We start from the raw sequence: 72,089 nt of genomic DNA on the forward strand, positions 1-72,089 counted from the left end.
TGACTTTTTTTTTATTAAATTTTATATTATTACCGTAATTTTCTTCATAGAAAGTTTTTCGATCAAACGAATAGTTTTGAAATATGTAGGTGAGAATGAGGATACTTGATACCTGGGGATACTTGATTCCTCCGCTATATCTCGAACCAATAATGTCTCACAAATATCAAATGTTCTAGAAAAATGTGCCAAATAGAATAAAACAACAATGCAATCTCAAAAAAATTTAAAAAAATATTTTTCGAGTTTTTGAATTTTTTTTAAAAAAATTTAGGAAAATGAGATATTAAGATCACTTTAAAATGTTTCTCACATGAAACAATTATAGTAGGGAAGAGTTGGGTATCATGGCCCACTTTTTTCTTTGTTTCATAACTTCTTTATTTTAAAAGATAAAAAGAAAAAAATAAATGGAAAGATTTTCTACCTTTTTAGGGTATCATTAGGCATTTTTATTATATTTTAAATACCTTAATTTTCCGAGTTCTGGCTGTTTTAAAAAAAGTATTTTTTTTTGGTTTTTTTTAAAACTGTGGGGAAACGTGGGCCACCAAATCCAAATTGACTAGATAATGTGCAAAGTTTATGAGTTGACCCAAAACTGAAATTTCATAATTCATTTAGTTATTTTAAAGCAATTTTAGATGAGGAAATAAAACAGAGAGTTGTGTATGATCGAATAGTTCCTAAAACCTGGCTCGCGAACGTTTCGTTTAAATTCCATATTTATGTTTGTCTCTATCGCATTAGAAAAGATGGACAAAACATTCTTCATAACTATTCATTTGGCATAAGAAAACTTTACAGATATTAAAAATATATTTTAAGTACTGAATGTGTATAAAAACACCGAAATATAGGTGGCCCAAGATACCCCACAAAACGTGGCCCATGATTTGCATATTGGTTGCGTTTGTGTGACTTATTGATGTTTCATCAAAAATTCCTTTTCCAAGTGAAAGAACATGACAAAATTAAGATCATAAGCGTATGTGCATATTTTTGTTATGTACTTTAGATCTCCCGCAAATGCAATTTTGCAGTGCTTGTTTAATTATGTAAGTTCATTGTTCTAGGCTAGTTAAATAAAAGAAGCATATGATACTTACATAAGTCAACAACATATAGAAAAACATGCTTACGCAAAGCGTTGACGATGACAGTAGGATTTTGATTTTTATCTCAACACACAGCTGAGATATTTAGAGTGGCCCACGTTACCCCACTCTCCCCTAATAATATTTACTCCAATATGTCAATCGTCAGAGTATAAAATGAACTTCTTTAAAGCCATATTTTCATAGCAAAAGTAAACTCTCAACTTTATTAAGAAGAACTTTTCCATATTGTATGTTATGGTAGGCTTACCAGATACTTTCAAAATAAAAAGCGCTACATTTCAGGACAAAACAGCGGAATTCAGACGAAAAAAAGCGAGACATTCAAGAAACTCTCTTATAAAGCTTACCTATATTGCCTAACTTATACGTTTACTAGGGATACCATACGTACTCTTTTAAGAGTACATGTACTATTTTTAGATTGAAAAATGAGCATACTCTTCTTTTTGTAAAATTTTACGGAATGTACTCTTTTTTTTTGATTAAAGGAATTAAATGAAATTTTCTCATAGAAATTAGTTTATTTCTTCCGATACATGGAGATTGTATTGCTATAAATACAAAAATCCAACTTTGTATGCATTCGTTGCACAACACTTCAGTTTTGCTTCTTTTGTGAAATGTTTTAAAGGATGGCTTCCCATGGAAGGAATAACGAGTAAATTCACGATTTCAATCTAGATTTCTCGTTCAAAATAAGCGCCTTTGAGTATGCAATGAAATCCTGGACAGTAAGCAATATGCATAACAACAATTTGCATCTTGCACAAATCCAAAGGTCCAAAGCGCACAAATCAGAAATAATGTTTTGATGAATGAAAAAATAAGCCTCTATAAAAACTCTTTATTTAATTCAGTTTTTTTTATCAACTGTGGTGTGCTTTCTCAACATAATATCGAAAACTGTGAATAAACTAACTTAAAATACTGAGCATTTGTCATGTAGGTCTAGGAATGTAGGAATGACCTAAATCATCATTGTTTTGAATAAACGGCGTTTGTCTTTACTATTTTGAAAATTTTTCTCAATGTACTCTTTTTGGTGTTGCAGGATATGGTAACCCTAACGTATACCATCAGCTAAAGTTATTCATAGAAGGAACAATAAGGTTTTGTTTAAAGCGGATTGACTTTATTAAGTTTTTCTTACATGCCTTCTATTTACTTGATTATTTTCCTGGGTTCTCGCAAATAAACACGTCATTTGAGAGAAATATTTCAAGTCCTACGAGCAGAGGCCGTCATTTAAACGCTGTTTGCTAGTTAGTCCGATTTCGAAAGATTTTTTGTTATGAAACAATGAATTGAAATTGAGGATGAAGTTTGATTTTTTCTACTGTAAAACAGTGAATTTTATAAAAGTTTCACATGTTAAAAAGCGGGACATTTTGTGGAAAAGGCGGGACGGCGGGACATACAACAAAAAAGCGGGTAATGTCCCTCTTTTGCGGCAACCCTATAGTTCCCTAGAGTCCAAAAAGGCATATTTTCCTTCTGAATGGATCGTGATCATTTGTTATCGTGAAATTACTTATATTCGTCTATAATCTAATTTTCATCCAGTTATTATTTGTTGAAAAAAACTAAAAATACTGTATTTATCGAAAAACTTGAATATTGCGCCTTAAAGTATGCAATAATTCTAGGGTAGTAGACAAACTTTGAGATTTCTCTATGTCTGATACTTACAAACGGTGAATTGTTCATTTACGAGTTCATGTATCGTTCTAACTTTTGGAGCATATAAACATTAAGGTTTATTTCAATTAACAAAAAGTATTCATCCTTAATATTGTCTGTTCTAGTGACCGATTTTGCTTCCCAAACATAGTTAAATCTTTTGAGTTTTTTATCTGATTTGTAAACTATGTAAAGCAGGGGTAAGCAACCTTTTCAACCAACATTTGTATTATTTTTTTTTGCGAGCCACTGATATGGTAAAAATAATTCGTAATTTGCTAATTTTCAACGACCTTTAAAAGAATGGGTGCGGCTGGCGGGCCGCAAGTTGCTCATTCATGATAAAGTGTCATATTTTGATGCTGTAGTAGTTTAACATTAAACTTTTCTTTATCCTCGAAAACTCAGCCCCATTTTAAGATAGGGTTTACTAAAATTGGCTTCAAACCAAAGCCAAAAATTATTTCAACCTACTTTTACTAAGAATGTTCTAAAATATGTTAATCGAATAACCCTTACTATAATATTTAACTGGTTGATAAGCAGTTGTCAAAAGCTACAGCTGATTGAAACATAACAGAAACATGATCAAACTGGAAATAGACCTATTTCTATTATTTTTGAAACAACTTTTACCATAATTTCGTAAAAATAATGCTTAATATGCTGTACAAATTGAGGAAAAATCGTTGAAGTGTGTAAAAATTGAATCCGAAAAATATGTACAATTTTTAGCGCCTGTGGTTATGCAACTTAATAAAAAAAATTGTTTAAAAAATTTCCTCAACACACAAAATTTTCGTAGATAAAAAAATAATTGTTATCATAAAACCTAACTTCCGTAAAATTTTTAGCGAAAATAAAAATTGCTTTTAGGACTGGTTTTAAATTTGAAGAATGCGATTAAAAATGGAACACATTGTGTGATATTTTCAAAAATAAATAATTATTTGAAGACAGGAAGCTTTTCTTGCATTTGTCTGAATAAAAACTTTGTAGTTAGGTCACGTTTTGTTGCGCCTTCATTCATGCTATATTTTTTAAGTAAATAAGACAAATATCAAACACTCTTGTCACTCTTGTGGCTTACGTGAATCCTTTCGGGGCATCATGCAACGCTGGGTTAGATGCAACATTTATATAACACCACACTGAATCAATTTATAATTTAATGTTTTGTAATTAAGTCATCTTTTAATGATAACAATATGATGATGACATAATTTCTCGCAACTTAAGTTAGTTTTTTGAAGTTTTTTATTGTTATATAAAATTTTAAAAAACGAGCAATAAATGTACAAATTTTAACATTTTTCGATGTAGTAAAAAACTTGACCCAGTATGACGGATTGACTTGAAAATATTTCCTACAAACTTTATACTGGTTTCCTCAAGCTATACCAACGCTGTTGGTGTATAAATATTTTTCGAACAATCACTCAATTTTTTTAAATAAATATTTTTATAATTCAATTAGATGTCTGGGGTAAAATGCAACAAAATGCAAATCAAAGAAAGTCCTTGTGAATCTCGTTTCCATGTGCTGGAATATGAGTGTTTTGCATCACGCGTTTGAAAACATTGAAATTTCTTCCATCCAAACATTTATTTTTATCATTTCAGCTTGTAGAATATTTCGTAGTATTATTTAACCCCTAAATGTATGCAGCATCCTTATTTTCAGAAAAATGTAAAAATTCGTGTTCACAGAACAAAAAATTACTGAAATTGGTGTTTTCATGCGTAACGGTCTTTAAGGATCGCAAATATACTAAAAACTATAAATTTTCATACGTGTTCATAAGATTTTTCATTAAAAACAAAGTTTGTTGCAAGTTACCCCATTTTCTAAGGACAGTGAAAATCGCGTATTTTTAGACAATTAAAAATAACTAAAGAAACCAATAATTTTCCTAACTATAATAAGGGTTAGGACTAACTGTGAACATAAGTTTTTTAGAAGCCATTGAAGTTGAAAATTGTTGCATGTTGCCCCAGTTGACGGTAATTTTTTAAAGTCAGGAAGCTTTTCTTACATTAGTCTGAATAATAGCTTTGAAGTTACGTCACGTAATATTACGCCTTCATTTATGCTATTTAATTAAAGTAAATTAAACAAATATCAAACACTCTTGTAGCTTACGTGGATCCTTTTCAATATACCTACTTATTTGAGAACCACTTAATTTCGATCCGCCGATTCCGCTCGTAAGTGGCTAAGCTAGCATCGTGGTGGCTCCAGAGATAGAACAAGGCTGCCCAAGGCGCAAAAATGCTGCTGCCAAACCAAGACGCGACGGGATATGGCAGCAGCTGTTTCACAACACAACCGACCGCCAACGATTGTTCGCCATATCGTCCGTTGGTTGTTGTAGTTTTTCCGCCGCCTCCGCGCGCCTTCAGACGCAAAAAATAACATGGATTATCGCACGTGTTAACATTGAAAAATGAAAATTTTAATTTTTAATTTTCACTCACTTTTTTGCCTCCGGTGTTTGCCAGCCTTATATTATAAGAGATCGAAAGAGGAAAGCAGTGGAAGCAGGAAAACGGAGTTGTGGCCGGCCCCGGGAATAAGTTGATTATGGTGTGCTGGCTGGCCTCTGGTTAACGCCATCAGCTTCCGGCTGACTTGCTGGCAGGTTGGCTGGCTGGTCGGCAGACTGTGGCATCTCATAGCGGCTTGCGATTGAATTAATGACGATTTTCATAATTTGAGCTCCAATCAGGCGAATTGGATGAGGCCAGGATTCTGATGATGCTGTTTGAACTGTAGGCAGAGTAGAATTTTTCAAAAGTTGAAAAAGTGACAATTCTCGTTTGATTTTTTGTTGTTGTATTCCATTCAACCATAAACGCAGAGTAGTGATGTTTGCGGTGTTGAAAAAGTATAATCGTATTCGCGTTAACAGTTCAGAGGAATTATTAGTGTGTTAATTATTCAATGATATTTGTTTCGAAACAGCTAGATAATCCCCTTGCATTGTTCGTTCTAATCGAATAATATATTAGGTCGATGATGGCAGCCGTATAAATATGCCTAAATCTAACCGATTCGAATGATAGAGTTGAAATATCTTGCAGATGAAAATCATTGTCCCTGCAACGCCGAGTCATTTCCACAGCATAGTCATTATCATACAAATTATCTTATAGAGGCTCGGAGTATTTCTTACTGCGGAGGTTTGTCTGCTGGCTGCATTCCAGCAAAGCCTAAGCTATTGAACCGAGATTTCTACACCCACCTTCGAAGAGCTTTAGTCGGTTCGAAAATTATCGGTTGCATTAGGAAAATTCCAATTTGTCCACATTTCGATGACCGAGGAGAAGGTTTAGATCTGAAGATTGAATACAAGTATCCATTTCAGATTGTAGGAACGTAGAAAGTCCCAAATCTCGAAAATATCATTAAATTTAGGAATAGGAAACTTAGGAAAAACTTTGTTTAACTTTTTCATGCTCTTTGAAATATTATTTATCATGATTGTTGACATTTCTATTTTGTTTGGTTTGTCCAACCCCGATTTTGAACTTTTTTAACAATTCGGCCCCGTCAACTGGGGCAACATGCAACACTTTTTTTTAATGGCTTCTAAAAATATATGTCCATTGAAATCAAAAGTTTTAAGGTTATCCACCATGGGTGCACGGATTCACCGCACTGAAACCACTTGATTTTGTTTCGGCATCCTTGGATGCAATTCAACTGACGAAATACCATTTTAGAAGGACACATAATCAAAAATGATGCAAAAAAGAAAAATAAATAACTTTATAACTAAATTTTGAAATAGTTGTCAATGAAATCATTAATTTTATTTCAATCCATTTGTGTTTCAGTTCCGTTTCCGATTTATTAAAATTTATATTTATACAGGGGCGGTCCTAGAGTTGGCTCTTGGGGGGGGGGGGGGGTGATTTTTCAAATTTTCAAAAATCAGTCTATAAGAAGGATCGTGAATATCTGGCGAAAACACGTTTATTTTGAGAAACAGAGTGAAGGAGAGGGGGAGGACCAGAGGGGGTGGGGGGTTACAGTTGCAAATAGGACTTGTATTTTGTAGGTTTGTATAGTTATAGGTGGGTAATTTAAATAGTTTGAAATCAGAGAAAAATAGTAAAAAGTTTTAACATATTTTATCAATACACTTTTTATAAAACAATCTGCGAATCTTAGATGCTCACTGCGAAAAAGTATTGATAGAAAGATTATTTTCGTAATTTTTAACAATTGGTGAAAAAATTATAACTTTAAGTATTCTTTAAAGAATATTCCGATATAAACATCATTTCACAAATGAAAATTAAACACACATTTTCGTAGAAGAAAACGTAAAAAAATCTTCAAGTTATCCACAATATTTTTACTGGGCTTCAATCAGCGTAAGACCCTCACCAAAATTTTAATGATTCTCATTTTGCAACAATTCCAAAACCATTATTAAAAAAAAAAGTGTTCGTTAATAATTGCTTTGAATTAAAAACTGAATATTTAATTATTTTTCTGAAGCATTTAGCTGAATCGTTGTTCGAAAATTTCGAATTATTATTAAATCCTGTTCCAATTCTTCAATTTTTAAAAATAAATTTAATTCTAAATAATAACATCAAAATAATATTTTTCTTCACGCTCTCAATATTTCCAAACTTTTTGTATAATGTGTGAATAAAATAAAATAATATTGAATAAAGAGTTATAATTTCTGAAAGTTAATACGCTTTCAATATTTCAGTGAAAAGTCATAATCAATTGCAATTGAAATAACCAAACTTTCAGATTCAGAATGGATTTTTAACCTAAATCATCAAGCTGGATTTCTACTCAAAAGTTTAAATATTATTGTGTAGATGAGCTTAAAACAATATCGGCGATATAATTGGTGTGAATCCTGAAATCTAGCTGTGTTGGTCAAAAATTAGAAAAAAAATCTTCCGAATGTTCAACTTGAACGATTGCCTTGTTTCCGAGAAAATAGTCGGGGATGAAGGAATAATTTTATTTCACCTGGGAAAAATAAAAAAAATTGGCAAGTTTTTGTAACCTATGCTGTATAAACTGATTTTGCAAATAAAATTCGGAACTCGTTTTTTTATCAGATTTTATCCATCACCTTTAGTTTTAAAAGTAGTATTTTCAGTATTTTTAGAAAATTGAATATATTAATATATATAAATAATAATAATAATAATAATAATAATATATATATCTTTAGATATCATTAGAGATGTACCGAATAGTGCTAAATAGTGAAAAACACTATTTTCTGAGCTTTGTATAGGACTCGGAGCGTAAGTTTCAACCAATAATCTAAGTTTCGTATTTTTAATGTAATATTTTATTACCTTAAAATCCCCATGATTGAAATTTATTTTTATAATTTTAATCATAATTTTGTCTCAGGACAACTTTAGCGTAACAATTTCTTACTTAATTAACTTTATTTTGAAAGTTTTAAATTAAAGAATGGATTTTTTTTTTATTAAAACTATGGATCATTATAAAAATAGTTTAATTGTGATAACGGCTCAAAATGCACGACGTCCTCCGAGCCAAAGGGGTACAAGTGCATAAAAGCTAATGGAAGACGTAAAATATTACAGTGAACGAGTCTTCGAAAGAAAAATAAATGATTAATTAAAAAAAAATATTTCAAGAAAACACATGTTGAATTTTATGTGTTTGACCATTTTCCATATATTTATCTAAAATTTGTATTTCTTTTTCAATCGTAAAAGTATGTAAATTAAAAAATTCCAAATTATGAAGAATCGTGTTATATCAATAAATTAAAATCGATCATTTTTGCTACTTCGAGGCCAATACAATCAAAGCAAATTTTTTTCAAAAACGTTCCAAAATAAGAAATAACAACAACAAAAATCGAATCTTTCTAGGTCAGTGGTCGGCAACCTTTTGAGTCGGAAGAGCCAAAAATTCCAAATTTTCAAAATTTCAAAGTTCGAAAGAGCCACATTAAAGATTTATGGTTTTTGTTTTAATTAAAAAAAATCAAAATAGGTATATGAATGATCAATGAACATAACTTTTACGAAAATAATTTTAAATCCTTAAGAGTTGTTTTTCTAACTCTTGTATTTTTCTTTGGAATCTGTTTATGATTACCATTGAGTACATGGGTTCTCTTCTGAATTGTCAACTATTCTAACATTGTTTGATGTTATATTAATTGTAACACGTTGACAAATATTGAGTCAACAAAATTTCATATCCATATAAAGCTTATATGAATACTTTGCATGACATTAGTGAAAGATTTGAACATAATTACACAAGCAGAATATTTATAATTTCTTCGGCAAGAAAGCTTAAAAATACCAAAATAAAAACAAACAAAATCCAGAAGTATGAAATAATATTCAATTAAAATTTATGTAACCTAAACCTTCAAAAATTTTGCTCCTGACAACTGGCAGAATTTTCAAAATTCAGGACATCAAGTGAACGTGTCTTCAGTATTTTATGCATCTGGAAATTAAAAAATCTCATTTTATGCCACATGTGATTTCCAGTATTGTGCGTCAAATTGAATGAAAAATGAAATTCAATACATTTTATATTATCATCAATGCTTGCTAAAGCATAAATTATAGAAGAAAAAACTTGTGGTTTAGAGCAGTATAAATCTGTAATAATGTGATTTTAACTGGCAAAATCAGTTCAAGGATTCTTTCAAAGTTTCACAATTCAAAAAAAAACAAATCAACGAAGATTAACTCTTAATCGAGAATTTAAATAAAATTGTGTCCGTCACGGAAACTTCGTTTAAAATTTGTGTGCATTTTTTAAATATTGGCTGCAGGCATCACACTTGAAATTTTAAATGTGTTCAAAGACTCAAAGGTCCGTTTTTTAAAGAAACATACTATTCAATTATAAAAAATGCTTCGAGGTGTAAAGGTCAATTTTGCTAATGATTACAAGTGTTTAGCCTGTGATTAAGTTTTCAAGCAGTTTTTTATAATTGAAATTTTTATTCATTCTCATTCAAACTCGTCAATTTTAAATTTGACGAGTTTGGAAAGATGTCAAATTTAAATTTTAAATTTTAAATTCTCAATTCTTAGTTTTGGAATTTTGAATTTGAATTTCGTGTATCTATTAACTTTTGCAGCGGTTATTTATTGGGAAGGCATTCCAGATTTTGGCATAGGGTTTTTGAATTTTAAACTCAAAACCGGATAATATTCGGGCAAATAGAACCAAAATCTACGTATTTTCCATAAAAAGGCAAGAAAAAAGATGGAAAATGAACAACTGAAAATCTTACTTCACAATTTCAAAAATCACCTGAAAATTTAATTTCACAATTTAAAAAAATGCATGCGCTGAAACAAGTAAAGATTTGGAATTTCGTAAAAACTGTGAATAATCCTGGAATAAAAACAGAGTCTTTTTCCTCAATATCCGGGCAACTGGACCGAACCTGGCATTTCCATTTTTTTTAATCTGGGAAAGCCCGGTTAAATCCGATTGATCTCTAAACTAATGCTTTAAAAACAGTGAAAAAAAAATCAAAACTACACTCAACGAATTCGACACATTAACGCTATGTGTATGCCTATATAGATTTTTGCAATTTGTTGAACAATTGAAAAATATGTGTCCCACATATAGCCAAAAGCATAGAATGGTTATATGAGGCGACACTTGTAATGCATATGTGTTACAAACAAAAGTTATGGAATTTGGCATACAGAGGTTATTTGTCAGACTTTTCAGATTAATAAAATTTTTTGCTGTTCATCATTTTTGTTTATTTATAAAACAGAGAATAATTTATGCATTTTTACACTATACACTTTCAGAACCTGATATATTTATAGATTTTGCTCATTTTATATGAAGAAAACATTCAAAAATTTTCCGGATTGGCAAGATGCTCGGGCCTGTACGGCCGACCATCGTTGAGTTTGGATTGGATTGCCGTCTTTGCCCATCCACGGAGAGCATCCCAGGCCTTCCGGTAGTATCCTCCTTGCATGTATGGACCCGGATTGCGCGGCAGATTGATGTGTTTAGCGTTATTTTCGTTGGCCTCCGTCACTCAAAGTCAAAACCTGGTGGGAAATAATATTTTCGATCATTTTCAGCTTTCTGTGCTTACTGATCTGGAACTTACCTGCATTAACATCAAAATTGCTTGCTGACAAGGATTTTTTATGCCGTCGAGGACATTTCGAGCAGGATTTCGGTTATCTTTTTACTTTACTCGTTTCGAGTCCTCCATCTAACTCCGAGTTCGCCATTTTGGAAAAAAATAACAGAACCAAATCATCGACAGCGGATTCGATGTTTTTCTACAGATTTCGCACGCTCATTTTATTCTAGCCAGCTTGGTATTTTTTTCACATAAAAATTATGTGTCAAAATGTTGGTTTTTATGAGATTCAATTAAATTCAATATGTTGAACAATTTTGTTATCGTATGTGTGGGGAAACATACAGTATAAATGTCGATTTTTTGCAGTGTAGGTAGAGGACTAATGACTTTAATGGGTTAGATTCCTATAAAAAATAAAAATAAAAAAAGTAAAATTAGGCTTCAAAAATACTATTTTGCCATACGCTTGTTCCTACAGCGGGTGAAATTTTAAAAATCGCATCAGCATGATTTTATAAATATTTTTTCAAAAATGTATATAATATTAGCGCAGTGAACTTAAGAGCCGCAGCTTTACATCAAAAGAGCCGCATGCGGCTCGCGAGTCGCAGGTTGCCGACCTATGGTCTAGGTGGACATCTGGAGAAGGGAGGTAGGGGTTGCCGAATATCCACATTTGTGCACGGAGAGTTAGAAAGGGGTAAAAATCTTATTTTTTTTGTCCATGTGGTATCTGAACGGCCCCAAAGGCAATTTAACACTTAAAGTCTCAAGTTAAAAGTTTTACTTCTAAAAAGGATCGAGATATGTTGATCCATCAAACATTGAGCCAAACCGATCTGCAATAACTTGTAAGATAACAAAGTTATGGTCGAAACAAGTTTGCAGGTATTTATTGAACATACCGACTATTTGGTAAACATTATCAAAAAATGATCAAACTAAGGCTAAAGTTTAAAAGAAGTTAGTTTGAAAAAACATTTTTACTAAATATCCAAAAGTGAAAAAAAACTCATCAGCATTAAAGATAACTTATAAGATTAGCGAAACGTTGTTTGATGACAGAGATACGCACGAAATTAAATTGCATGTTTCGCATGATCCCAAACTTTTTGCCGATACACCATACTGAGGAGTGAGCCCAAACTTTTGATCGATAACTTAAGTAGTTAATTTAGCTATTTAAAGCACTATGCAAATTTTAAGCGCAAAATTTAAAAAAATGTGTTTTGATATTTATGAAAAAAGATTCAAATGAAACTCAAATTTTTAAAATCGGTCCACCCAATCCTGAACTGATAGGGTTTAAATATAAAGTGCAATTTTTAGAAAATTTTCCAACTTTAAGCCAAGTTTAAGTCATATGAGGTTAACATATAAATTTTGCCAATAACATACGAAGAAGGTTTTGCTCATCGACTTTAGAATGAGATCAAAAGAAATGCAATATGGCATAAGATGACTGCGATATGGCCAAACAAATTAGCTTTTTTTAAAGGGGGTGATCCCAAACTTATGGCCGGACACCCCCAAACTTATGGTCAACAAATTCGAATTCAACGCTGTAATTACCTCAACAAAAGTTATTTGGTGAAATTCGGTCCAGGGAATTGCAATTGCAAGTTTCAGCTGTTTTAGTTTTGCGGACCGACTTTTTTTTTAATTTTAAGTTTTTAAGTAATTAATAAATTTAACAAACCCCCCACGGAGTGGGAAAATTTGAGAATTCGAAAGTACACCTACTAAGAAAAGTTCTAAGTTTTTATATAAAATCCAGCGTTTGCGAATACTTCGTAACGGTTTTTTGCCGCTTGGGGGGGGGGTGATCACCCCGATCACCCCCCCCCATAGGACCGCGCCTGATTATTTATAGCAAATATTACAAAATGGCAATCCTTCATCTGATTCTGTTGTGTTTTTGTTAAAAGGCGTCACCAGCTAGAGTTATGAGTTTCTTTCGTTAAACATAAAGCGGTTTGAGATAATTCCGCTCTGGGGGAGGAAGACTGATTAAAAAAAGAAAAAAATCTTTCAAACGTCAAATTTCTCTCATCAATCTACCGACCAGTGCGGAGGTTCAAAATTTTACTTTCTTATTTAGTGATTTTTAATAGAACTTGTTTGATGCTGAAAAGCACTTGTTTTGTATAAAACAATGATTTAATTAGGTTTTGTTTTGCTCTGGGAAATTCTTGCATGATATGGCGTATTAAGTCGCTCAAATTTCGTCAAAGTTTTGAAGCTGATAAATAAAAATGGTTTGATTAATTATTATTCTAAAAATTTTGCTAAATCTAAATTTAGCACCCAAACAACTGAGTAACATGACTCGCAACACGAAACTGATCATCTAAAGTTAAAATTTGAACGATTACAAATCTTTTCAACAATTGCTGGCTTTTTGCCGAACAGTAAAAAAACGATGCAGAAAATGATGCAGAAAATTTCAGTCTTCCTCCCCCAGGTTCCGCTATTTCCTTAAGTTTATTACGGTAAAATTTTATCCAGCTGAATGTTATGAAATACGTTAGTTTAACAAATATATTAAGATAATAAACACTGAGAATGAAAGCGGAAACGAGTTAAGGTGATGGCTTTGCATTTGCACAAGTGACGTACAGATAAAATTTCACAAAATTTTTAACAAATGCCAATTGATTTCCGTTTCCGATTCCATCCCCAATACTGGCAACTGGCAATTTCTGGCAACCAAAACGCCGGCGAACATAAAGAATTCTTAGTAGTAAGTAAGATTCTGTTTAGCTTAGTTTAGTTCTGTATAGTTTTGTTAGTAGATTTTCGCTTCAAACAGTGTAAAGTAATTCAATCATAGTGAATTGCAATCAAATTATAAAAAGCGTTGCATCATAGACGGGTGTAAAAAGAGTCCTGCTCTTTCTACAAGATGTGGAGATGTGAGCAGCCATCGGTAAGAAACGTTATATTTTTAAAACGTTTTTTGATGAAGCAATAATTTATTCTTTCTGTACCCTTAATTTCAGTAAAATATATCCAGATTTCCCAGAGCTAATAACATCCGAAAAAAATCCGGTCAGTTTCTAGATATCACGCAAGCCGAAAAGTGATAATTTGCAGCGCTCATTTTTTACAAACTGACTTATTGATGAAGACATACAAAAGTATATTAAAGAAAGAGGCAGTACCTACGATTTTTTCCAAATTGGATTCAGATCAAACGTTAGTTTTATTTTATTGAATTTCGTTTAGGAATTAACACATTTAAAGTGAATAACCATTTTTGATTGCAGCTGTGACTTAGAGGTTTTATACTCTGACGATGAAATATCAGATATATCAAATTCAAAAAGGTAATAAATTTACAAGATACTTTAGACAGATTGTCTTTCTGGGCTTTAGGGCTTGGGATTGAGTTTTCCCCTCAGAAAACGGAGATGGTGGTTTTCTCTAAGAAACATAGACCTGCTCAACCTAAGCTTCAACTCCTAGGCAGAACGATCACTCAATCGAGGTGTTTCAAGTATCTTGGGGTTTGGTTTGATTCCAAGTGTACCTGGAGAGCCCACATTGAGTATCTGAAAGGAAAATGCCAACAAAGAATCAATTTTCTCCGATCAATCACTGGCACCTGGTGGGGAGCCCATCCAGAAGATCTTTTAAAATTGTATCGAACAACTATTCTCTCAGTGATGGAGTATGGTAGCTTCTGTTTCCAGTCAGCTGCTAAAACTCGCCTCATCAAACTCGAGCGTATTCAATATCGTTGCCTCCGCATAGCGTTGGGCTGTATGCCCTCAACGCATAACATGAGTCTTGAAGTTTTAGCAGGCATACTCCCACTAAAAGATCGATTTAATTTATTATCACTCCGGTTCCTCATCAGGTGTGAGGTCATGAACCCATTGGTGATCGTAAATTTTGAAAGGCTACTTGAGCAAAATCTTCAAATAAGATTTATGTCTATATATCATGTCTTCATGTCCATGCAGTTTAATCCTTCTTCGTACTCTCCAACTCGTGTTTTCATCCCTGACTACGACACCTCTTCTGTCCAGTTTGATTTGTCTATGCAGCAAGAAATTCGTGGAATCCCGGAATCGCATCGTCCACTTTTGATTCCAAGAATTTTCGATGCTAAATATAGACACGTCGATGCTGATAAAATGTACTTTACCGATGGGTCTCTAATAGAGGAATCAACGGGATTTGGAGTTTTCAACGAAATAGCTAGTGCCTCATACAATCTCCAGTCACCATGTTCTGTATACATTGCAGAGTTGGCAGCCATTTTTTGGGCGTTGGAAAGCGTCGCATCACGGGCAACAGAACACTACTATATTGTAACGGACAGTCTTAGTTCTGTTGAAGCAATCCGTTCAATAAGATCGGGAAAGCACTCGCCGTATTTCCTCGGGAAGATACGGGATATTCTGAGTGCTTTATCAAAACGTTGCTTTGCCATCACCTTTGTTTGGGTCCCCTCACATTGCTCGATAATGGCTAATGAGAGGGCAGACTCTCTGGCAAAAGTGGGGGCTGTACGGTTCTACATTAGAATCATATCTTGTGTAATATATTCTATCGTATTCAATGCAAATGACTTTCCTGTTTATTTTACAGACCTTGGGCATCGTGGGGAAAAAGGAAGAGAACTGGCAACACGGGAGAGGAGTCGAGGGACAAGAAAGAGGAGAAACGGGATTCGGGAAAAGCGTCTGTGCGTGTTCGGAACGGCCGGAAGATCTGGAAGCAGAAAACGGATATCCACGGGAAAGCAGGACCTTACAACTGGCGACGAGGTGAAAAGGAATCACAGGGAACCAAGGTAAGCTAGTTTTCTAGCCCAAAGGAGGATATTAATGGTGCTAATTTGGAAAATAGTTCTTGGTGAGAAGCTAGTTCTGCAAAGAAAAACAAAATGGCGATTTTGATTGGGCTACGAAATGGAATTTTTTATCAATTGGTAGGAATTGGAAGGGAATGGATCAAGTTGAGAACACTAGAAGTAATTGAATTTTAGAATAATTTTGGGAGTTGGTAGCTATGGACGGGTTCTGTCATTATTAATTCGGCTAAAGAAAGGGAAAAGAGAAAATCGGTAAACTATGAGTTTTTTTCATCAACACACTTTGACGGCCATTTAATTGTTTTAAGTTAATTGCCCACCGGAGGGCTCGTTCCTGGCGTGTGATGTATCAGGGCCGGTTCTAGGGATGAAGTGTAAACAAAGTGTAGTACATGAGAACAGTGTTCAAGTATGGCAACTGTGAGTATCGTGCAAAGTTTTTTTTTCGTCTTTCTGGATTTGGCAAAACGATCGGCTAAGAGTGGTGTAATTTGCCTAATTGGGGGGATTTAAAAGTTACACTGTTGTTTGTGATTCACTTTTGATTGTACAGTGTTGTGATGTGTTTGAAATTCCACCGGAAAGGTAGGTAGTATAATTCAAAAATATTTTGAAAGTTGCATGGAGTTCGAATGCAGTACGATGAAATTCTGTGAGTGAAAAAACTATTTAGAGAATTTTGTTGGAATAATGAATTGAGCAGTTAGCGATGTTTTATATGAAAAAAAGTAACCAAGATTCTTCTTCTTTTTAGGTCAGACGACAATCGAAATTCACGTCCTGTTTTGTTTGAATTGTAAGCGGCATATTAGAGTTCAATACCAACTTTATGGAAAGTTAGCCGTATACCTATTTAGTGATGATAATTTACGATTGAGTTCCTCTTTAGTATTTTCGAATAAAACGTCCGTACAGGATTGAAATTCATAAAGATTGGAGAATGACGTCAAGTTAGATGATGGAAGTCATGTTCAAAATCTGCACTCAAGAGTATCCGTATAAACGAACGAGCAAATCATCACTTCAAGGAAAAGTGTCCTGGTTTACGGCACACCACACCAGAACAATCTACCACTTCAATCTAGATCTGCGGAGTCTTTCATTCTTTTCAACATTAACCGGCCATGACCCACCACAGTTTTCTTCGCACCGGGGTTGTGACGGAACGAACGGGTAGTCATCTTTAGCTCTCGAAAAGGGGGGAATGGGTATCGTTTTCTTTTTTTTCTTAAAATCAGCTTAAGCAAACAGAGGCAAAAGAAAGCCCAAACATGTTCACAAACTATCCTGGAGTGAAAATATTTGACTGGTATGGAAAATCAATAATTCTCGAAAATCTTAAATTGAAATCAAGGATAGTGACAATCTATGAAATATAACAGTTTTCAATGGGCAAAGTTTTTTTTTAATTTTGATATAACCGATGAATTCTCAAAGTGTTAAGGTCTATTCAATCAAAACTATTGAACATTTCCTTGGCGTATTCTGAATTTTATTAATGAATCGTGTTTCTATTGAAAACCGAAACTTATTACTTGGGATGTTAAATGAAAATAATTGCATGGTTTTTCCCCACTTTAAGAGTAAATCAAAATTTATCAAATGCTCAAAATATAAACTTTAACAGTACAACAATGGGCATATTTTCAAAAAAAGTATTTATTGAAAAAGTGATACATTCATTTCGCATGTTGCGCGAATATTTTTAGAAATCAAACTGCAGAGTTGAAGATGATAGCTGCCACAAGCTGATAATCGATAACTGATGAGACGTGTTTTTCTCTGCTGGAATGCATTCTTCGAAATCGAAACTTTTTTTTTAAATTCAGGATAAGGACACAGAGTTTCTGAATGAGTGTATTCCTAAAAAAAAAAAAAAAAGAGTACAGGAAGAAATAATTGAAAACCAACTTAGCAGGGAGCTAAGTGTTAAGTTTTATTGAGATTCCAGGATGCAATATTTAGCTCTATTGCAGGAAGGTTTAAGGATGAAGGTGATTGATTGTTTGATTAGAGAGACTTTAAACTTGAAAGTTCATTCATCTTTGAAGGATCAAAGTGTTTATTTCTAGGGCAAAGGAGCCTAGCTATAGTTATGTCTAGTGTCGGGAGCCTAGACATGTTTGTTTAAGTTAGCAGGGAGCTAATTTATTCTAGAGCAGGGAGCCTAGACAGAGATATGTGCATAGCAGGGAGCTATTCTATCTGATGCAAGGAATCGGATAAGTTAGCAGGGAGCTAATTTGTTCTAGAGCAGGAAGCCTAGACATAGAGATGAGAATAGCAGGGAGCTATTCTATCTGATGCAAAGAAGCTGTATGAGTTAGCAGGGAGCTAATTCGTTCTAGAGCAGGGAGCCTAGACAGAGAGATGAGAATAGCAGGGAGCTATTCTAGCTGATGCAAAGAAGCCGTATGAGTTAGCAGGGAGCTAATTCGTTCTAGAGCAGGGAGCCTAGACAGAGAGATGAGAATAGCAGGGAGCTGTTCTATCTGAAGCAAGGAAGCAGGATGAGATAGCAGGGAGCTAAATTGTTCTAGAGCAGGGAGCCTAGACAGAGCATAGCAGGGAGCTGATGCAAAGAAGCTGGAGAGGCAAAGATTAGTGAATCTTGATTAGAGTAAATCAGTATCGATGTAAGGACGAAAAGAAGGCTTGTTGCGACAATATAAAATTGCTTTGCGAATCATATTTTGTTTGGAATAGTATTATTGACATTACGTAGCATGATTGTGAAACAATCAGTATGTTCAAATTGTAATACTCTGAAATTCAAATGGGTTTTGAGCATGGTTGTGTTTAAAGAAAAAAAAATGAAGTTATTTTCTGTTCACGGTTTTCAGATGGATGAAAGTCGACCGTTACCTATGTTCAGATGTGAACAAATCGAAAACAACAAATTGGCAAAAGAATGGCGTGAGTGGAAGGATTCGCTGGAGTTTTATTTCGACTCGTACCAAATAACTGACCAGAAAATCAAACGTTCAAAAATGTTGCACTTTGGTGGCCCTCAATTACAGAAAGTTTACAAAAGTTTGGAAGGCACCGAGGATTTCCCTTTGGTTATGTTGGAAAAACCTTGGTATGATACAGCAATTAGTCGTTTAGATGCTTATTTCAAACCACGCCGCCAAGATGTGCTGGAAAGGCACAAGTTGAGAACAATGAGGCAAGGTAACAATGAGAGTTTTGCTCATTACGTTTTGCGTTTACGCCAACAACTGATGGACTGTGGACTCGAAAAATATTCGAAGGAGGTTCGCATTGTATTGGAGGAGATAATGCTCATCGATGTTATTGTGGAAGGATGCAACTTACCGGAGCTTCGAAGAAAGATTCTTGAGAAGGATCAGTCATTGTCAGATATTGAGGCCATGGGAACATCGTTGGAGAGTGTTCGACATCAAGAAAAGGAGTTCAAAGTCGGAACCAACAATGGTGAAGTTGGACATGCATCGGTCTGTAAAGTTGGAACATGGAAACCAAAAGTGGAACGCCAGCAAGGACGGATTATGAGAAAAATTACTCTTGGCCCTCGTAAAATTGCCGGTAACGAAGCCGAAGTTATCTGCTATAGTTGTGGACGCCATGGGCATATTTCAACAGCACCATCCTGCCCGGCAAGAGATCTACCTTGTCGAAGATGTCAGAAGGTTGGCCATTTCGAGAAGGTCTGTCGGAAACGTGTTTTTAATTCTCGAAGACCTGACTTTTCAAAGAAAGTGGACGCAATAGCGGTGGATGAAAACATGTCGAAACGGGACATTGAACCATCCAAAACATCATCCGAATCCGAAAAAAGGGTTTGCTATACGTTTTACACGGGAAGTAATACTAACGTGTTCCAGTGCAAAATCGGAGGTGTTACAACGGAAGTGTTTATTGATTCGGGTTCAGAGGTAAACCTAGTAACATCCGAGACATGGGAAAAGCTGAAAGCTCAACAAGTTAACGTGACCAAATGTGAAAAAGGAAGCAATAAAATCCTCAAGGCCTATGCTAACAATGAACCACTCAATATCCTGGGGACGTTCGAAGCCATAATTGAGATCGGGAAGCGTTTAACACAATGCAAATTCTTCGTTGTCGCAGGTGGACAACGAAATCTTTTGGGAGACGAGACCTCGAAGAACTTAGGAATATTGCGAATCGGCTTGGAAGTAAACCAGGTAACCGACAAAACGGACTTGAAGAGTTCCCCGTTTCCTAAGATATCGGGTGTTCAAGTTCGTGTTCTTATGGATCCCAAGATGGTTCCAATCTTTCAACCGTTGAGGCGAGTGCCTATTCATCTTGAAGCAGCAGTGACAGAGAAGCTAGATGAGCTACTGAGACGGGACATAATCGAAGCCATGAAAGGACCGGCGACATGGGTTTCGCCACTTGTTGTCGCGAATAAGGCGAACGGATCTATAAGGTAGTTGTCTTTTGGTGGTTATTGTTGTTTATTAAATAAAACCATCTGGCGAAGATGTCTTAATGATTTAGTTGATACTTAGGTTGTGCGTGGATCTACGTCGTGTCAATCAGGCGGTCATCCGTGATCGGCATCCGATCACCGCTTCAAGCGTCTGAAGACGTTCTAGCCAGGATTGGAAGAGGAAAGATTTGGAGTGTGTTGGATGTTATGGATGCGTTTTTTCTGTTGGAGCTGGACGAAGAAACAAGAAATATCATGACGTTTATCACTCATCGTGGACTTTACCGCTTCAAGCGTCTTCCTTTTGGTCTTGTGTCTGCACCGGAGATTTTTCAACGGACTATGGACGAAATATTAGCGGACTGTGAGGGCGCCTATTGGTACCTTGACGATGTAGGTGTCGAAGGAAGTACAGTTGAAGAACACGATGTTCGTTTGAATAAGGTAGGCTGCTAATGTTGAACCTTTATTCAGAATTCTTGGAATAAATAAATAAATAAACAGATTTATTATTAAAACTTTTTTTTTGATGACAACCTTGTTCATTAATTCCATCTACTTCATTACTATGGTTTCAGGTACTCCGAAAATTCAAAGAAAGGGGAGTTGTTCTAAATTGGGAAAAATGCAAAATAAGGGTGAAAGAATTCGAGTTTCTGGGGTACAAAATTAATTCTCAGGGCATAATGCCATCAGATTCTAAACGGGATGCTGTTATGGACTTCCGTCGCCCTATCAATGAGAGCGAGGTCAGGAGTTTTTTAGGCCTAGCTAACTATATGGGAAAATTCATTCCGAAACTATCAGAAATGGATGAACCACTCAGGCGACTCATACAGAAAGGACACCAGTTTCGATGGGGCGACGCAGAAGAGAAGGCATTCGATGACATTAAGAGGACATTATCGAAGGCCAGTTGCTTGGGATTTTTTAGAATAGATGATCAAACTTCATTGTTTGCGGATGCCAGTCCTGTTGCTTTGGGCGCAGTTCTGATTCAAACTACTGAGAAAGGAGAGTCAAGGGTTGTTTGTTACGCTTCTAAATCTCTCACTGACACAGAGAGAAGATATTGTCAAACCGAAAAAGAAGCTTTATCCTTAGTATGGAGCGTAGAAAAATTTCAAGTCTACCTGATTGGTAGGGAGTTCAACCTACTCACCGATTGCAAAGCTCTTACGTTCTTGTTCGCTCCTGCATCTCGTCCCTGTGCCCGAATTGAGAGATGGGTGTTGCGCCTTCAAAGCTTTACATACAATATAACCCATATTCCGGGTCAGTCTAATATCGCCGATGTGATGTCCCGACTGTCCACTGCATCTCCGATGCCTTTTGATGAAACAGAAGAGTTTGTGGTTCGAGAGATTGTTTCAGCTGCTGCTTAAACAATCGCCCTGACATGGCAAGAAATCGAGACAGCTAGTAAGGAAGATGATGAGATTCAACAAATTATTGAAGCACTGAATTCGGAAACCACAGATGCGTTGCCCTTAAGTTATAAGACGATATTCACAGAACTGTGTTGCGTGAATAATGTGTTGTTAAGGAGAGATCGGATCGTTATTCCACAAAAACTTCAACAACGTGTCTTGCACCTGGCTCACGAAGGTCATCCGGGCATGCGCATGATGAAGGGGCATTTACGCGCTAACGTGTGGTGGCCAAAAATGGATCAGCACATTGAACAATTTGTCAAAGCCTGTCGAGGATGCACGTTGGTTTCCGCTCCTGGTCCACCAGAACCAATGGTCCGAAAGGAACTCCCATCACGACCATGGGAGCAAATTGCTGTTGACTTCCTTGGACCGCTGCCAGACGGAGAGAATTTGTTTGTATGCGTTGATTACTACAGTAGATACCTCGAAGTAGTGGAAATGCGAGAAATCACCACGGCATCTACAATTGAACAATTGCTAATAATATTTTCTCGATATGGACTGCCAGTTTCGATAAGGGCAGATAATGGACCTCAGTTTTCATCCGAAGAATTTCGTTTATTTTGCGAGGAACAAGGAATTCGTCTGGTTAGTACTATTCCTTACTGGCCTCAAATGAATGGGGAGGTAGAGCGTCAGAACCGCTCTATTCTTAAACGATTGCGTATTGCACAAGAGCTTGGGAAGAATTGGCGGAAGGAGCTTCGTCACTACTTACTTACGTATCATTCCGCAACACATCCAACAACAGGAAAGTCTCCATCGGAAATGATGTTTGGACGACGTTTACGTACGAAGCTACCCTGTATTCCTGTTGAGATAGCCGTAGATGAAGACGTTCGAGATCATGACAGAATTCAGAAAGAAAAGGGTAGGGTGTATGCTGATCGTTGTAGAAAGGCAAGATCCAGCAGTATTGATGTTGGTGACCTAGTTTTGGCGAAGCGTTCAAAGAAAGATAGTAAGCTAAGTTCTGATTTTTCCCCTGAAGAGTTCACCGTTACAAAAAAGCAGGGTACTTGTGGAAACCACATAATGCCAAGCTGACGATCTAAGAACGTCCGCGGTGTATAGGTACGGGAGAGGTCCATTACGATAGCGATTGATGAAGACCGAATTCATAACGGGTGCCTGTGCCCGTAGACGTGTCATATAATATGCACTACGGTGCTCATATTGAGTTAGACCCACACATTCACCCTCCTCTCCGAAAGAGTGAAGAAAAAACTAAATCGGATATTTTAAACGCATTCACAATGGCTTCCAAGCATTGGGATTTTTTCTCAAATATGTGATTGAAGCTTTTTCCAGTAGACAGTTAAACTCGCGTTTATTAACAACAAATTTTTCTTGATTGCATACTTCAGCACATATTGCTTTTCACAATACATCTTCTCTTCGTAAGGTTTTACGTAAATCGCTTAATCCTCTTCTTCCTTTTGACGCGTTCTGGACGGATGTGATGCTGGCGGATCAGAGCGTGATGATACGACTTGACTAATCCGAGCTTGAACACTTGAGTTTGCAGAAAGCGTTCCAAGAAATATTCAATCTTGGGCCTAAACACATAATCGAGCTTCATGCGAGACTCGTCGAGCACGCCGACTCGGACAAGCCGACGAACCAGGGCGTTACCTTGGAACAGACGCTTGTCGTCCTTCTCCTCCAGGGTCAGCAACTCTCGGGCCGCCTCACGGATCTTGGTCAGCGTGTACTTGACGCGCAATAACTCGCGCTTGTTACACAGACCGTGCTGACCAATGATTTTCAATTCCGCATCGAGGCGCGATTTTAAACGGACGACGTGGCATCAAATAGGTCTTGGGAAGACTTACGGAATGCGGTGGTTTACCATAATACACCATCAATTCTAACCGTCCACTGATATGTGTTGATTCATCAAAATTCAACAATGAAAAAATTACGCAACTACTAGTGCTTCATCAACTGAGCGAATTGCATGAGTCACAGCAAATCTGCCCTATGTTTTTAACTGCACGTGACGCGGTTCGTAAAGATGGCTTGGAACCAGCGTAATCCACAAAATATAATTTTCTACAGTTAGCAGAACTTCTCACATTGCGCAACACACTTTACTTGCAAATATTATGCACACTTAGTTCACAGCACTTACCGCATCGCAGTAAATAGCACGCATTCAGACACATCACACAGGTCCTATCCAGGCGCAGTCCGTTTGGCTTGGATTTAGAAACAGCACATAACTCGCATTCAGGCGTAGCCCATTTGGCTCGCATTGGCGCAGCACATAAATCGCAGACACAGCACAATTATCTCGAATCTAGGCACGGCTTGTAAGCTTGCAGTACATTTCACTCGTTATTCGACGCAGCATCAAATTTGCGCAGCTCTTCCAGCTAGCTCACAATTAGAAAAAACCTATTCGGCTCGCAAACGCAGCTCATTCATTCCGCTCGCTATAAGGCAAAGTCGCAGCTTATTCGGCTCGCAGGCGCAGCTCATTCAGCTCGCAATACGGCGCAGCAAAGAATGCTCGCAGGCGCAGCTTTTCCAGCTCGCAATAAGGCGCAGCCTATTCGGCTCGCAAACGCAGCTCTTTCATTTCGCAGGCGCAGCTTTTTCAGCTCGCAATACGGTGCAGCAAAGTTTTTCCGCAGGCGCAGCTTTCCCAGCTCGCACCAAAAGCGCAGCCTTTTATGCTCGCAGGCGCAGCTCTTTCTGCTCGCAAAAACGGCGCAGCATAGTTTGCTCGCATGCGCAGCTCACTCGGCTCGCATTTCAATATTTCTTGAGAAGATTAAGTAACCCTGTCACTCAAAGATCTCAGTACTCAATCTTGCAATTTATCATAAAAAACAATGTTGTAACATTTTTATAACTCATTTTGGCTCAAAAATCGGCTCCTGGAAGGATCGCCATTGTGGAAACCACATAATGCCAAGCTGACGATCTAAGAACGTCCGCGGTGTATAGGTACGGGAGAGGTCCATTACGATAGCGATTGATGAAGACCGAATTCATAACGGGTGCCTGTGCCCGTAGACGTGTCATATAATATGCACTACGGTGCTCATATTGAGTTAGACCCACACAGTACTGATGTCACGATTAGATCGACCTCTTCCGGTAAAGAGTTCAGACGAAGCGTATCGCATCTGAAACGCATAGCGCATCAGTCTGAAGCCAGCAACCTCTCCAATCAAAACATGCCAGCAAACCAAGATGTTTCAGATCCGATAAGCGCAGCGGATTCAGAAGAAACTCCTATGAACGAACGATCCAGAAGAACGAAAATCGAATCAAGCCGGTTGAAAGATTTCGTAACATACTGACACCTCTAACTCGATTTTAATTTCTTTTAATGAAAGGTAGGGATGTACGGTTCTACATTAGAATCATATCTTGTGTAATATATTCTATCGTATTCAATGCAAATGACTTACCTGTTTATTTTACAGACCTTGGGCATCGTGGGGAAAAAGGAAGAGAACTGGCAACACGGGAGAGGAGTCGAGGGACAAGAAAGAGGAGAAACGGGATTCGGGAAAAGCGTCTGTGCGTGTTCGGAACGGCCGGAAGATCTGGAAGCAGAAAACGGATATCCACGGGAAAGCAGGACCTTACAGGGGCGACAGAAGGCGACACGTATCACCGTGAAATCGTCTTCGACGAATTTTACTTCTTGGCACGAAGGAACTCTGTTGTCAACTGGCAGCGCAAATGGAAAGAGGATGACATGGGTCGGTGGCTCCACTAGATTATTCCAAAGGTAAGCCTCAAACCCTGGTTTAATAGGTTGGACCTGAGTCGGGATTTTATTCGTATATTCTCCCGTCTCATGTCCAATCATTATTCCATGGATGCGGTACTCTATCGTTTAAATATTGCTGGCAGCAATTTGTGTAGTTGCGGCCAAGGTTACCATGACATCGAGCATATTGTTTGGTCGTGCGAGGTCCATCTTGTCGCTAGAACGAATTTTATAGACTCCCTTCGGGCCCGAGGAAAACCACCCTATGTTCCAGTGAGGGATGTGTTAGCTGTGCTAGATTTGGACTACATGTTCGAAATTTATCTTTTTCTAAAAGCTATCGATCTCCGTCTATAATTCTTTTCAATTTCCTATTTCCCTTTCTATCTTTTTCTCCTCTTGAAACAAAAAGTGCTAGACCTAAGTAATCAATTGTTATAAACACAAAACGAGTTTGGCTCCTTAAAACTCAAAGGTATGATCCGTTTCAAATAAAGTAATTTATATAAAAAAAAAAGGTAATAAACTTTATTTTTAAATTAAAAAAAAACATAATTTAAAAAAATAGTATTATAACCACAGGCAAAAACTAGAAACTGTTGAGAACAAGCTGAACGTTAATGTTAATCCTAGGGAAGTAAATAAACGTGGAGAAAAAAACGCACAAACTATTACACGACTAAAACAAAAATGCAAACGTTTTCAAAATCGCATAGCCAACTTAGAAAAAGCACTCCTTGACGCTACAAATAACAACAAATTTTTGCAACTTCCTACTGAAAATTTGAAGATGAAGCATCTTAGCTAGTAAGGAACATTTAAAATTTTACTTTAGATTTTATTTTTTAGACCTTCTGTGGAAACAATCCTGTTTTAGAAGAGCTTGTTTCATAACAAGGAAGAGGACATGAGTACAGTGAAGATTCGAAATCTTTTGCAGTAACCCTCCATTATCACTCTCCACGAGCATATATTTTTGTTAGAGAAGCGTTAAAGAGGCTGCATTAAAAATGTTGGCTGAGTGCAAGGAGCAAGGTGAACGTTTGCCGGCCTGCCTCATGATGGATGAAGTTGCATCAGAAAACAAATGGAATGGAATCATCATTCAAAAAAATTTGAAGGCTCTGTTGATTTTGCAGGATTTCTCCCAGATAACTCAGAAGAAATTCCAATGGCAAAAGAAGCTCTCGTTTTTATGGTAACCTTGACTGAAGAAAAAATTCAAAATTCCGGTTTCATATTTTCTTGTAGATTCTCTCAATACAGAGCAGAAAGCAGGTCTCATCAAAACTGTGTTGGCGACTCTTCATGAAATTGGTGTTACTGTCATCGTTTATACGTTCGACGGGTTGAACACAAACGTGAGCACTGCCAACGCATTAGGAGCGTCTTTAAAATGTGACGAAAACTTTAAGACGCATTTTGACCATCCCATCACAAAAGAACCAATTTTTATAATTTTGGACATTTGCCACATGCTGAAATTAGTGCGCAACACATTAGCTTCAAAAGAAGAAATAAAATCGAGCACGGGCAAAATTAAATGGGAATATTTGTCCAAACTTAATGATCTCCAAAATTTAAGCGGATTCAAGGCTTCAAAGTTATCAAACCAACATATAAATTTTAAAAATGAAAAGATGCGAGTAGATTTAGCAGCACAAACTCTGAGCAGAAGAGTTTCTGAGGCCCTTGAAGAGCTCAATTCGACAATGGAGGAATTTGAAGATAGCAAAGAAACATCAGAGTTCATCACATTATTCAATGAGCTATTCGACGTGTTCAATTCTAAAAACCCAAATTCAAAAGGATTTAAGAGGCCAATGAATGAGGACACTATTACATGTTTCCGTAGACTATTTAACAAAAAGCCAAGCAGTACATCATGGAGCTTGAAATTCTCAAACAAAAAAAAGGTAAAGAAAAATTTAAAAAAAATTATTGTTTAAATTTTTATTTTACAAAATGATTATTTATTCATACTATTTGCCTAGGTACGCAAACATAACTAAAAAACTGAATAAAAACTGGTTAACACCATAAATAAGACTGGTTAACACCATAAATAAGACCGGATTTATAGGATTCCTGGTGGCCATCGAAAGCTTTCAATGTATGTTTGAACGTCATGTAGTCGATCTTCAAGAAACTACGGATATCTACGGATATTGGTGTAGCCAAGATCATTTAGAATCTTTTTTTGCTGCATTACGTTCCAGAGGTGGCAACAACAATAATCCAACAGCTACCCAATTCAAAGCAGCGTACAAAAGACTTATTGTCAATAATGAGGTGGCTTTGTCGGCAGATGTCAATATTCTATATTTCGACGAGTTGAGATTTTTGAAAGTGGACGAAAAAGCAAAATTTTACCTCAATAATATCAACAAGGTTAGAATTGAGCCCTTGATGGTTGAGGAGGAAATGGAAAAAGTTACTCTAGAAAACGACGAAATAATTAAAAACACCATCGACGTTAATTTTCACCAGCATGCCTCACGAAATTCGGCAAGTTTAATTAAAAAAAATAAGTTCGTAGCATCAAATGTGAAGATTGCATACATGAACTTTTCAATAGTTCTATTGGCAGGTTAGAAGTTAATGCAGATGTGTTAAAGGTGTGCAAAATAACCGAGTTGGAGGTAAAAATTGTAGTACAAAATCATCAACGTATAAACTTAGCATACTATTATGATATCATAATGAATCGAACTCTGAGACGGATTTCAAATGATACACCAGATGTTTTTAGAGGATTAGCCGAACACATTTTGGATCAAGATGCTTTAGTTAACCATCGAAACTTGTTGTTGAAATTAGCCGTTGATTTTTATTTGAAATTTCGGATGGAGTCCTTCGCTAAACAACATAATGATTCTAAAGAATCTCTTCGAAAAAAAACTAACAAAGTTAATATTGTTTAGAAATGAATAAAATGTTGTTTTTAAAATTTACTGTGCAATAAACCAATTAGAGGGATTTTGGAAATAAATTTACTTGTGTATTTCATAAATAAAAGCCATTCGAAAAACTGACTTTATTTGACCTTATTATCGTATTTTTCTTTAAACATCAACTCCTTTTCCGCTAATAAGGTGATTTTTAATCATTGTTTTAAAAAATTTTTTTTTGCAACAAAAAATTTTTTTATGAAACTTGAATTAGTCGAACATTTCATTATCCACCCTTTCGATATGTTAGTTGAGGGAAAATGAGATATTGACAGAACCAGAGAACCAGAAAAAACTGGCACACGCGATTAGGGCTGTCCCAACGGTAGAAGCAAAACACGGTTTTCGACCACGCTAAAACATTTCGGCTGGCACCGGTGGCGTAAATTGCTGTTTTAGCATAGTTATCGATTTCGAAATTCCCAACCGTTCTACGCCTTTCCAAATTCATGCAAATTTTGAACAGGATTTCAAAATTTACGACAGACCGATTTAGTTCACGGTGAAAAAATTTTAGCCAACAATGATTTCTTTCACACATGTTTGGGTAACATTGGGTGTGAACTGGGGGAGGAAGACTGAATAAAAAAAGGAAAAAATCTTTCAAACGTCAAATTTCTCTCATCAATCTACCGACCAGTGCGAAGGTTCAAAATTTTACTTTCTTATTTAGAGATTTTCAATAAAACTTTTTTGGCGCTGAAAAGCACTTGTTTAATATATAAAAATGGAAGCGTTTTCTTTGTAACAACATCACGTATGAATGGTCGGTCGTAATGAAGTGAAATTTGGTATCCGAGGGTTTTTCGGGTCAGAGATAATTTGTATAATAGTTTCAAGAATCTCACTTTTTATGGAAGGGGAGCTCCTAAATAAAATAAACTAGAAACGGGACAAACCCCGAACAACTTGAAGACGATTTTCATGAAAACAGATTCACGAGCACGAAAAGTTATAGAACTGTAAACATTTTCCAACGATTTATTAGGTAACGGGTAAAACGAAGTTTACCGGGTCAGCTAGTTTTGCATAAAACAATCATTTAACTAGGTTTGTTTCACTCTGGTAAATTCTTGCATGTTCAGGCATGTTAAGTCGCTCAAATTTCGATGAAGTTTTTGAAGCTGATAAATAAAAATTGTTGATCAATGGTTTTTCTTAAAAATAGCTTAAATAACAGATTCACATTTTGGGTAGTTCCCATGGACCAAACAACATTTTTATATAGAGTTCAAAGTTTATATTTACGACAGAGTTGACAGACTGGTATTGGATAATCTAGCTGGTGTATTCGATTTCGAAATTACTTTTGAATCTGCAGCAATCATCTCAGAAGAACCTAAACACCTGAGTTACATGACTCGGCTACACAAAATTGTTCATCTAAAGTTAAAATTTGAACGATTACAAATCTTTTCTACAATTGCTGGTTTTTGCCGAACAGTAAAAAAAACGATACAGAAAACGATACAGCGAATTTTAGTTTTCCTCCCCCAGGGTGTGATAATAATTTCTTTTTGAGATATTATTTGAATGTTTTTTTTTCGCTTCAACCACCCTATACGTAACATAAATTGAGAATAGATGTTAATAAAACCATATCAAGTATAAATAATAGATGTCACATTATTCTCGATTTTATAAATAAATTAGAAGCTTTTCATTAGGGCTCGACGAATTAGTTAATCCAGCCAGCGTTCTAAAATTTGAAAGAAAATAAACGAAAAGAAAATTTTAATACTTTTTCGATGAGGTAAAATAAATGTTTATTGTTTGTTCTATAATTTTTGTATTATTTGAGATATTGAGAGATTTTTACTGCCCCTACTCGCATAACAGTCCTATATGAATTTTCGTCAATTTTCATCTAACCTGACAGTTCGTCATTTTGAACATAGGGCTTCAATATAAAACAATAAAAAAAGAGACTTTGTTCTAGAAATTACGAAAAAAATATCAACTTGTGACTTTCCCATACGAAATATACCCGCATAACAGTCCCATATGTGAAATACCACGAATTTGGTTACTTTTCAATGCTTTTTTCGGCGAAACAGTCTTTGATTTATTGCTTTGAATCATTTTAAAAAGATTTCACTCACTCGATGTCGAGTTATACACCCTAGTTTTCGAAGCCAGGTCAGTTAGAAGGAAGGAATGTATTCCTAAGCGAAAAACTATCAGATGTAATCAAAAATCGTAAAAAGATTCAACTTACAATGCGGAATTCACGATATTTTTCCAAAAGTATGTTTCTTTTAATGAAAATTGTATTGAAAGGTTGAAAAATGATCAAATTTAAGTCTTAGGAAGAAGCTTGGTGAAAAAAACATATTCTGTATGGGACTGTTATGCGGGTAGATTTAAAAAAGGTTTGAAATATGCTCGCATAACAGTCCCATAACGAAAAAAATGGTGCTCCCGACCGTACCAATGACCCAATTTTGAAAATTTCAGGTGTTACGATTTATGATGACAACCTATAACACATTCCATCTAATGTTTTCCGTTTATGCTGAAAGTTATGGTCACAATTTCAAAATATATTCCAAAACAGAAATAGCTGATTTTCTCGCTTGCTTGTTTTTGCATATGAGACTGTTATGAAAGTAGGGGCAGTTTAGTTTCGTATGGATTGCTCGGAGTTTTCGTCAATATCAGCATATTTTTCTGTATCCATACATAAATTTGCAAATAGTGAAAAAAGTTTTTGTCAAACAGAAATATCGACAAATCAAAGGAAAATTTGACTTTGGTATAAACATTTCTCGTTTCCTTATCAATGCCAGCAATAACTGGAAAAAAAATGCTATTTCATTTCATTTTAACAAAATTGTATTCCATTGATTCAAAGAAATTTGATTGAATAAATTGAAGAATTGTTTCAATTTACCTTTTTTCCTCGTTGTGTAGTCTTTTTTGCTTTTAAATTAATGAAATCCTGGTAGAATAGTTGAAATCATTGTTCTGTCTAAAAGAATATTCGTAGAATTAATTTTAAGACAATTAACCGTGAAACTCAAAACTTATGCAATTTTTCTAATAAAATGGGTTTTTCCTTCTCAATTATTGAGTGTCTGCAATGAAAGTGTTTCCGTTTTAAATTTGCTCCTACACCGGTGGGGAGTGGGTGTTTTAGCCGATTCTAAAATTTCAAATTTTGCTAAAACTGGTATACTTAAAACCAATATTTACGCCTGAACCGTTGCAGGTGCTCTTAGTATGGGAAACGTCAAGTTGCCAGGGGGTTGGTTGCCACTCACCAACTTCGGCGAAAACAAAATATGGTGGTAACAGGGGTGCCAGGTGGTTTCGTCAAAAATCAGGACAACGCGAACCTAAAAATCAGGATTTTTCAGGACACCTCTTGATTCGTGAAAATAATAAGCAGTTCTGCATAGATTGCATAAATAAATGCGCAAAACAGGAGCTGTAAACGCCTTGATTTATGCAACAGAAGTATGCAGCTTCTTGGCTGGCCTGTTAGTTCGTGTCAAAAAACACCATTTAAATATCATCTGAACCGAAGATTACCATCTGTGGAATGGATTTAACTATTTTATCACGGATTTATTCGATTTTCTCATAGTTTGAATACAAATTCAATTATATTTGAAAAGTTTTATGAAAATCAGGTAAACTCAGGAAATTTTAAGACCAATTTTCAAAAATCAGGACAACTCGAGAGTTTTTCAAAAATCAGGACGGTCTCTCGAAAATCAGGACAAATCCTGATAAATCAGGACACCTGGCACCTCTGGGTGGTAAATAAATTTATTTGACGGATTTGTTTAATTGATTTTTATGTAGTCCGAAATTTCAATTAATTTCTTTTAAAAACTATAATCCCTTTCGAAACCGTGTCCAGATTTTAAAAATTCTGAGTTGTTTTGGCTCAGACCTTTCAAACGCTTCTTTGAAATGCCTGATTGAAAATAACTCAGAATTTGCGAAAACCCCTACAATTCATTTCTGAGTTTTGCTAATCAAGATTTGAGTTTTCCCAGTTTTGGCGCATTTTGAATTGTTTTCCTTCAAATCTGAGTCAAGGAGAATTAGAGTGTAAGATAACTTGTAAATAGTAGTGTACACGGAAAATTTGAGTTAGTCACAAAATGTGTTGAGAATATACCTTCATCACAACTATTCGATTGTTGCTCAAAACTTGTATATCCCCAATTCAATTTTGGGTAATTTTGGGCTCCCGATATACAGAATTGAACTAAAACTCAATTACTCTACTCTGTGTAAAAAGTTTGCTGTTGTTGGAATTTTATTGCAAGGGATGCGGAAGCGAAAAAGAAAAAAAATTTAAAACTTTTTGCTAAAAGAAAAAAATTAATCAAACAATTTATATTGAAATCCATTAAAATGAGATATAAACTGCAACTTTTTGATGTAGAATATGTCGTATGAGCTTCGGAAATTGGTAAGTTAATGTGCATTTTTTTAATTGCAACTAGGTACCTAATACAATTTGTTTGATCTTTTTGTTTTATTCTCACGGCACGTTAAAGGTTCGTCAAAACAAAAATCATCTCCGGATGGTGGAGCTGTCTGATTTGCATATGGAAATAACCGACGGAAAAGGCGGAAAAGGAGCTACGGTTATCTTGTTCTGCATGGGCTACTTCCGTTGATTAGGTACATATTTGGAACTCAATTGAAATGAGAAATCATAACTATCCGTTACGTTTTAATTGACGCTACTGCATCCGTTTAGAGAAAGTTGACAAGCTGGACAAATCGGCATCGGAGAAATTTTCCATATCAGGTTTTCTGGAAACGGTTGGAAGCTAGTCTTAGTGTCGTTGATCAGGAACCGGTGTTGTTGAGCAGAGTGGAGAAACAAAATTACTTTACCCGGATCATACTCATTGTCCGGGATGGTTAATCCGACAATCGAAACAGGTTGAAAAATCAACCCAGAAGACCTCATCGAAGAGGTCGCCTTCTTTAGAACCTCGGCGGATGTGCATCAGATACTTCTGCCGAAACGGGTAAGTCAGCTATTGCGTCTTAATATTCTTAATCGTAGATTTTAAGCTTTTTAAAATTTTCCTTATTAGATGAAATATTGACTTCACTTTAATTTTCAGGAAATTCCTTGCAAGCTTGAGAGAACGGATGTTTTATTTTGGTCACCTCATCGAAACTGTTCCAACAGGTATCTTAAACATATTTGTGAATAATTTTCATTTTCATTACTGATTATTGTTCTATAATCCTTTTTGCAGATGCTTTGTACCCTCCTGACATCCAGGTTGGTCATATAGGAACGAATCAGTACCGGATGTTGAGACGGATGCCCTCTTAGAAGAATTATTGAGGTATTGAATTTGTTGCCAACTGCAATGAAAAACTACATTTCGGTACCAGGATTGTATTGGATTGACAATAAATATTTTATTGCTACGAATAAGAATTTATTTTCTTGATTTTTTTTCGAAAAATTCATTTACTTTTACTTTTCTGAAGAAAACTTGGAAATGCATGGGCATCCCCATGTCAAAATATACAGAATTGAGCAACTGACCGAAAGCTCGCAAATGTATAAAAGCTTCTTAGACACGTTCTGCCTAAAACGCCCAAACTTAAAAGTATGTGGAGACACTTTTCTTGAAACTGTATGGATTTTTATACAGAATAGAGTAACTTTGTTTACCGTGTAGAGTACGATAGTGTAGGGGGAAGTCGTCTACAGGGCTGGTAGCGAGTCACTTTTTAGTGACTTAGTCACTTTTTTTGGGTCAGTCACTAAAAAGTCACTTATTTCATCATTTGGTCACTAAAGTCACTATTTTCCGAAAAATGGTCACTTTTATCACCAAAAGTCACTTTTTTCACCGATAATAAACCAATGAAAAAGTAATTTGAATTGCGCGTGTTAATATTGACGGTAGTAACGGTAAATTACTTGATCAGTCAGTCAGAAATTTTTTTCGCCTCCGGCGGAATTTCGGCATGAATCACCCTTGGCTTGAGACATTTCGATCTACGACATTATTTGACGTTCGTGAATTGAAACTAACTTTGATTGTAGATTCTAGTTTTTAGTTCAATCAACCTTTTGTATTGGAACTCAAAACTTGATATACAAAAACCCTATCTCGTCTTTAGTTAGAATGGGTTTTTATTAAGAAGTGTAACTGAGATTGAGATTGAAACGAACCATTTTTGAAAAAAAATCTTTTATGTCATAACAAATGTTATGATGATATGAAATATTCTTTAAAAAACAATTTCAGACTCAATTTTATTTCGTGTTTTTTGTTCTTCTAAATACTTAAAAAAAGGGTTGTAAAAATTTACACAAGGCCACAAAAATTACTGTTTTTTTTAGGTGCAATGAATTTAAACGGTAATTTCAACTAATTTGGGTTCCCCGAATCTAAATATGTATTCAATATTTCTATCAGCTTTTATATTTATTATTATTTATTTCGTCTTTGGTTTAATTACCGTACAAACTGATGACTTAAAAACTAGGAAATTCTTCTTAAGCCTATTTTAAAACGACGTTTGCACATATTAAAATTAAACAAATTATTCACTAAATTAAAAAGTTCACAACACTTGTCAATAGGGTGGTTTTGGCCATAGGCAGTACGGTGGTGAGGAATTGAAAGAAACTGACGTTGTCGAAGTGTTCTCGTTGGTACATAAATGTTAACACGTTGTAGAATGTAAGCACAGTCAATACGGTTGGTCAATGTGTCGAATATAAAACCTTGCTGCAGTTCGACGCGCCGCTTTTCGAGTGAGGTTAGACATATCAGAGCACACCTTTCCTCGTACGGTGGGTTTGTTATTGAAATGAAAATAATTTAAAATCTTTAGAGAAGTTTCTGCACTCTCTTTTTACAAAAATTCAAATCAAAAACATATTATTTAGAAATAAAAGTTTTATATGAATTAATGAGCTTTAAATAGAATCAAGTTTTTTTTACACTTTCTGCTGTGATGTCAAAAATACTTGTAATGACATTTTTCCATAATCAGTTATCTATCAATTTTACTAGTAATAAACTTCCGAATTTGACAAAATTTCTAGTTGAGGACACTATTTACCAAATCAATAATTCAAAAAATAAGCACCAAAATGGTTATGATGAAACATGTTTATTGAAAAAACTTCCTTCTTCCTGAAATGTTTATAAAAACTAATCTTTTTTATTTCCATACTGTTTACTCCAATTATTATCATTTTCCTAACATCTATTCATGCTAAGTTTTGTACAAGATTTGACATTTATTTTAGAATTCAGATATTTTTTAATTTTAAATTTGCTAAGAAATTCTTTTGAAACTAATTTATTTCTTACTTTCTTGACTTATCGAAAATTTGAAACATTCATTGTAATATGTTTCCAAAATTTTGTTTATCAGTCATTTTTTTAGTTTTTGTGTTGAACATGAGTGACAAATGGTGTAAGAAAACCCTTTCCTTTTCAATTGTTTATTTTTGGTATTGTTATAAATTTTATCTAAATTTGAACCCCCCCGGAAGGGTCCATCGCACGGGCCTGACTGGTCACATTTTTTGTACTTCAAAGTTATTTTTTCGTTCTACATAGTCACTATTTGGTCACTTTTTTCGGTCCTCAAAGTCACTATTTGGTCACTTTTTTTCAAATTTTGGTCACTAAAGTCCCTACTATTTCATTGTCAAACCGCTACCAGCCCTGCGTCTACTACCGGCGGTTTTTAAGCAATAACTTCAAAAATAGATTTTTGTAAACATTGGTTCCTCTACTGATTTGAAGAGTATCAATATTATGATCACTAAACTATATTAGAAAAAAATTAATTTACCACATATTCATGTGGTAAGAGTAATCGTTTCATGTTAGTTTTCACTCATTTCCAAAAGTTTTGTCTATGGCCGGAAACTACGAATTACTTCACCAAACGTGTCACCAATGGCACAAAAACGTAGCAAAATGACTGAAATCATTTGAACAGGTCTTGTGAGTATGTGTTTTCCAATACTGAGCGTTCTATGAAGCCAATCATAAAAGTTTTTTTTGACAAACCAGAATAAAACATTTGTTTCGAAAAACCAGAAAAAGTTGTCTATGACCGGACAGCAAAATCTTAATTTTCTCAGAGGACCAAAATAGTTTAGTTATTGAATCCTTATCTTCTGCTAATCATTTGAGGGTGCTATAGAGATGGAAAAAGGAAAGTTTCATGTTGAAATCATCTATAATTTTTAATATTTTCTTGTCCGGTCATAGACAACAACTTGGTGTCCGGTCATAGATAAATCGCATTTTTTTAAATTTTCCTAATATTTCGTTTGAACTTCCGTTTTATTATCTTATATCTACTGTAGTCGAAAGATAACCAATCAACGATGTCGTTCATGTGCAGTTCAAATTTTACAAGCCGAAAAAACTTACCACAGCTAGCAGTTCGGTACATACTGGTACCGTTAGTGAACAGAGCTAAGGAGAGAAAGAGATAGGGAGAAGTTTCCGAGAAAGAATGCTTGAGTTCGCATCACAACAAGCGGAGAAAAATAAATCAGATTTAAGACGTGTGTCATAAAGAAAAAACGGATTTTTCTCACGCGGAAGAAATTTATTGAGAAATTTCGGGTTTTTAGTGGAAGGTGTTTAAGGAAATGGAGGATCACCATAAGTAGATTAAATTGTAAATAGTAGTCAAAGGTTTTGTATATAGAAGCTATAACTTACAAGCCTATAAGTAGTCTTTTTGAAAAAATTCCTAACAAACAGTTCCTGAACATTAGGTAAAACAATTTGAAACATTATAGAACTATCTGATGTAAGAACACCTCAAATACACTATCAACTAAAACTGAAAAGAGCAATCTGTATCACTTGAAGAAGATACACTGTATCAAAAAATTGTCCGTACAGCACGTACCTTGATATCAAAACAATCAAAAATTGCACCTTTTCAGTCCATAAAAATACAACAATCACATCATTCGCTGCAGAAACTAGTTCTTTTTGTAGATCAGTATTAAAAATGTTTATGAATTAAACCTTAAAAATAATCAAATTCATTTTGTACAGAAAGTCCCAAAAACGACGTCAAAAAATTGTCCGTACACTGAGGCCTTTGTCAAATATTAGTCAAGTAAACAGTTATGTGTCGGTCTGTCAAACGCAGAAACGTGAGTTGAATCTCAGCAAAGTCAATTTCCAGTGGTCTGAGCGATAAATATGGTAAAATGAACTTTTTTTAGCATAAATCAGTAGATTTTCTTGTTTCCGGATGTCAATGGGTATTTTTTTGGGAGAAGCAGACATTTTCCTGTTAATTTAATCCACGAAAAATAACAGGAAAATGTCTGCTCCTCACAAAATATATCCGTTGACATCCGGAAACTGATTGTTAACTTGAAGAATGACGGTAAAAGCTTGTCCGAAATTGCAGGTATAGTGAAACGGCCACGATCGTCGGTTCAGTATGTCCTTCAGAACTTTAAGCAGACTAACTCCCTGGAGACTACTCCAGGAAGAGACCGCAAACTGTAGCTTACGGATCGTCACCATCGCATCATTCTCAGGGAAATCAGTCAGAATCCTAAAATCAGTGCCCAGAAACTAGCTGACAGCCTGAAGAAGTTTGGAAACATACAGGTTAATCCTAAAATGGTACGGAACATACTTCATGAGAAAAAAATACCGAGGTCGCGTTGCTCGTACGAAGTCGTTTATATCTGCTAAGAATGAGAAAAAGCGGCTGGAATACGTTCAAAAGTATGTCCTGGAACCGAAAGAGTTCTGGCAGAACGTCATATTCACTGACGAAAGCAAATTTAATATTTTTGGGTCTGACGGACATGTAAGAGTATGGCATAATCCAAATACTGAATTGGATCCGAAAAATTGGCGACCGACAGTTAAGCACGGTGGTGGCCATGCAGGCCATGGTGTAAGGTGCTTTCAGCGCAAATGGCACTGGAAATTTGACATTCATTCACGGAGAAAAATAAATAGATTTATCAGTCATATAACGCGTCTACAGGAATATAAATATGATTGTTTGGTTCTGACCCGAAAATACGATTAAATCAACCATCAGCTTCTACGAGTAGTCTCCAGGGAGTTAGTCTTCTTAAAGTTCTGAAGGACATACTGAACCGACGATCGTGGCCGTTTTACTATATTTACTTGAAATTTCGGACAGGCTTTTACCGTTATTCTTCAGGTCAACAATCAGTTTGCGGATGTCAACGGGTATTTTTTTTACTGAGGAACAGACATTTTCCTGTTAATCTAATCCATTGTTGAAATTTACTAATTCATGCTAAATAAAGTTCATTTTATCATATTTATCGCTCAGACCACTGGAAATTGTCTTTGCTGAGATCCAACTCACGTTTCTGCGTTTGACAGACTGACACATAACTGTTTACTTGACTAATATTTGACAAAGGCCTCAGTGTACGGACAATTTTTTGACGTCGTTTTTGGGACTTTCTATACAAAATGGATTGGATTATTTTTAAGATTTATATCATAAACATTTTTAATACTGATCTACAAAAAGAACTAGTTTCTGCAGCGAATGATGTAATTGTAGTATTTTTATTGACTGAAAAAGTGCACTTTTTGATTGTTTTGATTTCAAGATACGTGCTGTACGGACAATTTTTTGATACAGTGTATATGTAAATAATTAACAAAGCACTGAATAAAGATAAATTTAAAGTCATAGTCAAAGAAAATTGGTGATTCGTTTGCAGATATTGTAGTAAGAAGAAGCTTGGACACACTGGTTCCTCCTAAGAGAAGAGAATAACACTCGGTAAACTCTCACGATTTGTGTTAGAGCAAGTTCACTGGTTGAGATGAAGATGGAAATTTCGAAGGTTTTCAACACATCACAACACATTTGCCGTACACCGGTGTTGGGAAAATCTGATATTCGAACAGTTTCGCGCTGCAAAATTTGTATCGTATAACACTTTTTGGCTGAGGGTGATATAAAAACACGATGTTTTGCAACACTGAACCGAGTGATAGAGTCGGCGTTGCAATACAGTATTCGTGCATGAAACGCTTCGGTGCTGCCATCTATCTTATGCTCAAAACCTCAGTTGAGGGGAAAATATTTGAAATTGAGCAATTTCAGGATTTTAACATAAAGTGATATTTTCTTTTTTTCTTAAATATTTTATCACTTGAATTGATACGAATTGCAATGAAGTTAATAAACTCTTTAAAACTTACAGCCAATTTTTTTCATGCCCTTGCCAATCGAATACATTTTGAGGCGCAGAGATGCCAGATAGCTGAGTGAAAAATAAATTCTGTTTGTTTTGCTTGAGCGATTTTCGGGAGTAGGAAATTGTTTCGCTTTTTTATTTGAAAAAGATTTTCCGTCGGAATGTCCGGTAACAAGTTCGGAACGCCGTCTTTAATGGATCCATCATCTTTAGAAAACGGAACCCTCGCTGTTAATTCGACAAGTGTCAATTAGATCAAACGTAGGCGTTGTATCGGAAGTAAAATTTGGCTTGTGTCTGAAATACCTATACTTTTCATTTGTCACATACTTAATTATCACTTTGAAAATGAAAGTTTTAGGAAGAGTTCAAAAACTTTATCAACTCGTGTAATCAAATGCACTCCAATAAAAAAACTCCTAATTCTGCAGAATACAGTTTAATATTGGAATGCATTATAACTTGAGAAATACTTATTAATGCATATATGTAAATTGTAAAATTTTCATATTGACACTACTGTTTCAAGTTGATGATAAAGTAAAATGCATTTGATTTCAATTTTCAAACGGTGAATTCAAAATACAAAAAGTCAGTAGAATTACTGAAAAGCAAATTCTCTTGGCATCGCTGGTTGCTTTCTATTTTATACCTTCGTATTCTATCACACCGGTGGACGGCCAACATTTTTGGTCTATATTTCACGATAGAAAAATTCCCATCTGTGCTACAGACGTCAAATTTCCTACCACTTTTTCCCAACACCATTGGACTTGCTCTTAGAGTTTGTCGTGATGCGTTGCTGGCAAGAGTTCAGTTTCGACTCTTAGGAGGAATCTGATAGAAAGAGAGCAGGAAAGAAACCCCAAAATGGCAACCATCGAGAAGAAGGATTCCACGGCTACTGGCTCCTAGAAGGATTCCCACGCAAAAAAGGGCGCATCGGAGAAAAAGAGCGCAGCGGAGAAAAAGGGCACAACGGAAAAAAGGGCGCAACGGAGGAAAAGAGTGTGATTACCAAAAGCGACACTTCAGAACACGAATTTCAATTTTAAACGACTTTTCGCTTGGTAGTGTTAGAAATCAAGCAATCATATCTATTTGTTTAGCCTGACCTAGGTCAGGAAAACAGAAGTTCGCTGCAGCATTTTTTTACTTTTCGATAGAAAACTGAAACTTTTTGGCGAGTAGAGTTGTAATCGCTTAAGATAAAAACTCGTGCCTGAACCAAACAGAATCAACAAAACTATTGTTTTATGTATATCTATAGATAAGGCAGTCTCAGTTTGGTGAAATTTGTAAACGTGCTCAATGCGAAACTCTCTCAAAGCCTAAAAAAAAGTTTTAATATTTTTGCGCTTTTTTTATATTTTTTCTGTTTTCTAGCTTTGAAGCCGACAGCCGACAAGCGGACTGAGAAGGGAGAGAGAGAGAGAGAGAAAAACGCGAAAGTTGCGCCAGTCAATCAGCGAGCAGCAGCCCATCGGACGAAGTTATAAAAACGTGCAATCCAACGCTTGTAGAATCAGTCTATTTTCAACCACCATCGCGGCGACATCGATGCAGCAGAGAGTTGCTTTGTGATTGAAATCAGTAACCAGCTTAACAGCCCTTTATGCTACATCGTTCACAGCGGATAACGTAGCAACCTTCATTAGACCATGCTTAAAATCCTCTTTTTCAAACCACCTTTCTGGATTCGTACTGAAGAAAGATGTTCTAATGTCCAGAATTCAAAAAAAAAGTTTTTGTTTCGCATGATACGAAGTCCGCTTGTTCCGATGATGTCGTTAAAACAGGTTTTTTTTCTGGCAAAACATTTTACCTACTATTTTCAATTTTTCTTTTGTTGAAATTTCCGGATCGAAAAATCCAAAACCAATATTTTTTGTTGACAAGTAACCGCGATGCCTTGGAGCGGTCGCGGGATTTTTTTGCACTAAACAAAAGTTTAGGATAGCACTTAGAGACGAAAACGCATACTTTTTTCATAAGATCTCTTTCCACGTAGTTGTAATTCACCATCCAAATTTTGAAGGCGTAGATCGCGCGGCACATCCAACTGGCCCTGGATAGCGAACCTGTTATTTGGAAGCGGAAACCATTTCGAGGGACTCCACCCAGTAATATAATGATAAGTTGTAATAATTCCTCGTAATCTTTACGAGGTTCACCGCGATTCAGTTGGCTGAAGCAGAAATTCAAGATTTCCTCTCTCCATGGGGCGGTTAGTTGTTCCAATCTTGCTACATCTTTCACAAACTTCTTGATATCGTCTCGGAAAGTAATGAAGTCATCGACTATGGACGATTTCAAAGGTGGTGATTTTATCTCGAATTTTTTTTCAATATTATTTCTACACTGACCGGATCCCATAGCTTCGTATTAACTGTTATGGGTAAATGTGTTGCGTTTGTTGGTCTAAGTATATTTTGAAAGAACGAGTCAATCAGGTGGGTTAGTTCACAAATGGATTCCAGCATCCGTGTGTATACATGGCCTGCTGGCAACTGGTTAAACATTCTTTTTATATAAAAGGCGAACACGAAATTACTGCGATACATCCAACAGGGTACAACTTTAGGACCATTGGGTAAAACACAACCAAATTTTGCACATTTTCTCATTGATGTGTATTGTTTACATGCTGTTATGCGTGTTTTCGATTCAACGAAAATGGAGGTGAACCAAGAGAACAAGTTCCCTTGACACCCGGAGTTTTCAGACCTATCGCACCGGCTGTTGGGAAAAATGTTGAACATTCACCATTCAACCGTCTCCAACCGTTCGCCTCCAACCAAATATCTCGGCTCTTGGCTATCTGCTCTTGCGGACAGAGGAGTGAGCCTTTCGTGACAAAGGGCACAGAAAAATGGCGAGATGTACAAATCTGAGTGCCTCGAGAAGCGCCTTTTTCCGTTCTTGCAGCAGCACAACGAAGCTCTGCTATTTTGGCCAGATTCGGCATCATGCCACTATTCTAAAAGTGTCCTGGGGTGGTATGAGGTCAATTATGTTCCAAAGGAAATGAACCCGCCAAACTGGCGGGGAGCAGTACTGGGCAATAATGAAGCGGGAACTTCGGAAGAGCAAGAAGACAGTCAAAGACGAGAAGGACATGTTAAGAAAATGGAAAAAAAAACTGAGAAGCTGGTAAAGACTTTGATGGAGGGCATCAAGCGAAAATGTGTTAAATTTTACACTCAAAGCTCCATCGATTAACTTTTCTATTGATTTTTGAAGTGAACATTGTAGGAGATAGAGCTAAATAAAATATGACAACACATTCATTTAATAATAAAATATGCATTCTGTTCAGTGTTGCTCAATTGCATGAACGCACACATATCTAATCGATTCGTACAGAAGAGAGAGCGAGAAAAGCACGAATATCCGAGAGGTTCTCTGGCGGGATATAGCGATGAAATGTGCGACATATCGGGATTCATAAATCTATTCTCATCGCTTAGAGACGCTTTCCAAGATGAGTAGTCGAGAAGTCCTGAAGTTTTATTTAAGATTTAATAAAATCGATTCGTGAAAGAAAATTCACTACAAACATATGTATAAATCTACCCTAAAATTTTGGTTTGATTCTAAACATTATAAGAAAATTTGCATGACATTTTCGGTGTCGCAATACTTTCGTGTTCGTCCTTCGAATCGCAATTTTGGAAATTATTCATAGGCAGAAATTTTATTTTAAACTTCTTTTTTTTTGTGATAATTTCTTAATTTATATGACTCCGATATTTCAAACGTGATTCCGTAACTCATACACTTATGATCTGTTTTTTTTTGTTATCATCGGTCAATTAATACCAGAGTCAGAGATGTTAAAATCGCGAGTCTACATACTCGCACTTTGCCCTTCTTTGCAGAACGATTTTATTTCGTTAAACTCAATCTGCAATGATGCTATCTAAAGTTCAACTCGGAAAGCATCAGGAAGTAAGCTTCGGGTAAACTCGGCAGGAGTAAACAGCAATCGGGGGAGAAACATCAGCGAAGCAAACGAACAGTTCAGCGAATTAAAGAAAAAATTGTTTTCGTTCGGCAGCCGAACACATCAATCGGACAACGCATGGGGGCGTGGCTAAAAGTGATAGATACAAGGGAACGGGAAACGAGCGAGAGAAGGGTGCGAGGAATATTAACTCGGTCCGTCGGGCAACGATCGCTCGTGAGCATTCGTGTACGGTAAGCTTCGTTCTGTTGTTTCATTGGTTTGATTTTATTCCTGCGAGGAGGGGAAAGCATCAACTCGGAACTGTTCTCTTCGTTTTGTGTGCAATCACGTCATGATTAGAACGAAGATAAAATCAATCTGCACACAACAAGTTAAACTCGGAAAAAATCAGCCGAATGATTCTTTCCGAGGCGAGTTTAAACACCGCTGACCAGAGTTGCACAAAGAGTTGGTATTTTTCCTCATTCAGTGTTTCCCACATGTTCTCCTCATGATCTAATGAATTCTCGATTTTCTAAGTTAAAAAATAAAGTTTCATGGAAATAAAAATATTTTCAAAACCAGAGGAATAATATAAGTTTCTTGAAGTTTCGTCAGTACGTCATTTGATTTTTAATTTTTTTTAGTGTTTGTAAAATTTCATTGTTTATAATATATCTTACATGTTTGATGAGGTGTATTGGAAAAACTCAGTTAATGTAGGCTCCTCAATTTTGTTGTACTTCTTGAAATGTCATTTGACTCATCTACACCTATACAATAAAGTTTGATTTATTGTTCATGGTAATCTATTGTCCCCCAATTTATTTTTTTTTTTGTTTACGAAAAGTCGAGTATGCGACTTCACTTGCTCTTGTGCTGCCCAATAAACCACTTCGGAATTTTATCGTGCCTTTTGACCCTAATCGACGTGTTTTCTTTTGAGGTCATTAAACCGGAATTGATGTTGTTGGTAATATTTTGTCTACAGTGGATGATCTGATCGAATATAAGTGCGCATTGAATTTCTTTCGCTTTTGAGCCGTGTTGCAGCAAACATAAATAAAAAAAAAAGTTATTAAAACGTGTATTGAATGTTGTGGTAAATGGTACCTACCTTTTCCAAACCCAATTAAAAACTACCGATAGTGAAAAAATTCACGTCACGTTCTTATTCGCAAGAATGTGATTATTTAAAAAAAAATGATTATGAAGCCTTTTGATTCACAGGTATTTTTTTTTTGAAGCATTTTACTTAAGAAGATTCTATTTACCGAGTAAGTATATCCACTTGATAATTCTGAATTAGTAGATGGCTTCCCCGTCATATAAAATAAATTCTGTTCACTTATTTCTTCGTACAGATTTTTGGGCCATCGTTTTCGTTAATTGAAGCTATAAGAGCTATACGCTATACTTACCTAAACTTAACGTAATTATATAAGCTTCGCGTTTATAAAAAGTTCATAAAAAATATGAAGACATTGAATTGTAGACATTTGTTCTACTATTAACTACAGATTATCCATTTCGTTATTATAAAACACAAAGAAAATGTTTTGGAACTGAATATGAAATAATTCAAAGCACTTGAACTCAAAATTCCTGTTTTGAGAAATTATGTAACTACCCGCATTCTCCCGATGGAATATAGATCCTAAATTATATCCGCTCGCTCTCAATGGTTGGCAATCCAGAATACACGCCTGCGTAATGTAAATCTTCTGAGAAAAAATTTAGTCGTGTGAAATTAATGAACTTTAAAATTCATTAGATTCGTGTATGAGTAAAACGAACTATGAATTTTTTTTCCGGTAATGATTCGAAATTCCAGTTTGTTCCATTTTCAATTTCCGGTCCGCTGGCAATCCTGGCTTAACTGAATTTTCCCAGGAGAAGCGAAAGTTCACTATTTAAACTTTGTAATATTTAGACGTAGAATTACGTCTTACGGCCACACTAGAGTAGGGTTGCCATCCGTCCCGCAGAAGCGGGACATGTCCCGCTTTTTTGTTGAATGTCCCGCTGTCCCGCTTTTTTCTCAAAATGTCCCGCTTTTTTACTTGGAAAACTTTTACAAATTTAACTGACTAACACTGGAAAATTCAAACTTCAGCCTCAATTTGAATTCTGTGACGAACAGAAAATTTTCAAATACGTCTTTTCCTCAAAATAAGCAGCATTTTCATAGTTTATATAAAACAATAATGAATAAATCTAAAGCTCTTAGCATTACAGTAAGATTCTGATTCAGTTAAGTGTTCTTGGAGCACTTTCAACCAATCTATGAAAAAAACATTGTTTAGGTTGCTTCCAAATAATTATAGATTATAGAATTATAGAGATTATTTTTTCGCCGGAATCTTAGTAAAATTGCCTTATATACAGGTGGTGACACCACCTTTTCGGCCCAATTGTCCTAAGTATAGAAATATGGAAGTTTTCTTTCAAAATTTTAAACCAAAGATTTTTACGTGGTATCAAATCCGAAGTTCACATGTACGACTTGGAATATTTTCTATCAAATACCGTGTTAATTTGCTAGAACCGTGGGAAATAACGGTGCATATGGCAAATAATCGTGTAAATAGATGTCATGTAAGAAAAACTGAGCAAAATCATACTGCGTTAAAGAAAAAACCTTAGTGTACTTTCTATGAACAACTTTGGCTGATACTAAACGTATAAGTTTGGCGACACAATAAGGCTTTTTCAAGATTTTCTAAAATGTCCCGCTTTTTTCGGCTGTGCTCCGCTTTTTTTCAAGAAATGTCCCGCTTTTTTCTGAAAGTATCTGGCAAGCCTACACTAGAGGGATACAAAATGAAATTTGCGAACGGATCTCGCGTCACGAAAGAAAAAAACGCGCTTTAACGGACATCTCTTCCGAGAACATTTCATATTGGTTGTATGTTGGTACACCAATTCCGATAAAGCGCAAAAACGAAGTGGTATTTTGAAAATTATGAATATAATAAATATAAATATAATAATAAGTCGACCAGTTGAGTTTATACATTTCAGTGAAGCAGACGCATGTTACTTAATTTGCTGTTTATCAAACAGTTTTTAAATAGCTCATCATCTTGATGCTCATTTCAGCTCCAGCAACCCTTTTCAACAGCTCTGGTTTCAGATGCTCCAGTTGCAACTGCTCCAATTTCTCCAGCACGTCCACGAGAAAAGGCAACTAAAGCAAAATTGCTTATTTCAGTAGATTTTACCTATTTAAACAAGTGTTTTGATATTTTCAAGGCTAGAGGACGAAAATGGGCTGCCGCACGAATGGCTGTCCAACTTCGATCCCTGAGGGAGTATGGTCGTCCGGGGAGGGTTGCTGGCAACGATATGGTAAGCAGGATTGAGGCGTACTAGGAGGCCCTGGAAAATGCTAAGCGAGTGCTGGTATCGAACCTCTTAATGTACTCTTCTAAGCGGAGTTACAGGGGCACTGGTCGTCGTCATCGCTGTGCCTGTTGCAACAAAAGGCACATTGACCGCAAGTGTCCAGCAAAGGAAGAAAGATGTCACCTTTGTGACGACTTGGGGCATTTTTCAACGGTATGTCGATTCCGTCGTGTTCCTCTTTAACATTTAGTGTGCTACATTTATATTTTTAAGCGAAGAAATCACCGTAAATTTGTTTTTAAAAATTTTGAGTGGCTCTATCGGTGAGAATTATTGAATTAAATTGGTAGACGAATATAAGTTACAAAGGTGCAGAGATCGAAGAGCATGTTGAAAGAAGGTTGAAATTTTTGTTTCTCACCTATCACCTGTATCGAATAAGAAGTCCCGAATAGAAGTCCTGATACAGTTTATTATGGATGATTCGATCGCCATTTGGATACACATGTGCGGAACGGACAAAGAAGTCAGTATGTGGTTGCTCTGGTAAGCCTTCTATTGAGCGTATATCATTCAATCGATGGCTAAGCCGATTTCTTTATTTCGTTTTGCGTGCATGATCCAACTTGATTGAGTTATTACGTAGGGGGGAACTGTACAAGACGCACCAGCGAGGTAAAATGACCCATGCTATTCTTTCTCAAAAATACAATACCCTTTGGCTCCGAATGGTGTTTTTCTTCATTTTTATTGTAGCAAATGAGCTTTTTCATCATTTTTTAGATGGAAAGTTCACAAAAACGACTTTAATTCTAAGAAACAGAAGGATCAATGGATCAATGGATTAGGCCTACAACTTGTTATTTTTTTGGCTAACATATAAGGTTTTATGGTAAACTAGTCGGCGCTATCTCATCCAACTGCAGCTTTTCATTATAAAACTCGTATGCACTTTCGAATGACTATTAATATTTAATTATATTTCACTAACTTCCCACAAATTTTTACAAAAATCAATCATATCAAAATTGGGGTAGAATGCCCGCAAAACCACGTGTTTTTAACTCAAATTTTGACTGCAGTTAACTTTTCAGAAAAACCAAATGTCGAAACAAAATGTCTTTCTTTTTAGTTGCTGACTCCCAAATTACGATAAGAATGCATAATTATAACAAATTTCTTCCTTGTTTGAGTTTAAAAGGTGCACCAATATTTGACTCGAAAAAAATATCTGCCGCCATGTTTGCCGCGATATCAGTCAAGAAATTGAATTTCGTTGCCTACCTGAAGGCGTTTTACCTATAAGGAGATAAAAAAGGGAATTTTGAACAGCAAAATTTTCGTTAAATTAAGCAATAATTAATTATATTTACCAAAGTATGGTTAGTTTGCAAAAATACGATGAACATGTAATAAATAATTTGATGTTTCAATTACTATATTCCGTATAATCATTGTTCCATTTCTCACCACCCATCCGGTATGGTGCGTTCTGTCCACTAGTTTTGGCGTTCTACCCACTGGCTGTTTAAGATTTTCACGAAAATATTACCAAAATCGTGTTTTTGACATATTATTTCTTTTTGATAAGATGTAAATGTGATCACTGAATCGTCGTGAACTTTCAATTTGGTTCATAGATGATGGGTATCGCTGTAAATAGCGATTATGCTTAACTGGTGCGTCTTGTACAGTTCTCCCCTACGGTCAACGATCAGAAGGCTTGGTGTTGACTTTTTCGATTATTTTGAACGATGTTTTGATGATTTTTTAAAGCTAAGTTGATTTTTATTTTTAAGGGTAGAGTGGAATTTGGTTTTGGAAAATTTTCAAATTTATAACACTCACCGATAAAGCCGCTCAAAATTTCCAAAAACAGTGCTAATGTAATCACACCACTAGAATCGGTATAAAAATACCTTGTTGGTGAATATAAATTTATTACGGAAATTTCGCGTTTAAATACTCAAAATCTAATGCAAAGTTGAATTTAATTCTTTGAAAATCTGTGAAATTTCAAATTGGCAAAGGGATCGAATAAAGGGTTTTTTTGAAAAAGCGTCAAAAATTCTATGTTTTGTATTTTGAAAATATAAAAATGTGCAAATTGCGTCAACTTTTCAATCCGCTTTTCAAAATTTATCTGGTGTTACTCAAACAATTTTGACGATACAGTGGTTTAAAAGTACGGGTTTTTTACAAGGGGTAGTGGTGTTTTTTAAGCTTTATGTGACCATGATCTTAAAAAACTTCAAAAAATATATCTTTATGTGCAACGTATAGCATCTAACTTTAATTTTCTAGTACACTAAGTGAAATATTTTTTGAGCATTCCGTAGCTGATAAAGGGTCTTTTATCCGAAGCATGTTTTTTTCTGATTTGAATGATTGATGAACAACATATTTGAGTTACATTACGAGGTTTCTTAAACTATAAATTTAGTAAAAATCGCTTAGATAACAAGAGAGATGTATTGGTTTTAGTCAGGAGTGTCAAGTTGACGCTCCAGGAACTATAATGGGTAAAAATGTCGGGGACGGACGAGGCTTTATATGCAAATATAACGATAAGAAGTTCAAAAATTATTTTAAATTACAAAGTATTGAACAATTTTTAAATTGAAAACAATCACTTTAACTGATTCCATAGATAATAGAGTTCCACACAAATATTTGTTAGACAATTTTATCTACGCTGTTTCATAGATAATTGGAATGATACTAATATTTTTTTAATAAATTTAACAAACTAAATTGTTACTCGTTTCCGTATTTTGACAAGCATGGTTACATGTGTCACTTAAAAAAGTCAACACAACAAGTCGTCACTCTGTATCACGTGATTGGATCTTGTAGGAACAAATCTCAAACAAATATCTTAATTGATTATAAATACACACTTGAGCAATTTTTGAATAGGAAATATAGTACCGTAAACTGGGGGAGTTTTGATCACCGGGGCTAGGTCAGGCAAATAAAAATTCGCTGCAGCATTTTTTACTTTTCGACCAAAAAATGAGCCCTTTTTGATAAGATTTGTAATCGTTTAAGATAAAAATTCGTACCGGAACCAAGCATAATCAACCAAGCTAAAGTTTTATAGATGAAACATGCTCAGTTTAGTGAAACTTGTAAATCGTTAACTAAGTCTGAAGTTAAAATATCTGAAAACAGTTTTCAACTTTTAAAGCCTTTGTATTGAGTTTAAAAAAGGCTTAATTGTGGTTGTACTTGGTGTTTTTTTTGAATATTACTTAAAATCTAGTTTAAAAAGTTTCAAAATATCTGTTTTTTCAAAGACTCACAAGCAGGCACCTCTCCTGATAAAATGAAAGCATTTAGAAGCAAATGAGTTGTTCCATATTTTTACTTTGTATATTCAAGTATAGTTTAAGAGTTATATTTATGGTCACTCGATGATAGTTTTTGGATGTTCAAAAAACGAACATTTTCTATGAGGAAGCCTGTATAGAACAAATATCTAAAAACCCTATTAAATGGTTAAGTTTGTATAAAAAAGATCATAGGAACAGTGGGAAGACCTAGGGAATTGCATGAAGGTATGTTGTGTCAGACCATTCCGGATATGGGAAGAAAAACAACTTGTTTGAAGAACGGTTAACAATAAAGAGAACTTTGATTTGATTTGAATTCATTATTACAGCTTTTCCCGCGATTTTGAACAATACAGGAATATATTAACTGAGTGGCAAAATTAAAGCGTTTAAAAATATGATAAAACATAACTTGTCTACTTATAGGCGTTATGCATTCCAGGGCGACCAATACGTTCGAGATTGAACAAGGTAAAATTGAATTTGTTTTTGACTCTAAATGTATGCAGCAACATTGTCCATCTTTTGAGTATATTTGTTTTTGAAATAAAATGTTAAGAAATTCAATTGATTCCAAACAAAAATTTACTGTTTTTGATATTTTAAGCCTTCTTTGCTAAATGGCATCAAAATAATAATTTTGGAGTATAAATCATAGTGATTAAAGTTAACCGGAAACATAAAATCTGGATTTGTAACAAAAGTTTAGTTAGAGCCGCTAATGTCGTATGAATATTCTCATGCTTTATTCTCCTTACCTCAGTAAGTATTTAAAAAAGGTTAAGTGTTACAAAACTACAACCCCTTCCAACATATTAAAAATTGAATTAAAAACGTTACGTGTGTCAACTTTTTGACAACTTTTTTGAAGATCGTAACTTTGTGTCTTATTTGACAACAAAGTTATTAGCTGTTTAATAGGAGTATGTCTTTTGACTTTGATAAACAGTTAATTCAATTGGCACCACTGCTTGTACCTTGCGAAGTATTGCATGAAAATTAGTCATGAAATACCTCGCTACGGCTACACGGAAAAAAAATTGTCACAATTGGTCACAAATGTGGTTACCACATTTGGCGATCCTTCCAGGAGCCGATTTTTGGGCCAAAACGAGTTATTGCAAATTTTTATCCTTGCTTTTGATAAGTAATGATGTTTACCAAAAGCAGGTCTAAGGACGGCTAAGCCTAGGCTTCCGAAGCCTAAACACTTCATAAGTGCTATTGAATTGCGAGTTGAGTGTGCTGCGCCTGCGAGCAAACTGCGCTGCGCCGAATCCCGATACAAGTATCTGCGACTGCGACAAATGTGCTGTGTCAAAATTGTGAGCTTGAGCTTGAGCTGCGTATGCGAGCGGAATTGGCTGCGCCTAATTGCGAGCTGGAAGAGCTGCGTAAGTTGAAATCAAAAGGGTTGCGCCTAGCTGCGAGCCGTGTCTGCAAATTTAGTGCTGCGTCGAATTGCGAGTTTAATGTACTGCAAGCTAAAAAGCCTCGTCTAGATTCGAAGTGTCTGTGAGTTTTAATGCTGCGACGTAATTCGGACTACATGCTGCGCCTGGAAGCGCAAATATAAACCAATTAAGCTGAACCTAAATGCGAGCTATGTGCTGCGCCAAATGCGAGCCAAATGAGCTACGCCTGAATGCAAGTTATGTGCTATACCTGAATACGAGCCAAATGGATTGCGCCTGAATGAGACCTGTGTGATGTGCCTGAATGCGATGCTGTAAGTGCTGTGACCTTAGTATGCATAATATATGCAAGTTAACCCTTTCCTTCCCACGAGGTTTTTCACGTTTTAAAAATAGAAATATTGATTTACAGCTAGAGTTCAAGAACAAAAGATGCATAATTTAAGCCTATTTTAATGATCCATTTGATAAATTTGGGTTTTGAGGTCGATCATATGTGCTCCATTGGGAAGATAACAACACATAGAGTGCAATTGAAAAACAGGAAATAATTGCAAAAAAAACATGGAATTTCATCACTTCATTGATCACAAACTAAAACGATCCTATTTGATAAAAAACTTCTTTGGTATACACATCCCTCGAAAGTCTTTTTATTGAAATATCTGAAATTTTCATTTTTGCCTTGAACAATTGGCCGCCATGACACTTTGCGCAAGGGAAACAAAACATGCCGTTTTTCGAGAAAATCTCGAACTTTTACAAATATTTTGAGACATGTGGTCATTAAAGCAGATAAAATAACTATCCTGAAGCGATTTTTTTCGTTGACGAAATGATTTTCTTGAGTATTGATAAGAAGCTTCACAAGAAGAAAAGTACGTTTTGTTCCCAGTGTATCACCAGTGATCCACTTTACTTACTCAAAAATTTATATGTTTTAGTTGAAATCTAAGTAAACCATCATTTGATTCTGCTTGCATAAGCAACCTTCTGCACGTCAGTATTTTTATTTGAAGGAAATTATAAATACTTGTCAAGTTATTGAGCAACAAATGACGACTTGATTTAAATTCGAAAAAAATCCGACTTTTTTGCAGCTTTTGATCTGCCAAGCAAAACCTAGCAAACCGATTTTCTTCAAATTTTGTGCAATGTTTCTTCACTCATATCTACACATTCGGTGAAAAAATGGTGTTGATCCAAAGCGCCCAGTTCAAATGCGAGCTGTGCAAAGTTGTTGATCACCTGTGCTACCGTGGGAAGGAAAGGGTTAAGTGTGTTGCGCAGCGTTGCCTGATTGCAAACCGCTCAACCCCGTAAGGTTTGACGAAACTCGTAAAATGTACCTTATTTTGACAAACTGAAACTTCATGACCTTTTTTTTGGTTTTGAACCGAATCGAACAAATTTTAAGAACATTGGCAATTCTAAATGCCTGGTATTTACTTAGTCGTTTTGTTTATTTGTTCACTTATTAACACATTGCGGACCAAATACGAGATATCTCGTTTTTTTCGCTCCTCTCTGAGTGTGGTACATTTGGAAGCCTAATTTAGATGTTATGAATTTTAGAGTAAAATTTTGTTCTTCCAAATTAAGCACAACTCTTACGGTTCCTCAAAGATATAACACAAATTTGAATTATTTGGCAGAATTCAGTGAATTCAATGCTAAATTTTTGAGAAAAGAAATTTATTTCTTTTCAAAGAGAAATTTCTCTTTGAAGCTTTGAATCCAAAAATGTTTTTTTCTTTATTTCATAAACAATAGATTTGATTGAGGATAATTGATCCCTGGGGATACTTGATTCCTTCAGTATATCTCGAAACCGATATCGAAAAATATTTTTTTTTGTCTGTGAGTAAGAATATTTGAAACATTTCAAAAAAGTTTATTGTGCTATTGACGATTGATTTTTTTTTTGTAAACAAAGACAAGATCATCATTTGTCGAAAAGCATTTGTTTGCACCCTTCCTGAGCTCTCTGTCGGTTTAACCTCTAGCATTCGAAGATCGTCAAACATCCACGTAAAGTAGTTATTCCTTATTATTGTTAGTAATAATCTCGATATCCCAAGTTCCAACTTTGTTGAAAACATCCTAATAACATAAAACGTTTGTCTCTTTGTTTACAGGCCCGGGTGAGGCATTTATAGATATCTCTTGTCAGGCTCAATGCCTATTCGAAATCTTTTTAAAATGTACATTGTAGTTGTCTGGGTTGATGATTGAACGAGCCATTATTTTGATCGCAAGATTCTGATTCTTCTCGATGGTCCACCATAAAATGGACGTGAGCATCAATCATTTTAATTTTTTTTATCATTATTGTATCACAAATGCTGTGCGCTGTATTTGCTTCTGCATTTGGTCAAATTGTTTATTTCTGTGTTCAAGAAGCCACACGAAATCTCGAAATATAGTGCTCTGGAACATGCATTATGTTTGTATACTGAAATAATTAGAGAATTAATTGATTTAAATCAAAAGTTGGGCATATTTTTGATAAAAAGAATACCTGGAAAATTTTGTTTTCGGTATACGGAAAACCGGGAATTTCAAAACGAAAAGCTTTTTTGACGTAGAATTACGACGTACGTCAACAATAATGGGGGACAAATTGAAATTTGCGAACGAATCTCGCGTCACGAAAAACGCCTTATTAACGGATATCACATTCAAAGGATTAACGTCATCACCAACGCCTGCTTTGATGGGATTTGTTTTTTTCTACCTACGAGAGGTATAAAACAAAGGGCTCGTTGGGCAACTTGGTTTATGGTTTATTTCTCCGTATGCCGTCGAACTGAACAGACGTGGCTGCGCTTCGATCTGAGTTTGGACCCCACCAGTGGTAATCCGACTCAGATAACTGACTAGTACAGCGATGATGGTTGTTAGTTTGAAAATCCAACTGACGTCACCAATTGTCGTGGTTACGATGTTTACAAAAAAAAAACTTACTCACACTTAGCACGGGATTTCCATCGTCACCTGAGATATGTATACAGGTTGACTCATTGAGGAAAAAAATGAAGTATTATAGAGCCAGTACTAAATTTTACTTCGGAAATCCGGACTTCCGATCCCGAACTTACTTCCGAACTTTTGAGAGTTGTGTTTAAAAAAATAACAGTGTATTCTAAGCAACGTTGCCACACATAAATCTTTATCCACCAACTTAATACATTACACTTTTACGAACAAGAATATGACACACAAACAATTCAAATGAATTTGTGGCAACGTTGATTTTATGTGAATTTAAAAACAGAAAATTTCGTGGCTTCTGAAGAAATCTGTGTTGATTATTATCACAATGTCCAATCCGATTGTTGCCGCGGTCCGTCGAAGCCTTGCGTCATCCAGTACAGTGTACCACGCCCTTTACGGCTTTTATTTCTTGGGAATTAAAAGGAAGGAAATTGCCAGGATCTACGGTAAATCTCTTGCGACTGTCGGGAACTGGATAGCAAAATATGAACGAAATGGAGTTTATAAGCGCAAGCAACGGCTCCAGGTTTATAAAAAATTTAGTGCGGAAATGAGGAGATGGATCGTTCAACAACCGCGAACCTGTGTTGTTCTGTCACCGTATCGCCATAAACGTTTCTTCTAGTCCACTCTTTTGGACGCAATTGGCTCTTATAAAACCTCTCACAAAAATATATATTCCTTTTCGGCGGAACTTCCATCAGCTTCCTCACGTTAGCCTCTTTCGCTACTGGTGTTTTCCTCGAGATCGGGATCGAGTGCCTCATATTCCTCGTAATTTTCTATTTCGTTAATGAATCTTTAAAATAAATATTCAATATTATATTATTTGTGTATAGAAAAATGCTTTTGATGTTTAAAAGTTGTATAGTTACCCGTTTAATTCGCTCATTTTCAACTCAGCTCACCGTTTGCATTCGCGCCACACAATGTTTTTTTATTTACTAACGCACGCTTAAATAAAACGACTCAATATGTTTTGGTCGGAAGTCAGCCATGATGCCATTTCACCAACGACGTTTATAAAAAAAAATATCTAAACGCACAATATGAAACCAAACACGAGCAACAAACAACGTTGGCATTATAGTTTGCATGATTCCATACCAGGCTTCGGACGGATCCCGAGGCGCGACTCAAAAGAGCCCAGTAAACATGAATCGGCAGAGAGGTAACTCAAATCGACAGAGGGATCGTATCGATCTCTCTAGCGATTTTGTATCATCTAATCGGCAGAGAGGAACACACCATACGCATGTCTTGGGTGAGAGCCACGAAATAATCTAAGACACGCCCTCCAGAGAAACACACGAACACAATCCGAATCGTATGTTTCACTTCGAGCGTCTGCTCGACTGCTACGATTTAAAGCATACACGGGACACGGGGACAAAATGCGAGCACACCGTACGAGTGTACGATTCAAACTGATTTCGCATGTACGCATTCGTATTCGTTGCCTCTAGGTATCTCGGCAGGACAAATCGAATGAGAAAATTTGCGTTCTAGGAGTATCGCCGAGATTAACCGTTTTATTCTAAGGGGCTGTTCACTTATTACGTATGCACATAGGGGGGGTGGGGGGGTTTCACATTTGCTTACGATCTCTTACCAGGGGGGAAGGGGGGGTTTCCAAAAATCTTACGTAAGAAATATAAAATTGAAAATTCATCACAGGCACAGCCATGATGTTATGTTATTTATCTTTTAATGTCTTTTAATTAATAGAAAAAATTGCAGGTTCTATAAAATTTATAAGGAACCTATTCAAACCAACATGCCATCGAAAACACTAAATCGCATTATTAAAAAAGTTCGCCGCTTTTCGCTTTCCATCATGACAATCTTTTTAATTGAGAAATTTATAGAAACAACAAGGAAAATGGCGCTTTGTGATATCACGATTTGAATCCATCATTTTTCGAAAATGACTTCATCCACAAAAAATCTTTAAAAATCAATATAAGGCGCTTTAAATAATGAATTTCTAAACAATATTTCAGTGATAGACACTACCAACTCTAAATTTTACAAAAGATTTACCAGAAAATCGTAAAACTTTATCGCTTACCGCTGAATGAGTCTGAACTTTAAGGTTAGTTGACAACGTGATTGTAGTTAAACATTTTTGCCCCAATTCTAGTAGTATAGAATGATATTTTTAATTTTTTTCATGATTTTCATAAAACATAATAATTTTTCATGGTACCTTGTGCTAACCAGATCTCTCTTTTTGAAATCGGAATTTAGATTTCATATTGTTTGTTCGATTGTGGAAATTTAATGAAAATTATTGTTACCCCAAACATGTCTTGAATAAAGTTTTTTTAATCGTTTATGACATTTCATCTGTTGTTTTGTATAGATTGTGCTTTTCAAATACAGTTTTTAAATTTTACTTAAAAAGTGCTTTGCTTTGTAGTATGTATGTCATAGTAAGATCTTACAAGGGGGGGAGGGGGGGTTTTGAAAAATCTTACTTTGTCTTACCAGGGGGGGAGGGAGGGTTGAAAATTTCCAAAATCGTGCTTACGTAATTAGTGAACGGCCCCTAAGTACGGTGACTCAACTCTCAATTTTTTGCATGCTCTGTCGATTTCTGAGAGGACGCGCTTACTGGGTTCTTGTCGCTTAAAGAGTGGGAGCAGATTTTAGCTCCGTGGATTTTTGCTCTCAAATGAATCCGAAGCCTGTTTCATACACGTTAGAAATTATTAAACCATTTACGATTCAAAAATAACCATTTTTGACCTTTCCCCGGGAAATGTCATTTTATTCGTTCTCCATGAGAAGCCATAAAGTGACTTCTAGGGTAGAAGTTCGAATATATAAGTTTCCTACAAATTAATTTTGTTACCTGTCGAATTCAAGGACAATTTTAGCAATCAATTACTTTCCAGCAGCGAGTGTGCTTGATTATTTGATCTTACACTGCAAAAAATCGACATATTGGGGATATGTGTTTGCCTTACAGATTTTTGCAGTTTGATTCCCATTTGGAAAATACGTGCCCACACATATAGAATTCAATGTAATAATTTTTATATGCGACACATAAAGGGTATATTTCACACATAAATATTATAAGCCGATATTGCATTCAAATATCTGCCTACTTCAAGGCGTTTACATACCTGCCTACTCAAAGGCGTTTAGTTTTGTTCGAGTAAGTTTTTCGGATGAAAATGGAATATGGGTTTTAGCTATCGAGACTTTCTTATATTATTTATTGTTAATTTAATTTACATAAATATGGTCCTTGCTGAACATAATACGTACATATCTGCATTCCTATTTCCCTGGAAAGGAAATATATAGTCTAGGTACAGGATTTAGTGTTTTTTTTACCGATTACTCACCTTATAATTATATTTTGATTGACACAACAGATGATCTGTGTTGAAAATTAAAACGGGCACGCCAACTTTTTCTTCAGTTCGGCCATTTTGAAAAAAAAATATTTGCGAAGATGAAATTCATGGAATTTATGTGTAACCATAGTATTAACTTCATATGTTGAACATAAATTTTATGTGTGACATATGAAATCTAAGCGTTGAGCAATTTTTAAGGCACATGTGTGGGAAAACATACATCCAAGGTGTGGATTTCGTTGAGTATGCAATTGAAATACTTTTAACCCTTCCCGTGAAATCCATCCGATATCGAATAAAAAACATGTGAAGAACGCGTACAACTTTGCCATTATCTATACAATGTTTTTTTTCGATTGTGGTTAAATTTACATTTTTTCCGTTAATAACCGAAAACTTGGAATATGGTTAAAATTGTAACATGAAATATTGATGAAAAAGATCCATATTGGCAGCTCTGCAGAAAAAACTAGAAAATGGTTATTTCTCATTCAGAAATGGTTAAATAAAAATGAGCGTGAAGGTTACTTTGATTGATATTAATCGGTCAGGATTCGGCCAGACCGAACTGAACGCCTTAAAATTAATTTCGAGAAAATCGAGTTCAAAGTTCACAGCCCTTTCAATTGATGTCATTTTACCATCAAATGTAGACTCTTACCATTTTTTTTACCATTTTACCATCAAATGTAGACTCTTATGAAGCCGTCAAAGCTATACTGATCTACAACTTTACATGGATTTTGTAGGAAAATGATGCCTCGATTAACTCGGGAGCTCGGATGAACGGAGTTTTCCGATACGAGTTTCAATTTATTTCCCTATCTCGGGTAAGTGGGGTTCTATTAACACACAATTACCTAAAAGATTTTCAACAACTGCGTACATACCCAAGCAACCAAAAGTCTCATAACTACTTAAACTCGTTCCTCCAAAGTTCAAATTTCGCTGAATAAAGGTTGCAAAGGGAATTGGTACCAAATTTTCTCGAATGTGAGCATGAAAGTTACAAAAGGTTCCTCAAATAGCCTTCTATGGACTTGAAGTTCCAAATAGTTCCTCAAATAGCCTTTTTTGTGACATGTCAATCGCACCCACACCGCATAAAAGTTTCAAATTGGGTCTCAAATAGCCTTCTGCGAACTTCAAGTTCCAAGAAGTTTCTCAATTACCCTATTTTGTGACATGTCAATTGCATCCACACAGTATAAAAGTTACAAATTAGGTCTCAAATAGCCATCTGTGAACTTCAAGTTCTACGAAGTTCCTCAAATAGCCTTCTTTGAACTTCAAGTTCCAAGAAGTTCCTCAAATAGCCTTTTCTGTGACATGTCAATCGCATCATTCAGAATAAAAGTTACAAATTGGATCTTGAATAGCCTTCTATGGAATCGAAGTTCCAAAAAGTTCCTCAAATAACCTTTTATGAGACATGTCCGCCATTTCATGAATATGAAATGTGAACGAACATCACAGAAGGGCATATAATAAATAAATTATTTTTTGGAGCTTGAAAATTGTTAAAATGTATAATTTGTTTTGAAACTTCAAATCAAAACAACTTAAAGCTAACTCGCAAATGATTGTTTATGAAAAGAGTAAATACTTTGACTTCATAAAATTTCGTCCAACTGTATTTACTTACCACAAATTTATCACACATTGAAAGTCAGTTGATGCAATTCATTGATTAAATATCAAGATAAAATAAAGAATTTGTATAATTTTAAGCTTAACAGTCAAAAACATGGAATTTCATTTTTTTTTAAACCGATATTATTCTAACGGATGATTGATTTATACGCCGTTTCGTAATGTTTCTTAGTAATAATCAACATGCGTCTTTGCTGTTGGCTGCTGGTTCCCCTCGCTGGTATTCTAGGAAGCTTATAACCACTTCGAATTTTAGCTGCCGGTAAAGCAACATCTAGGCATGGTTGTTTGATTGCTTGAGTAAGCAAATCGAATAATTGTGTAGCAGAACTGGCGTGCGTGCCGGCATGTATCGAACAAAATTAAAAGCAAAGCAATTAAGTATGTATGATCAATTGAGGGAGGGGATGGGAGGAATAAAGATGGATGCCGAGAAACCAGCAGCACCACATGGGCTGGTGATGACCAAAATAAGAGAGGAGAGGAGAATTATTTTTTGTTTTTGCTGATTAAACGTTTACTTGTGGGCTGAATAGAAGGCCGTTCAAACCTGTATTGGAACTTCAAAGTTTCAATAAGAACTTAAATTTTGGGCTGAATAAAAGGAACTTCAGCACATTGATTATGCTGATTAAGCTGTGTTCGACCTTTTTAACGAGACTTTTGGTTGCTTGGGTAGTATCTAAAAGAAATCCAATGCTTTGCTGCCAATTCATTCACCAGCTGTAATAGCCATCGTGCTGCACGTTTCATTATTGGACACCATTTTCGAGCGAGATTATTTTGCTCTTCTGTCGTCCATATCTCACTGTTAACATTGCAACCAGATAACGACCCATTTATGTACAGGACTAATGCAGTAATGTTCTATTTATGGCACCTTTTGGTGCCTTCTCTACTGGAATCCAAAACCATGCTCAACATTGTATCAATGTTTGGGTTTGAACGATTTACTAATGAAAAAAAAACTCAATGAACCTATTTTAAAGTTGTCATTAGCTGCTACAAGTTAGAATTAATTTATTTGAATTTCACATGATATCAAATATTTTTGCTTAAAACATCCTATTATTTGGGCCACATGTGCGCTAACCAACAACCATTAAAGCTTAAGTGTGGTCGCAGTTTTACTATACGAAACAAAAAGTAGCTATGAAGTTCATAAAGACGCCACACGACCGACGACCATTTGCAACCTTCTGGCACTCTGGAAGCTAGCTGAAAAAAAAACTGTAACTTTTACTGCTATCAGACATCTTTAATTAAATAGCACACGATAATAACACTGCACCAAAATGTGCTTAGCCTCCCCACTCACCCCACGCCTTTCGAGGTCCCTTCGAATAACTGCGCCCTGAAGCGTGGTACCCCTCGACGAGATGTGTTGATGGAAAGAAGAAGGACCGACGACGTCGACGGGTGCCATTTTTATTTCTGCACTCCAATTCAAGCTTCCATATTCCCGACAAGCCAAGGTTTTTCATTTGCCTTCTTATACTTAAATAGGACGACGAAGACGACGATGGCATTCTTTCTTTACGTTTTCCACGATTATCATCAACCGGAGGACGGACAGAATCGCATTTGGCTACTCCCTGATGTAATGCTACTGACTACGCCGAGCTGTGTTGTGTTCTTGGTTCTATTAGTACGAAATGTGCAGAAATAATGTGCTTGTATTATGGCTCATGATGTTGATTCAGTGGTGCTTCTGGGGCATTATATTTATTATTCTCGAACGTTTGCAATGGTGTCATGGCGTGTAACATCCTATTCGAATTGCAAACCAATAAGGTTTAAGTCCATTCCTGACTGACAATATTTTTTATTTCTAAGGAATCTTAGATTGCTCAATAGGGTTTCCCAAAATTGCATAACTTCTGGGAATCTGGGGGCTCACCCTCCAAATGGTAGATTAGGATGTGCAGAACAAACTTTTGTATGGGGCCGACTAATAAAAATCATGTTTAGAGGTTCCGCAAGCGCGATCTTTGAAAAAAGTCCACTTTCAAAAGATTTGATTTTAAATAAATTCTGGGTCCAAAAATTTTCATAAAATTTATGTATTTTATATTTTTTAAATTTTGTTTGAGTTAAATAATACACGTAAAAAATGAAAAATGAACCAAATTTGTATCAAAATGTAAAACAAGGAAGCTATTTCCAAGAAAAAAAAAATTTCTGGTCCAAAAATTTTGTATTCAACTGTCCAAAATGTGTACCAAGCGTAAAATATTTTTGATACCAATCCCATCAAAAGATGCGGAATTATGTGCACTTAAACTTTACTGATCAAAACATGTTGTTCGTATCATCGTGTGAAGAGCTATTCACGGTTTAATCCTTATTAAAAATCACAATTTTGGATATTTTTTATTTAATTTATCAAATTTGTCTTAATAAATACCTACTTCAAATTAAAAATACTTGCAAAAAAAGACTTGGATGGTTTAAGGGAGTCATATGCCAAATTTGAGTTGAATCGGACAACAGGAAGGGGTTGCACTGAATCTCAAGTGTGAAAGGGATTCTGAGACATAGTGTTCTAAAGAAGCATAAAAAACTGGTTTTTCATCATGCATTTTTTTCTTTACCTATCGATTGCTTGATTATGTAGAATTTATTAAAATTTCAATTAAGACTAACATTTCACCTGAAGACTGCAACTCGATTGGACTTAAAACAAAAAAGTTATGGCTGTTCAAAGATTGTATTTTTGTGGCAAATTGTCGTTTAACACACAATGAGTACATTTTACTCATCGGTTTACAGGACAATTTGTTTTTATTGGAAGAAAATCTAAGTTGCAGGCTGTGAAAATCGTAAAAATGCGTTGCGTCAAAGTAAACTGGGAGTTGCATTAAACGGAAAGAAAGAAAAACACGTTTGGGTCGAGAAAATTGTATTATTGAGAAATCTTATACCGTCAAACAGGGCATCCGGAAACAGCAGGGTTAGATGCAACATTTGTATACCACAACACTTATTCAATTTTTATAGACTGTTATGACTGTTATGAAGTTATCATTTAACGATAACAAAATGATGATGACTAATGACATAGTTTTTCACATCGTGAGATAGTTTTTCAATGTTTTTGATTCTCATATAAAATAAAAAAAAATTTAATGATTTCAGCTAGTAGAATTATTTGCAGGGTCTTTTTTTTACCCCTAAATGTATGCAGTACCTTTTGCTTTTTCTGTTAAAATATCTTTGACAGAAAGAATGACATCACATACGTGTAAAAAATCTATAAAATTTCAAACTTTTTCATTTGATTTTTCATCAAACACAAAGTTTGTTCCAACTTACCCCTTTTTCTTAGTAGTATGAAAATCGCATGTTTTTGTTAATTTTGAAACCAATTATTTTTCTGACTACGTCAATTTGATGTCGCATCAACCTTTAAACTTTTGATGCACAAGCGGTATGTTTATCTGTGGACATTAAGTTCTAAGAAGCCATTGTTGACATTATGTGTTGGGGTCAGAGCTCGAAGAAATCATATTCGTTGACCGCAGTAGGGCATGAATGAGAGAAAATAAATTTCATCCCCACGTGTTTCGAAAAAACGATGAAATAAAATCATATTAGCATAGACGAACTTCACAATGACAGTGAATAATTTTTTTTCTTTCGTCATTCACTCCACAGTCATTCAATCCACAAAGTCGTGACAGTTAACAAACATTCAATCGTGTCAAATGGATTTTTTATGATTGGATTTACTTTCTAAACTACCAGCCAACTAAAATTTGTTTCTTCTGGACTCTTAGCAATGCCGTCTGGACGTTTGCGAAATCAATTTAACGTGACTACCTTCCCCAGCACGGTTAGGCGTGTCCGAATGCTAAAATGCTTCTAAAAACGATGGTTTTAATTGGTTGGCTTAATACTTTCTTAATAGACTATGACCTGGTAGAAAAATAATGGAGATTCCCAGTCATGCAATGTTTCTAGGGGATAAAAACGCCCAGACGTTAGAATCCCAAAAAAAATCATACGTTGTTTGCAATTTTAACTCTATCATGATCTCCGAATTTAGATGACTGAGTTTTTCAAAAGTTCACATTCACGAGTAAGAAATTGAAGTGACTTTCTTTCGACAGTCAGTCACAGATTGCTGTTTTGACTGATTGGGCGCAATGATGGAAACGTGAAACGTAGACATTGAAAGGAAAATTATTTCACTTTCATCCAAGCATGTCAACAGTTTTGAGCACTAAAAATCTTATAAGATAAATGGTAAATGAAGCTTTCGTAGATAAAAACTTCATGCCATGCGTTGTCAGCATCTGTACAAAAAAATCTCGTCCAGCCAGACCTTACAAAGTGTGGTATGTATTTAAAAAAACGGATATTTCAAACCATTGCCATACTGACAATTAGTTGTAAGTTATGAGATTATCATGACAGTTGTGCATTTATTTTTCAAATTCTACACAGCAAAAAATTTCTAAAAGTACACGCAATCTAAAAAATGAGTGATCTATTTTTTCTTGAGTGTAATTGCAAAAAGATGTAATTTTAAACTCCTTTTGATGTAATATTAGACTTTTTTCAAAACTAGGATAGAAATAAACTATTTTGATGTAATTTTACATTGCGTCATGCAAAAATCAACCGGTCAATGAATATTATGTCACAAACAGTGTAAAATTAGATCTGTTTGATTTAAAATTGAATGTAAATAGTTAACTTCTGCCTTTTTATATTTCGTTAGTTTGCGCACAAAGTAAACAAGTCGAAAAATTATTCGGAAACGAGTCGATCAAAGGCGTAGCTACCTACAGCAGCACTTCTAGAGTCTTTTAAAGTCGTAAGTATACGTGAAATGACGAATACGGTTGAAACTAACTAGTTTTTTCGCCATTACAGCAAGGTCAGATTTTTTCGCAGAGGCTGATATCCGGGCAGTTATTATCCGGAGAAACTTTTGTCAGATCAATTCAAGTGTCCAAGTGCTGACTGAAAGATCATGATGTTCCGGAACCATTCGAGGATACTGATGACGCTGATCTGTAAAAACATCCTCGTGCTGGGAATCATCGGATGGAACAACAATTTCAGCTTGACGCTTTCCGTGATGGTGTTTTAATTTTCAGTTTTGTAAATAAATGTGAATTAAAAATAATACATGTAGGCGTATTTATTCAAAGACAAAAGCAAAAACCTGAATATTTAGCAAAAATATTAATATTTACGATAATAAATTTGAGAATTTACATCCCTGTGTATTTTTACAAGACGGCTTTTGTGATCCGATCTCGTGCATTGATTTCAATCTTAATTTACACGCCTCAAAAATTACATCCTTGAAAAAAATAAACCGTGATAGAATTTTACATCAAAATCGATGTTCCATTTTCGTGCATCGTTTTCGATCTAAATTTACACGATTTTTTCTTGCTGTGTAACATCCTGTAAAATATCCTACTTCAATTCCTTGTGAATTCTAAATGATTTAATAGTTAATCATAAAGAGAAAAGTCAAGGGTTAAACATTTGAAGTAAGATTTGCAAGCTAAGAATCCACAATGAACTTGAGAAAATAGTTTATTCAAAAAAAAAAAAAAAAAATCAATCGTTATGTGAATATCCAACCTGGCGGAACACATGGTATTCTTAAAGAGCTTTTGTAATGCGTTAACGTGGGTCAAGGTTGCCGAAAAAAAAATCTGTGTTTTGTCGAAAAAAATGCTGAGTTTCCGTGAGTTTACCTCAAAATTCTGTGATCGTTTTCTGTGACGCCTTTTCCTTAAGTTTCATTGGACGTTAATGAAAAATTGGGTCTTTTTTACATTTTACTTGAGCAAAATCAATTAACCTTAGTAATCTTATCATGTTCTTCCATTCTAAACCTAGAAATCAAAAATTTATATTGCCATCAAAAATTAAAGTTTTGAAAACACGAACAAAATTTGAAAAATCTGTGAAATCTGTGAAATCTGTGAATATTCCCAAAATTCTGTGTTCTGTGACACAGATTCTGTGATGAAAATTTGCTCAAAATTCTGTGAAATTACAGATTTTTCTATGATTTCGTCAACCTTGCGTGGGTCACGTGGCTTTTAGGCTGATTGCTTGTGTATATTAAGTCTGTTCAATGAAGTCTGGTCGAAATAGGTAGAACATGTAAACATGTAGAAATGGATTGAAAGATGATTACCAGTCTCTTTCGAATTGACTTCGATCGATTTCGGCCAGGTCGAAACGAATCCTGCTGACGAGCTGGAAAAGGTTTTGAGAGTTTTGACTAGTTTCAACTAGCTTCATTGAACAACAACCTGACTAGTTTCGACCAAAACTTTAGCTCATTGAACAACTGCCAGTTGACAGAAACCCATTTCTACTTACGAATGAACGAAGCTATTGCCTCCATTTTGTAGGCACACAGTATACTTAAAGGCGCCTCTGCCTTCACAGTTCGACGTTCAGAAGAAAACCGGATATTCAAGGAAGTTGTTGAATTTTAATGATTGTACAGTATCAACAATCAAATAGGGTAAATCATCTTGAGCGGAACTAAATGGCTCAATTCGACACAACTCGGAACAGTTGATCAAGCGGTATGGATAGGAGTTATAGCCGAACGATTTCAGCGGATAGATCTTGGTTTCTGCTTTCTAATGATGATTTGTAGAATATATGAGAGTAAATCCACAGATGAAGTAAATCCTTATAACTCTAGGGCTGTTTTACTGAAGAAAAAATTCTGATCTTGAGCGGAACTGAACATCTTTCATAGCTCTCATTCCTGATCTTTGTGTAACTGTGAAAACTTCAATTAAATTTCATCTTTAAAGATTTTAAAGTTAAAAAAATGAATGTTTTAACGCAATTATTTAACAAAAACTTACCCTTCCAAAGTTGTTCTCAAAATATCCGTTGAAATTGATCTCTTACTTCAAAAAAGATATCCAATTTTCACTTTTGAAAGAATCGATACTCCAAACCAAAATTTTATTTTCTTTTTATCTCAAAAAATAAATTCGTTAGTATGTTTGATTGGTTATTTGAATGTGTGAGTCTAGGGTCACATTGCCCCGAACAACTTTTGTTGGTAACGTCAAAGTCAGTAATACAAAAGAAGTTGCCCTAAATTACAGATTTTGCAATAAACAAAATTGTACATCGCTCAAAATCAAAATGTTCAAAATAAAAAAAAATCTTGATTTTTTTATTTTATCCAAAAATTTTGTGATGGATTTCTGTAATGCTAATTCAGTTAAGTGCATTGAAAATTCATGATAAATTGGGTCTTTTTTATAATTTTGTCAAATTTGAAACATTCTGTGTCTCAGAACACAGAATATTTCGAAATTTGCTCAAAATTCTGTGAAATTACAGATTTTTCTGTGATTTCAGCCACTTTGCTCTAAACAACTCATTCATAGAATAAAGTTCATAATAAATTCTAGTTTCTTATGAATCACGATGAAATAATTTTATAGGTATTAAAAAATTATGGAAATTTTAAGTATTTAGCTCAATTGATAAAACAATTATTTCCCTAACCGACTTCCATGAATTAGAGATCAAGCGTAAACATCAAACACTAGGGAATCGAATAGGTTTTCAATACCAGGCCATCAATTGAATCGTAGTCCGGTGTGTTTTGCCACCCTTTGTAGAACTGAAGAAATTTGTATTAAAAATACTTCGAATTTTTGTTTATTCGTACTTCAATTGGAATTTCAACATCAAGAACAACCTCTCTAAATGAATGCTTCTTAAAGTTCTAATAGGAATGGCAATGCAGATTGATTCTTATTCTGAAATAATGACTTTACTTTAGTGACTTCATTAGTTCTCGAATTATGCCAACAAATATGTACAAAAGCCTTCTTCCTCCTTATCGTATCCCTCTAAAGCAAGAATCAAAAAACAGTTCCAAAAAACAACCCAAAAATTAAACTTTTTTTTTGTTTAGTACGCTGTAACACCAATTACAGTAATTTTTGGTTCTATTCGAACTTGATATTATATCTTTTCTGTCTCTAATGCTGATAGAATAAGATAAACACAAAGGCGTTACATACATTCAGGGGTTAAAACCGCGCGTGAGACATAAGGCAGCGCACCTAGCGGTTTATTTTGGAAGCTAGTTGTTACCCAAAAGATTTAAGATGGTTTCACTCAAGGTCATATTTTACCTTTAAAATCTACGCGATTCATTGATATTTTTATGGAAAACTTGTTACAAAAACCCGAATAATGCTTTTTTATGAGTTTTTCTACCATTTTATGCCATTTTATGCATCAAGAATCAGTTTATAACGGTCAAGAGTTACAAAAATTGACGTTTAGAGTCAGCATAGATTGGTGAAAATTGCAGCAGAAATGCGTATGTTTTTAAAGCTTCTAATTACATTATCTCATTTCATTAATTTTAGCATAAATGACAAAACTTGTATGAAAAGATCTTGAAAAAGTGTTTTTTTTTTCAACATTTCGATGATATTTATAAATAATCATTGCATAGATTTTAGAAAATGTAGGTTCCACTCTAGATCAGATTTCGGCTAGTTCCGCTCAAGATCATTTACCCTAACAAACAAAAAGCGAGAAACTCAAATGTAAATTGTATGAATTTGAGCATAAGACACTCCTGAAAATGTACGTTTGATAACCCTTATGTATACGCTTATTAAAATTATTTTAGATTATGTTTCAAGATTTAAGCTTTCCGCCGATCTAACATGTCTTTGTTTAAATGTTAGTTTCGATACAGAGAAATTTGAAAAGTCTTTTTGGACACAATTTGCAAGCTATTAAGTATTCAGTTAAATTGATAAGGCGATTCATGTACCATGTTTATCGCCTAAACTTCTGCACGTTTATTATATCTCTGAATAACTTGATCTAGAGTAGTAAAAAACAACAAAGGATATTTGAGCCATCTTCCATCACGCCACACACCGAAAAGACGCCATATTTAACAAGATAAAAAAAAATACTTCACTACGAATTAAGATAACACATTCCTGTGTTAGGTACATTTGGCATCTGGGCCGGGATACTAATCAACAATCTCATTTTCTAGCTCGTAAAAACGACTGCCCATGTTCATCATAATCAACGACAGACGACCTAAGCTTTGGCCATCGTCGAGAAAATGAGCGAACCAATCTTTTGCGGGGGCGGGTGTTTCCTTCCAAAAAGAAGATGTTAAATGAACAGAACAATAGCACTTGGCGATGAACTCTCTCTTCCTTTCTTTCAGAAGGAGAAGTTGTACCGGATAATACGGGTTCAGTCAGTACCTCCACACGGCCACGGCGCAGAGCGATCCCTCTACCTCAAGATGGGGTAGATAATGATAACGATTAACCGTAAGAAATGGGATGCTCTCTCGTAAATTGGATTTATTCGGCAAAATTAATGGTCGTAATTTACGATAACGATTAGGACACTGCACTGAAAGAGTACTGGGCGGGTGGAAGAAATTTCGCCGGAATCCCCGCCTGATAGAATGAGCGGAGCCATCCGTCCACAGGACTATCCATCTACATTTTTCAAGGATCTAGAGGACGACGGTTTTTTGTCGTTGCACTTACATAGCTTGATTGCTGCTTCACAGTAGGGAAATATGAACGAACGTAAGTAGAAAACCGGACCAGCTGGAAAACATTGTTCTGCTTTCGGAAAGCTTTGTTGTGGTTATTCCGGATGAGGAATGGATGGCGACACTTGGTTCTGGTGAGCTTTGCTTGGTTTTCCAGCGGATGCAAGCCAGATTGCAATGATTTAAGTAAATGTTCAACCATATTACAGAGTGGGTTTAACGAAGGGATACCATACAAACTCTCCAAGAGTACATGTATTCTTTTCCGATCGAGAAATGAGCGTACTCTTTTTTTTAGTAGAATTTTGTCATGTAATGTACACTGCAAAAAATCTACACATTGACTTTATGTTTCTCCACACATACGTTCTTCGATTCAGTCGGCTATATGATACAAATAATATCTATGTTTGAATTATAGCATGTATTCGAATTAAATATTAAGTTTATATGTGACACATAGCTTTTATGATTTTCATCTTTGAAAGATTTCACGAATTCAAAATGGCTGCAATTGGAAAAAACACGTGTTGTCGAAGGAGTATACGCATAAAGGCAGTATTAGGTGAGTAATGTTATTATAAAGTTCAATTGAAGTTTTTGTCATGCAAAGACTACAGAGTACACATCTCTCCCTCACAGTAAGCTGCATCCTAAATTGGACCGTCGGCGTGAGAAGCTTGCAGAATGTATTTAAGAAGGTTAGTTTTTAATTCTTGATTTTCTAATTTCTGTTAGATAAAATATGCGTTCATCTGCTTTCAGATCAAATCTCCGGGAAAAATGGGGAACATTAGCTTGGAACAGACCGCTCAGACGATAGCCCACCCATGAAGAACGGCAGTTAAAATAGTGTTCAACTTAATTCGATCAATATAAAAATCTTATTTTGAAAACGAAAAATCATTCCTTATTGTGTTCTTGATTTTTAAACGCCGGAAAGTAGACAAGAAATGAAAATCATCAATAATATTTTGCTGCATATTTTTAGGCGTTTAATGCCTATGTGTGAAATTTTATAATGTTTATGTGTCACATATAGCACTGAAATATTTCCTGAAACCTATGTGTGGCACATATTTTTTAATTGGGAGACAAATTGCAAAAATCTATATAGGCTGACACATACCCCTAATGTGTGGATTTTTTGCAGTGTAGGTAATCTTTTATTGTCGGAAAACATTTTATAAAATGAATGATTTGGTCCTGGTTTCTTTCGTTTCTCCTTAACCTCTAACACTCAATATTTTTTCGATGAAAAATTAAAAGAAGCTAACTTTTATGATTACACACAACTTTTGTTCTGCGAAAAACTTTATGGACAAATTTGACTACATTGCATAACCACAGGGGCAATCGAACTTGACTGTCAGCCTTGTCAGCACAAATGCTGCACTGTCTTTTTGCTGACATCTGGGATACTGAAACATTCCCGGACGACTGGATGCAGGGTATCCTCGTAAAGGTCCCGAAGAAGGGAGACCTGACAGAGTGCGGTAACTGGCGTTGATCTGTTCAACCCACAAAGTACTCTGCAAAGTGAACTCTCTTTCGCTGGTGTTCGTTGATTTCGAAAAAGCATTCGACCGACTGAACCACGAAAACATCTTTTTTTTTTAATTAGTTGATCACCCAGGTGGTAAATCCTTTTTACGGATTGCATTCCAAGGCACGGCGAGCCTCAGCGTCCCCCCAGTTTGCTTCTCTGGGTCCATGGGTGCAATTAAACGACTCATGATACTATGTACCCCTACGCCATAAAATCCACCTGGGGCCTCTGACCATAATTCCCATCCGGACCTGCAACGAAGGCTATACCCGAGATGAGAGACCATACTCGAGCAATGCGCTCCACGGCAAATACTCGTTTATCCATCCTACACCAGCAATCGTCATCCACTCTTTGTCGATTCACGACTAACGGGTTGGCAGTCCGTTCGCCGCTACTCGGGACTCGAGTCCCACACATTCGGTCTCTTGTCACAAGAGCCGTCATGACCCGTCTCTCCTCGTCACTCGAGACCTTCTCACGCTCATCCTCTTGACACGATTCGAGGCGACTCTACCCACCTCTCCTCGTGTCTTGAGGGTCCTCGCCCAAATCGTCTCTTGACCCAATTCGAGACGAGAACAACTCGCCTTTCCTCGGGTCTGGAGATATCCACACATCCTACTGTTTCTCCGTCTCGACTCTTCGAGACTCAACCTGAGGCCCATCCACTGGGCGCCACATGTTACGACACAAGGCCCCTCTGTCTGTCGTGAGTCGATCGTATCCGCGAATCGGGGCCAGGAACCTCCCCAAAAGGCAGATTGATCAAAACCCGCTCAAACATTTGGTCGTCCCGCATATCGGGGTCGCGACTACCCGATGCACGTTCCGACCCTCCCTCTTGCAACTGAGCACTGGTACCAAGGTACCCAGTCGCACCACGTTTTTGCCACACTCGGCACGCAGCTCGTCGGTGGGCTGGCTGCACCAAGTGTGACGTGTAGTTCTCTCGGCCGTACGCCTACAGGTGACAAGTCTGTAGACACGTTTCCACTCTGCACCACGAGGAGGTGGAACTACTTCGCAGAGCAACATCTGGGCTGCTCTAAGACGACGAGGGGTCCTAGAGAAACTAGTCGATCTCATCGAAGCACAATACGAGGCATTTTCGAAGACATGCAGAGCAAACTCGACGACCTCACCGAAAGTTCTAAGGCAGCAGGTCTCAAAGTAAATGTCGGAAAGACCAAGTCGATGGAAATCAACACAGAAAATCGTTCCAATTTCGTGGTAGCTGGGAAACAGGTTGAGAAAGTGGAGTGCTTCCACTATCTTGGTGGTACCAAGAAACACATCGACACCCGGATCAGAAAAGCTCGATTTGCGCTTGCGAGTTCCCGAAATATCTTGCACTCACGCCAGATATCTCAAATGAGAAACTACGTCGCCGGTATCAT

The 72,089-nt window shown here is 35.8% G+C and overlaps 2 protein-coding genes and 1 pseudogene across 2 annotated transcripts; 2 read left to right on the forward strand and 1 right to left on the reverse strand.

Annotated features, from left to right (window-relative positions):
* Positions 1–15,406: 15,406 nt before the first annotated feature.
* LOC129737560 (uncharacterized) lies at positions 15,407–21,554 on the forward strand. The gene is made up of 5 exons (XM_055728721.1): positions 15,407–15,471; positions 15,524–15,728; positions 18,593–20,166; positions 20,280–20,613; positions 21,450–21,554. The coding sequence occupies exons 1-5, from the start codon at positions 15,407–15,409 to the stop codon at positions 21,552–21,554; spliced, it is 2,283 nt and encodes a 760-aa protein (XP_055584696.1).
* A 282-nt stretch (positions 21,555–21,836) lies between these two features.
* On the forward strand, positions 21,837–22,652 carry LOC129737561 (uncharacterized protein K02A2.6-like). Its single transcript, XM_055728722.1, has one exon. The coding sequence runs from the start codon at positions 21,837–21,839 to the stop codon at positions 22,650–22,652; it is 816 nt and encodes a 271-aa protein (XP_055584697.1).
* A 361-nt stretch (positions 22,653–23,013) lies between these two features.
* LOC129737562 (40S ribosomal protein S9-like) lies at positions 23,014–23,460 on the reverse strand (annotated as a pseudogene).
* Positions 23,461–72,089: the final 48,629 nt, after the last annotated feature.

The sequence above is a fragment of the Uranotaenia lowii genome, chromosome 1 (assembly GCF_029784155.1).
Source record: "Uranotaenia lowii strain MFRU-FL chromosome 1, ASM2978415v1, whole genome shotgun sequence".
Classification (NCBI taxonomy): Eukaryota; Metazoa; Arthropoda; class Insecta; order Diptera; family Culicidae; genus Uranotaenia; species Uranotaenia lowii.

Bases quoted from the DNA above. Each gene is read 5' to 3' on its own strand.
- LOC129737560 (XM_055728721.1), top strand. From the start codon at position 15,407: ATGAGAGGGCAGACTCTCTGGCAAAAGTGGGGGCTGTACGGTTCTACA. The intron at 15,472-15,523 runs GTAATATATTCT...TTTATTTTACAG, and splicing joins ACATTAGAATCATATCTTGT to ACCTTGGGCATCGTGGGGAA. The intron at 15,729-18,592 runs GTAAGCTAGTTT...CACGGTTTTCAG, and splicing joins AGGAATCACAGGGAACCAAG to ATGGATGAAAGTCGACCGTT.
- LOC129737561 (XM_055728722.1), top strand. From the start codon at position 21,837: ATGGATCAGCACATTGAACAATTTGTCAAAGCCTGTCGAGGATGCACG.